Source organism: Tinamus guttatus, unplaced genomic scaffold (assembly GCF_059628265.1).
Source record: "Tinamus guttatus ecotype Peru unplaced genomic scaffold, ASM5962826v1 Tinamus_guttatus_pri_ptg000467l, whole genome shotgun sequence".
NCBI classification, from domain to species: domain Eukaryota; kingdom Metazoa; phylum Chordata; class Aves; order Tinamiformes; family Tinamidae; genus Tinamus; species Tinamus guttatus.
In genome coordinates this window covers 356998-417500 of record NW_028289001.1, presented here as the reverse complement: position 1 = coordinate 417500, position 60503 = coordinate 356998, and the positions used below count along the sequence as shown (strand labels likewise).

The following is a 60503-nucleotide window of genomic DNA, read 5'->3' as shown; positions in this document are numbered from 1 at the left end:
TCTTACTGGAAAGTTCCCCTTAGTTGCTGTGAGAATTTGAAAGTTGGATATTTTGCCTGCCTTTGATTCTGGAGATGCTCTTTAGGGGAGAACTGTGGCAGACCGGTGCTCACTTTTGAGATATTTTTATTCTTGTTCTGTAGTTGGAGACTATTCAGAGACTACCAGGTGTTTCACTAACATATATGTCTCAAAACAAGAGATTCAGATATATTTTTTTTCAGAAAAAAGTCTTATTTGTCTGAAAGTCTTATTTGATATATTATAGTAGGTGCCTGAAAGTAAATACAAGACAGTTATTTAATGAAGATTTGGAAAATGATTAAATGTTATCTGCATAACGTAGAGAGAGGGAAGAAAAAGAAAAAACTTTTATCTGCTCATCTTCTCTATGGAGATGGAAGCATACATAACACATTAGACATGCACGCAAGTTTCATGCTCCATAACTCTTCCTTTTTTTAATTTGCCTTTCTCTAATGGTGTGCATGGAATATGCCTTATTACAGAATTATTCTGTTGATTTGAATATGTAGAAAAGTGCCTATATGGTAATGCTAGTAAGGCAAATAAGATGAAAATTTGTACGTTTACTATATCTCCAGTGAACATTTTATATAGTGATGTTTTAAAAAACAACAAAAATATTACCTCAAATGTACTTCATGTTTTTACAATCAACCAAATGATAGTTCATTCACCATAGCCACTGATGGGAACTTAAAAAAAAAAAAAAAAAAAAAAAAAAAAGGGGGGGGGGGGGAAATTGTCCAAAATAAAAAAAAAGTTTGACTCCTTATTTGCCACTTTTTGGTAATTGTTGTTGAACACAGGCAAGTAACAGTTTCTTAATTTAATTGGATAGCTTTATTTTACAAAGGTATAGAAAGTTTACAAAGCAGTATATAAATCTTATATCGTTAGTTGCATTTGCACTAAATGTGATGTACTCCTGTGATTTATTCTGTAAATAAAATTACACTACAGATGCTATTTGTTTAAAAAAAAAAAAAAAAAAAAAAAAAAAAATCTACTTCTAGAGGAAGGTACTGTACTTCACTACAGCTAGCCCTGCCCAACTGGGTGGTAAGAGACTTCTGACCAAATGTGGAAGGAGTTGCAATACCAGGACACAGAGAAGTTCAGTCAGTACCTAGGAGAATATCTGGTAGACTTCTCAGACTGTCCCATGTGTGAGCAGCAGTTATGTTCTTTTGGAAGGCACCTCTTATGGTTTTAGGAAATATGTTTTTCCCCTGTTCCTTGAGGCCATCTATTTCTTCAGTCACTGCCCCACATATGTGCATTGTGAGTTCTCTTCTTCCAGGTACTGAAGCAGTTACATTTATACTGTGATGGGGGTCTTCCCAGAAGAAGCCCCTGACTGTAGGAGTATTTTACTGGCTGAACCAACTTGAAAGGCCAAGAATGCAGCTATCGGTTTTCTGAATGTTATCTGCCTCCAATTCTGGAGAATGTGGATACGTTGCCACACTAGATCCGGGGGGGGGAACATACTTGGTACAACTTGTATTGGCAATAAGGATGAGAGAGTCATTATCCTGCCTGAAAATCTGACCATCTTTCACAAATTTTCGTAGAAAAGATGTCATGCACTTTGGGGGGGGAGTACCTTTTACTTAATTGGGCTGAGCTGGTTTATCTGAAGTTGTGCTGATTCTCTTTAACCAGATTGTACACCTGTATTTTTGTCAAGTTGTAAAAATAATACTGTATTTGAATTGCCACTGCTCATCTACAGACTCAAAACATGAATCATATTTTTGAGTACCCTGAGTGCGTAGAGTGTAACTGTTCTATAATAGCTTTATGATACTAATGATCAGTTTTAAAAATTTAAAGAAGTTGGCTCTTCCATGCTACAATCACAAATTTAAAACCAGCATTTAGAAGTGAAAAGTATTAAAAATATTATGAAGAAAAATCCCTGGTTTGTGTTATTTTTCATACCTAGTGCTTTGGAGAAACTCATGTTTAAAACGTTCTGCCTTGTAACCATCTTATAGATTGTGTATAAAATTATATATAATACTATCATGGATGTAAAACTTAACAGGAAAGCAGCTTTCTTGTGTTATTGAGGTTACTGAAATGACAACTTGTGTGCCACACTAGCTGTCTTTCTCTAGAAGAGCTCATTTTGTACTATGATCAGAAGAATGTTGAGGTGTTTTATATTGTTACACTGTATGGCAACAACTCCCCAAATGAACTGAGTAGTAGTAAACAATTCTTCTTTTCATGTTATCTTGATGGCTTAAGCTATATATTATGCTGGTGTGCTAATTCCACTTCAGGTGGCTTCATCTTAAATAAAGTCTTCAGCTATCCACCTTGCTCAGAAAATTCAACTCTGTAGGCACAGGTCACACTGTCCCTGCTTAAGTGTCTGTGGGGCTGCTTTAACTTAGTCAGTCGGAACAAGTTCCCAGGAAAACATAACTACTAAATCAGGTAGGGCTAAAGATCCTTTTAATTCTAATCCTTGACATTAACTAGTTGTGGATCCTTAGGGGAAGGTGATAGTTGAGAAAGGGCTTGTCTAACATGTCTGGTTGTGAGGACTTATCAAAACTATTTAAGTAGATAGATATTTATAAATAAAATCTATAGATTTATTTAAAAGTCATTATGGTGAAAAGGCCTATTCAGAGAAACATCCTCTTGTTAGGAAAGCTGAATATTTTAATTAGCTTCTATTGTAAGATAGAATTTTAAAATATCTGTGAAATGTCTCAAAGATTACTTCCTCTGTAGGAAATGAACAGCATAAAAGGATAAAAGAATAACAGTATAACCAGGGAGCCAAGCCATCACCAATGTTATATTTAAGCCTTTGTTTTCTCTTGTGCAGAAATAATAACAACACTTTCATGGGAAGAACAGAGATGCAGAAGTGAAGTGTTTGCCAGAGAGAAAAGCTGTGTGTTTGTCAAGCATGGAGAAGTAAGAAGTGTGAGTCAGGAGAGTGCCCAGAGCTTCTGCAAGAGAACAAGCTTCTGTGACAGCAGGAATAGCTGGTGCTCCATGCATCAGTACTGGTCCTGCCTTGACTTGCTGGGTGGGGATTGCTGCTCTTTGTAATCAAAACAGCTGTAGAAACATTGCAGGAAGGTGTGACTGGAGAAACAGTTTGAAGCAGATGATGTTACTGCTTGGACAAAAGGAAAACTTGCAGCCAAGCTCTTAAAGGTTTTTTTTTTTTTTTTTTTTTTTTTTTTGTATTGGGCCTTAGGTAATACAGTGCAGTAAGTGAAAAATCTTTACAAAATGCAGGCATTTTAGCTGGGGAAAGGAAGGAGGGAAAAAAAGAAAAAAGTTGCATTCTTGATCTCACAGGTTATGCTTGTAACTTAGAGGGGGGGGGGAGGGGAAAAGGCAGTAAGAGGTGGGTTCTCCTGTAGTCATGTGTGTAACTAAAGGTTGTTTGGCACTTCATAATGAATTAACAATAGATTAAGGCTTATACCATGTAATTTACCAGTGTACTGAGATAAAGAAAAAAATATGTACTTGAGTGCCTGAAAAGGTTCTCTCTCTCTCTTTTTTTTTTTTTTTTTTTTTTTTTTTTTTTTTTTTTTTTCTCCCCTGGCTGCTACCACTGGCACAATAATTGGCTCTTTTCTCTATATATCTGCCTCTTGTACATGTAGACTGCTGCTAGTATAAACACAGCTCAGTAATACAGATTGCAGCAATTTGGGGGCTTTAAAAATAGTTTTTAAAAATTTAACTTTTATACTAAGTCTCCTTTTAAGTAAGCTTTTTGTTAGACCAAGCAACAGTTAGTCTGTAATTTAAAGCTTAAGCTTCTATTAGAGGGACCTTTCTATTCAGTCCCCCTTGCCTGAGCTGATCTGGCTGGAATTTCCCATGGGATTTTTCTCTACCAGCATTAATCAGCCTTCTTTCCCCTTAAGAAGATTTTTTTTTTTTTTTTTTTAAGTGCATAGCCTGGTTTTGAGCACCATCTCGTTGTTGTATTTTTTTTTTTTTTTTGGGGGGGGGGGGCGTGGGGGGGGGAAATACAAGAACAGGGAAGATTGGAAGTGATCATATGTTGAAAACTGAGTGTTTTGTTTTAACCATACAGTATATTTTTAATGCCTCAGTTGAGCCTCCGGGAGGTGAGTTGACTTGTTTTGTTGCGTTACTTTTTTGAGCCTTTAGACTACAGCTATCGTTGTTGATAGTCAACAGCACAAGCACGTACCATGGTCTTTACTTCAGCAAATCTTCTGGATTAGTTACTGCATGTGTTAAGCTTTTTCCAAGTTATTTTCAGATGCAATGGGAAAGGCCTGTTTGCTGTTTTCTGTGTATCCCAATGTACATATAGCTAACAGAAAGCAACTCTGAAAAGCTAGCCTATGGTGCTGAGATTTTCTGATGATTCAAATTGCATTCCACAGTTTCATGTCACAAGAGAGGCCGTGTGTCTCCAACACCTGTGGTAGGGGACATCTCCAGCCAGTGTTGCACAGGCAGGATGTGACACTAGCCCTGAGGAACAACCACCACTAGCTGAATCATGGAGCAACCCGTTGAGTTCTGCTTCCTCCTGCAGCCGGTGAAACCATGTCCTGGGACAACAGGAGTCACGTGGAATGATGCGAAAGAAACAGATGCAAAACCCCTGGGTAAGGTGTAGTCTAACGAGGGTAAGTCATGCTTCAGTACGGACAAAACAATTGTAGATGTGTCCTCATCCTCAAAGCATTTCAACCTTCGATAATGAGCAAAATCACATAGGCTGCATCACCATTTATATTCTATTTGAAAAGCATTGCTAAATATTTAACACAATGGTATTTTTAGCCAATTGGCTCAGTGAAGCTGTGCTGAAATAGTCAGCTGTTCCTGTGCCTCGGAGGACCATTTGAGAGGCATGTACCCAGTGATCACTAATCCAGTTAACAGGGCTTCAACTGCCCAAATTCCTGTGATGAAAACTCAGTTAACTTGAGATTTCTTCCTACAGGAGTGGTATTTGGCAGTTATATACCCTTAACTGTTATATACCAAGCAGCAAGTTAAAAAATGGTAGTCTTGCTGCTCCTTGTGAAGAAACGGACTCAGTCTGGGATGCAGAGTTTATTCTCAAACCAACTTTTATACTCTCAACACAAGTGTTGCGAAGCTTACAACCAGTCAGTATCCTGCCAGCGGTGTGGTTGCAGTTATCTTTTCCTTGCTTTGTTCCTTATCTGCTGACAAGACATTCTGCACATGGTTGCAGTCCTCCTCCTTTGTTCCTTGCTGATAAGACATTTGGTACTGCCTTCTTTGAGGTTAATTATCTACTACCAAGGCATTTGGTACTATTGTCCTTGAAGTGGGCCTCCACAGTGTCTCTGGCAGACACTTTTGTATTTTTAGTAGTAAGTGGTTGCCTTCTAGGTTTCTGTAAAGTATAAGAAATGTAAATAGGCTTTTGTTACCTTTATTGGTTTTCCCAACTTTGTTTGAACCATATTAGAAAACTCTCCTATTTCAAGTAGCACTGAAATAAAGGGTAAGCAACTCTCCTTCTACTGAGATGCTAAACAAAATGATTCCTGTAATCAACTTAACAGCTATTTGATACTCTTGTTTTTAATTAAATGAAACTTGTTTCAGTTTTCCCTATCACCTGGAGGGTATGAGGGTTCTAAAAAAGACAAAATGCAAGTAAATTAAGGATGTTACTATCCTATTAGCTGAGATTGTCATACATAACTTCAATGGAATAAATGGAACAGCTACAAGGAGAATTTGAATACCTCTTATGATTGTAATATTGTTAAGCTGCTTTTCAAATCTGATTTTGGCTGTTACCAGAAACAGTTTCCCTATAAAGTATCTTCAGTTCTAGCTGCTGACTATATTACTATTTGTCTGTAAATAGACACACTTAGTCTCTTATACGGTGTGTAGATCCTGATTTTATTCTTATGTTAAACAACACTTTCCATATCTTGCATTAAGTGGTATTACTTGGAAGAAAAAGGATTGCTAGGTAGTATAAGAAAACGGTGCCTAAAAAAGGGCAGCACTGAGATGTGTGGATACTGGAATTCCTTCTTCTGTTTGTTTGATGTTTTGGATTGTTAGGCCCTATGTCTTCTGTGTTTTTTTTTTTTTTTTTTTTTTTTTTTTTTTCCCTGGTAGGAAGAGGAATACTGCTATTAATGTTTGTTGATGGTCTTAAGTGTTTGCTTTTATTCACATCTACAAATGAAAAAAGAGTAATTGCAAGTGATAAAACATCAATGTGCAGCCCTTTATTCCCCTCCCCTGTTTTGATTTGTCCTCCAAAGCTCTCTTAAAGGAATAGCTGCTTTGGATTCACTCCTCTAACTAATGCCTTAATTGCCTGTTTTTTCAATCACATTAACCTTTTGGGGTCAATTTTTTCCAGGTGAACTAAGGGCTTTGGCTGCTCAGTAAAGTTCCTCATGTCATTGGAAATGACATTCTGCCCTGCCTGCGCCCACCACATTTTGCTCTACAAGGTAGGAGAGCAACAGGGGCTCGATGCTGTTGGTGTTGCCCGGCATCAGGATGCGGAAGATCTTGTACACGACTATCTTCATGATGCCCTTGTGGAACGCCTGCCCCTTGGCCACAAACTCGTGGTCCATGCGGAAGCCCATCTCGACCAGGGAGTCGGTGAGGTTGTCGGAGGTGGCGATGTCGATGCAGTTGCGCATGAGCGTGTGGCGGCTCTTGTCACCGATCTCGGGCTGGCCCAGGTAGCGCAGGTACCAAGGCAGGCCATCTTTGTCGAGGGCGCGCCGCAGGAAGGGGCTCGCCTGCTGCCCCTTCACCAGGAACACCAGCTCCTGGTCCACCACGGTCTTGGGCTCCATGTTGTCACAGAGGCCGTGCAGGAGGCTCTCCAGGCTCTGGTCCACCACGCTGCCTGCGGGCCTATGGGACACGACGTGAGCAGCACGGCGCCATCCTTCCCCCGCCCCCCCCGCCCCGCGCCACCTCTCCCGCACCCACCTTGCAGCAGATACTCCATCCTCTTGATGGTGCTGCCCGTGACGGGCATCCTCGTCATGGGGGGCGCCTCTATGATGCCGCGCCGCCCGCCGCAGCAAGCGGCGCAACCTGACGCGGCGCGACGGGGCCAGGATGGGGGCCGGGGCAGAGCCGCCTCCGCCCGCGGCCCGGCGGGGCGCGGCGCGGAGAGGCGGAATGCGCTGAGGCGAGGCTGGTGCGCGGAGGTGAGGCGGGACGGGCCCGGGCCGTGGCCGTTGGGGCCCTGCGGCCGTTGCTCCACCCTCAGGGCGGGCCCCAACGGCCGCGCGGTTGGGGGCGCCCGTTGTGTGGCGGGGGGCACTGAAGGCGTTGTTTAAAAGCAGGTAACGCCACCGGAGTCGTCCCTCGCTGGCTGCTTTAATGCTTGGGGTGAAGCTGATGCCTCTTAAACAGGTTTTATGAGATATATATATATATATTTATATGTATATTATATAAATGACATCAGTTAAAAAATATAGAATCAGCATAGTGCGAGGGTAGAAGAGTATGTGGCTTTATGGTATATACTGATATTTTCAGTTTAAGTAATCCATAATGTGTTGCATGTAACTGATTATTTTCTATCATTTTATTTATTTTAAAATATTAAATTGCAATTTGTTGATTTGGTCTGGGGGGAGGCATTTTTCTAAGCACGGTCTGCAGTCTGGCTCTATCTGAAAGCAGTGAAAACAACAGGTAACTCTGGTATGAAGTTTTCACCAGCTCCATCCCCTTCCTGCTGTAGGGAGCAGGGTGGCTGTGATGTCTGAGCATGAAATAGGAGCAGGGATGCAGTTTCAGAGAGCAAGAATCCAGCCTCTTGGTTTCTCACCAGGAGACTGTGGATTTTTCCACCTTATTTTAGTGGGAAGCATCTCCATTTTGGAAAGGAATCAGACGTGGAAACTATGGGCCAGTTCAATTCAGTCTTGCAGCTCATAAATCTAGAGCTATTGTTTTTTCCTATGCTGCTTTTTGTGTTACCCTTGTCATTTTTGAACTCAGTATCTCAGTATTGCAGCCCTTTATGCCCCCACGGAAAGTAACCAGCATGACACGTCTTTCCGTTATCAGTTACTATCTCTATGCAGTGGTGGTGTCCCCTGTCTCCCAAAAATATATAATATAAATGTTGACACAGGTCAAAGACCTCCAAAGAGAAATTGCAAAAATAGTAATAGGTTTTGCTTAAGCCCTGACAGGTGGGAGCTAGTCGGGAGCACAACCTTAAAGGGCACCCAGTAAAGCACAGCAGGGAGAAACCGCACGCCCAGTGACTGCCGCTGCCTGTGCACCATGTGCACGTCACCCTGATTGTCCAAAGAGGCCTCTGTGGAAATACACAGAGAAAATAGTAAATAAGAGGCTTGGTTTACAGTTTTAAAGCTTCCTTACGCTTCTAAGAATGTGAATTAGACTCTCTCTTGTGTACATAACAGCTTTAGTTAATGTCATAATGCAGTTAGGATGAAAATTGTATGTGTATGTGCGTATCAAAGATAGCTAGTAAAAGTGAAAAATAGTCAAAATGCACTTTTCAAAATACAAAAACGTATTTTGCAGGTACAGTTTCTATAAGACCTCATTTTTCCCCTTTTCCTTGCTCTGCTTAACAGAAGTACATGACAGCATTAACATAAATGCTTAAGAAAAGTATCAACAAGAGGGTATCTACCTATCCAATTTGATGTATATGTTGTTTGAAATTCCCTAATTGCAGCTGCCTCTAGTAGCTCAGCCCCACAGTCTTAGGAACTATGCAAAACAAAGCAGAAAATCAGTGTTATCCTTAACTGGGTAAACTGCAGGTAGGACTAAAGAAAATAGGTGAGCACAAGTGGCTTTTTCACCTGCACAAAGAGAACATTGCCGAATCCCCTCACCAGTTGTGTCCAAGGCGGCACTGACACAGTCCTGCAGCTGCTGGGCTGCAGCTCTGGAGTGCACTGTTATAGCTGGAAGGTATCTTGAACGGGGCCTTCTTTGCACTTGCCGAAGATGGATGCAGAGGCACAAAAGGCAGCAGGTCAGATAGATGGAAGAGATGGGAGAGAATTTGGGATAGAAATAATGAGAAAGCACCTTATTCTCAGCCACATACTCGATTTCTGCTCAGTTGCTTTTGATGCTTTTCTTCAGATGCCTGTCTGCGTCAGGGAAACTGGATGTGCATTTTGGGCCAGAACATGGGCTCAGCTCTGGATCCCAAAATTTCCAGTTCAGAGCAGAGTCCTCCCTGCAGAACACCTGAAAGAAAATATCTGGCGAAATGGGTGATCAGCCCTTGTTTTGCACACTGAGGTAGCATGAGCAGCAAAGGGAGGGTCTATTAGATAAAAGCTTCATGTATTCTTTTGTTCTGTTTTGTTCTGTTTGTGTGTGTGTTTTTTTTTTTTTTTTTTTTTTTTTTTTTTTTTTTTTTTCCTTATTACAACTTGGACATTTTTTCTAGCCCTCTACAGGCTTTGGGCTTGCCTCTCATTTTTACACCTTCCTGTATCAGAACTGCTTTCAGAGCAGGTGTACCATACTTTCCATTCATTGGCAGTGAATTCATAATAAAAAGCCTTCCACTCCATAAATCTGCATGCAAGGCTATTAAAAAAGCTACTCCGTTCAGCTATGTAACATATAATGAGTCTATTACATAATTTAAATATTTACAAATTGCTGACAGAATTTCAACACTGGGCTTATTCAGTAAGTAATTTCTTAACAGGTAGCTCAAGAATGTTTCATTATTCATTTTACCACTGAAGGACCCAACGAAAAGTGGGACCTTGTAAAGGGTTAACTAAGCAACGCTATCTGCTTCTGCTGAAACCCACTGAAGGAAGATTAAGATAAGAATAGGCAAGAATTGTGAAACGAACATTCCAAGCTTGCAAAACAAAAAGAGAATTGTGAGAGAGGAACCAACTGTGAATGTCATGAAGACACAATAGGCAGATAAGGAAGTTAAGACTGTCTATATAATGTGGGTATCTTTCCAGAGCAGCGTGGATCTCTGCAGCTGGCCAACTAATAAAAGCTTGCTTTTTAACCCACCAGGTTGAGTGTGCGGGTGATTACTGGGATTACAAACTAACATTTTGGGGGCTCGTCCAGGATGTCTGTAATCGCCAGGCCCTCCCTGGTTGGGAAGGGCCGCCCGACTTCGCCGGGGGAACGCTTCCAGGGGGAGCGCTACCTGATGACGTTCCAGGTCCCCGAATCTCGAAAAAACCTCGAGGTGTAAGGGATCGTACGATTCAGGAGGTTAAGGGGCACCCCGATTTTTGGTGTGGTGGACCGTGGGAGGTCTGACGAGACAATAACTCCCCGCCATCGGCACGCATTGGGACGCCACTGCGTTTTCTTGGGAATAGGTTCAGGTTTTGCGAGGTTTGTGTTGTTGGGAATAATAGGTTTTCCGTGACTTGTGTTCGTTGTGTCGTGTCTACTGTTGTATTTGTTGTGTTTTGTTTGCTTTATTTGTCCTTTGAATCCAGACGGAATGGGAGAAACATCTTCCATTCCCAAGGACCGCTTCATTGTTTCCTGTCTAACAACCTAAAATTTAGGAGATGGATTCTCCTAAATTATGGGTTTAATATAAAAGCCGATAAATTGAAAAAGTTTTGTAGTATGGAATGGCCAACATTTGGAGTAGGATGGCCCCCTGAGGGGTCATTTGATCCCCAGATAGTTCGAAAGGTGTTCTTCATCGTTCTGGGGGAGCCGGGCCACCCTGATCAGGTTTCGTATATTGTCCTCTGGAACGATATCTTAAAAGAACCTCCTATGTGGTTGTAGCAATGGATGGTAAAATGTGGAAATGGGTGTAAAATACTGGCAATAAATTTAGGACAAAATAAGGCCCCCACTTCATCCGCACCACCTGTACCTAAATTCCTTGTCCTCCAGGAGCCACCCGAGGATCTGATTTTACTACCCTATAACCCGCAAGAACCACACAGTCCCCCTGTGGTGCCAGATCAACACGGTCATCCTGTCCAGGATGACCCTTTATCCCCACCCCACACCAGAAGGGGTCAAGCTTATGGACCAGTGGGAACTGGTGCAGGCACCTCTCCTGACTCCACCAGCTCCCTGGTACCAGTTTTACCGCTAAGGCAGGTCCCTGGAAGAAGTGGGAGCGCATATATGTACGTGCCCTTCTCCACCATGGATTTGTATAATTGGAAACAACAAAACCCTCCTTTCTCACAAGACCCCTTCTTCAATTTGTGATGTATAGCTATCAGTCCACGTGGGATGATTGCCAACAACAACTCCTCCATGCACTATTCACAACAGAGGAAAGGGAAAGGATACTAAGAGGGGCTAGAGAGTCAATACTGGGAATAGAAGATCTGACCGAACATGGTCGTAGGAACGTTCAAGATGAACATGTGCCCCTCCAACGACCAGAGTGGGGCTATCATAGGGTAGACAGGTGCAGATTCACCAAACTATGTCACCAACACTTGCTGCAAGGGCTTCAAAGGGTGATACGAAAGCCCACTAATTTATCAAAGGTAGCAGAAGTCAAACAGGGACCCTTTGAGTCCCCAACTGTGTTCTTGGAATGCCTGTTAGAGGCATATTGAATTTATACCCCTATCCATCCAGAGGACCCTGCAAACCAAAAAGCTATTAATCTGGCCTTTGTGTCACGATCAACCCCAGACATAAAGAAAAAGATACAAAAACGAGATGGGTTTGCAGGAAAAACTAGAACTGAGCTAGTAGAAATTGTTCAGAAGGTATTTGATGGTTGGGATACACCCGAGGATGCCTTGGAAAAAAAAAAATAATAATCACCAAGGCACCAATAGCGGCAGCTGTACAAGCCACTCCACCCCGTCGTCCTCTAGATAGGAAGTTTCCCCAAGGAAGGGAAAGAAGGGATAATATGGGGAATCCCCCCAGACTATCCCTTCTTGACCGAGATCAGTGCACGATTTGTAAAAAGAAAGGACATTGGAAAAATGAGTGTCCTTACCGAAATGTGCCACCAAACTCACGAGCAATTCTATTTATGAAAGAAGAAAACAACTGACAGGGCTGGGGCTCTGACAGCCTCAAGAGCCCAGGGTAACTTTGAAGGTTTTGGGGCAACCCGTGTCGTTCATTATTGGCACCGGAGCGTCACACTTAGTACTTAAGAACCATTAGGCCCCCTGTCCTAAGAAACAACTAGAGTACAGGGTGCCACTGAATGGATGGAGACCTATAAATGGACCACGTCCCAAAGGGTGGATTTAGGAACGCAAACTGTAACTCACGTGTTTATAGGGAGGGACCTTCTCCATAAGCTGAAAGCCACTCCGTTGAAATGGGGTCCCCAAGAAGAAGAGGCGTTTCAGTAAGTTAAGCAAGCTCTTATAGAAGCACCTGTCTTAGCCCTGCCTAACATATCCAAACCTTTTTGTCTGTACATACATGAAAGGGCAGGAGTGGCGAAAGGGGTAATTACTCAGACCCTGGGTCCTTGGAAAAGACCAGTAGCCTATCTTTCTAAGAAACTAGACCCTGTGGCAGCTGGGTGGCCACCCTGCCTGCGAGCAGTGGCCGCCACAGCGGAACTTGTAAAGGAAGCAGATAAATTTATGATGGGGCAAGAACTTATTGTCATAGCCCCCCACGCAGTCGAAACCCTCCTAAGAGAAGGCACTTTACAATGGATGACAAACAACAAACTGGCAAAGTATCAAGCCCAGCTGCTTGACTCTAGGATAAGATTCTCGAGGACCACTGCCCTGAACCCAGCAACTTTACTACCAGATGAACAGCTTGAGCCAGTTGAGCACAACTGCACAGAAATTCTCTATGAACTTCACAGCCTCCAACCAGACTTAACCAATGTACCGCTTACCTCTCCGGAGGAAACCCTATTCACCAATGGCAGCAGTTATGTGAAGGATGGAGTCTGATATGCCGGGGCTGCGGTGGTAACTCAAGATGGTCAGGTAATATGGGCCCAGTCTTTGCCGCGTCGCAGCTCAGCACAAAAGGCTGAACTAATTGCCTTGACCCAGGCACTTCGATGGGCAAAGGGAAAGGCAGTGAACATCTACACTGACAGCAGGTACGCTTTCGCCACCATCCATGTTCATGGACAAATCTACAAGGAAAGGGGACTGTTAACCTCCGAAGGAAAAGGAATACAGAATAAAGAAGAAATTTTAGCCCTGCTGGAAGCTGTATGGGCTAAATGAATGATGGCGGTCGTTCATTGGCCAGCGCACCAGAAGGGAAATAGCCCCTAGGTACAAGGCAACGCTCTGGCCGATAGAACAGCAAAACACGTGGCCCAACAGCCAGTGGGGCCAATGCAAATATCGGCATTAATGCCTCAAACCCAGCTGCCCGAGATGTCCCCTAAATATACTGAAACCGAGAAAGATTATATGAAGGAACAAAAAGGAGAAGGGGATATAGGATGATGGTATCTGCCCGGGGGAATACTATGCCTGCCCGAACAGATGGCCGAAACTTGGCTGCAGAACCTCCACTCCAGCATGCATCTCTCTCCTGAGAAGACACTCAAACTAGTAAGGCCTCATATCTGGACACTGAATCTACGTCAGAAGCTGGAGAGGATCTCTACCCAATGTACTACCTGTGCCCAGGTGAACCCAAAGATATCCTCACCCAGTCAAGGGACTAAGGTGGGGAATGCATCAAGGGTATACTGGGAGTTGGACTTTACGGAGATAAAACTTGGAAAGCAGGAGTATAAGTATCTCTTAGTATTTGTGGACACATATTCGGGATGGGTAGAGGCCTTCCCAACAAGAACAGAAACTGCCTCTATAACTACGAAGAAACTCGTGCAAGAAATAATTCCTTGGTTTGGTTTACCTACTCACTTAGGGTCCGACAACGGCCCTGCATTCATAGCCTACTACTCAGTTAGTAGCAAAAGCCTTGGAAATCACCTGGAAATTGAGGTGTATCCACCACCCCAGAGCTCAGGAAAGGTAGAAAGAATGAACCGTACCTTAAGGGAAACACTCACTAAATTGAATATTGAAACAGAGGCTAACTGGGTCAATTTGCTCCCAATGGCGCTTTTAGGAGCATGGTGCACCCCATATAAGATAGGGCTATCCCCCTATGAAATACTCTGTGGGAGACCCCCGCCTTTGTTCCCCAAAACCGTGAGCATTGCTAACAGCTCTCCAGTGTTCCTCCAGGCATTACAAAAGGTATGAGAGCAGATACACCGAGGCTTGCGAGACCACTACAAGAGCCGGAAGCCTATACAAGAGCCAGCTCACCCATACCAACCGGGGGACTTGGTGTACATCAAAAGGTTCCAGACGGCATAACTGGAACCACGGTGGATGGGGCCGTACCAGGTGATACTATGCACTCCAACAGCGGTAAAGGTCGCTGGAAAACCTGTGTGGATCCATCACTCCCACGTGAAACCGGCTCCTCCACAAACTGATCGGGATACAGATAAGTGGACTGTTTCCAAGGACCCTGACAATCCCCTAAAGGTCATTCTACGAAGGGAGTGAGTGGGCAGGTGTGGGTGATTTTAACCAGGATGGATCCAGGCACGGTGTGTGCAACCCACGTTGCAGTCACTGTCCTCCTCTTCCTCGGAATAAGTGGGGGAAGGGCCTGGGTTCCAGCCCCTCCCCGAGGAATTGACGTCAATGTCTGGGTAACCCTAGCCAACGCTATCAATCAAAACACCATATGTCTAGCCACCAGTGATCCTCGAAACCCCTTTCCTACTTATCTAGTAGGAATTCGAGCAGAGAAAGATGACTGGTGGCGGGTATTTGCACGGGCTGTATGCAAGGGTTTCAATTGTTGTACTATATGCCGACAATGGGTTAATAATACCAGAGATCTGAATAGGCCAGGTAATCATTACTCATGGGTGAACTGTAGTCAACAATCAACATGTGACGTCATAGACTTCGGGTGCTCAGGAGCTGTGAGGCATGGAACGGTTCCAGAACTGAAATGGATCTGGTTGAATGGCACTGGTGGACCTCTACCTGGAACCTCAGGAGATGGATCTCCTTGGTTCAATTCAGATGGACTGGTGCATCATGTTCAATTATGCTGGTCAAAAGGCAAAACATAGGGACATGGGAACACAACCACTGCCTTATCAGGATGTTGCAGCTTGGAGCGGGTCAGGAATGCCAGACAGCAACTTCATAGAAGCTGGAACTGACTTCATTCATTCCGCGTTACGTATCACAATATATAGCAATTCGCATAGCAACATCTCGGCAGAGCATCAGTAATTGGTTACAAGCATTAACGTACTAACATATCATAGGTTGCTAAGCCGTATCCAAGCGCCTAACCGCAAGATTTAAAAACAGTATCTCAGCCCTAGGAACTTCCTCAAGTACAGGAGGTACTTCCTTAAAAGTTGTTTACCGAAATTCAGTGATTCTGCACGTCAGCCTTTTCAGTCCGGGTTAAGGACGGTCAAAGGCACCCCCCTGTACAACGTCCCCCTACATCAGGATGTATCCCCGATCGGGCACATCTATAAAAACGTGTCCTATTGGTGTAATAACACAGGCAGCAATTTCATGATAATTAACTTTAATAGCTCTACCCCAAAGACACTTCTTGAGGGGAGTGTTCTTGATTTGTGGAGATCAAGCATGGCCTGGGATTCCATCTCGACCTCATGGAGGCCCGTGCTCAATTGGGATCTCGGGCCAACTGTAAGAGATCCGCTGCCGGATGGCTAAGCTTACAGAGAGTGATAGAAACAGAAGATGACAAAATCTTGTAACTGATAACCTATAGTCATAACTACTTTGTGTAATACACATTATAATTGATTCTACACCATCTAGCAAAGTAAGAAAATTTTCAACTGAGGTAGCTTAAAGAGCTGGCCAGCCTAACCTGTGGTGGCTTCCAGAGTTGGCTCTTAAACTATGTTACCAAAACAAAAACTGAAGATCGTTTTAGTTTTCATGCTATAAGAATGTGTCCATTAGTTTTTTTGTTGTTGGTGGTGGTTTTTTTTTTGGTTTTTTTTTTTTTTTTTACATTACCGTTTTAGTGTGCTTTGTTTTATATGTTAAAGAAGTTGCCATGAGAACATTTCTTTAGCAACGGTCGAATTCATTAGACTTGCAGAGAAGCAATTACCACATGGAAAACACAAGATAGTTCCTGAAAAAAATGCTATTCTGTTTATTCAGAATCTCTTCTGTCAGTGAAGTCTCTCCCTGGCACGGCCTGGCCCTGCCCATTCTGCTCACTCCTGGGCAAGAGGGTGGCACCATTGCCATTCACTTTGGGGAGGAAGTAGGGTTTTCAGTGAACCTTTGCATAGCTGCTAGCAGTGGTGCTGCCTCCTTCAGGGTGACTGAAGGACTGTTTTCTGGCAATGTTAGTTAATGATTACAAGGGTACAGCCTCTCCCTTGGCTTTGCCTTCTGCTTGTCCTTAGAGCCCAGCAGCCTATTACAGGCTAAAGGGCAGCAATTTGGCAAACCATGTTGCAGTAGCAGTCGGGAGAGCTGGAAGCTCCAGCTTCATGCAGCTAGGCTTGCAGCGAGCGTGAGGGGATTGCCCCGGTCTGGTGGCTCCAGGTCATGCTGGTCATCGGTATCATTTTATGGCATAGTTACTTCATCCCTAGACTGACCTATATGATTCTCTGCAAGAGAGGTTGGTCTTTATTTTGCTGTTGTAGAGCTCAGCAAATACTCATGCCAAGACATAGTGTTTCCACCCCTCTGCATCATAAGAATAGGAGTGTTGCTGGATTCTGGATTTGGGGGAAACCTGTGAAAGCTGGAGCTGGAGGCCCTCGTTGTGCCATGTGGTAATTGAGCTGCTTGAACATAAAGCAGTTGTGAAGATGGGAAGTTGTAGGTAATTGGGCATTATATAATGTATTCCAAAGGCACTCTAGAGATAGGACTGGTTTCAGAGGTTTCCTCCTCCCAAGGAATATGTTGCAAGCAGCAAGCTCTCAGGGCCAGCAGTGATCTTTAGACAGGGCAACAAAGTGCAGAGGTGCCAATGCCGGACATGTCACATTGTTGCAACTGCTGTGGGCATGAGGCACAGTGTGCCTGCCAGGAGCACCTGCCTGTACAGCATTGCCCTAAGGCTGTGGGAAAGGGAAATGCTGCTGTAAGGAGCACACCCTCTGCTACCCACACCAGCATCTCTGCTGCAGCTGTGCAGCACCAGCCTCCCACAACCCCAGGCAGAGAGTCAGGGAAACTGACCCAACCCCAAATAGCACATGGAGACAGGCTTGTCTTTTAAGGCGCATGTTTTTAAGAAAGCGTGTCTGTAAAAAAATAAATAAATAAATCATTAAAAAAGCTCTCACTTCATTTCAAAATACAGCTGACTAGAGAGGGAGGATGACCCCTTTACCTTAGCTTTTTCTTTTAAAAGGATGTATCCACAGCGTGGGGAAGGTTCCCCTGTGCTGACAGTAGAATGGATCAAAGTCATGGTGAGTGTACCAACAGCATTAGCTACACTTAGAAGAGTTCAAGTCTATGAGATACCTAGTTGGTTCTGTTGGGTCCGTTTTTCAAATTGACGGAGAAAGAGGCAAACAATATCGATATATTGTGCTTTTTAATGATAGGAGAAAGATAATAAGTATTACCAGCTAGCTGGGGTCCAGGCTTTCCCATGCAGGGGTCGCACCATGGACCCCGACCGCTTCGGTCGTCCCTCTTTTATACCGTTATTACCCCAAGAGTGTTCCCCCTCCCGTTTTTCCTGTTCTGCTTTCATGTCGATGTTATCTATATTTTATTGCTGACTGGGACATCTGGATAAGCTACCCCTCCATGCAGAACATCCTGACATGGCATTTATTAGGAGTCCTTATAGATAGGCAACCCCTCCATGCAGAATATCCTGACTTGCCATATATCAGGAGTCCTTACAGATAGGCAACCCCTCCATACAGAGCCTCCTGTCATGCCATTTATCAAGAGTCCTTGCACTTTGAGACTAAGTATTGACTGCCTTATTAGTACACTCTATATTAACTATTTAATCCCTACATTCCTCCCTTTTTCTTTTGTTAATATCAGAGAATCCTTTCTCGATTCTTCTGAGTTTGTCGCATAAGCATTATATGCATAGAATTAACTCGATTTGTAGCTTTTTCCATAACCCCCATTACACATTTCCATATTATACAGATACATAGTAACAGCAATAACAGAATTACAAATATGCGCAATCCTTCTTTTATCAGTCCTGATATCCACCCAGGTAACCCTCCAAACAATGACTCTAGCCATCCGTCCATTAGTCCTTCTTCCAGTGTTATCTTCTGAGTGTGTTCTTTGAGCCAGCGCAATCGTTGCTGAATCGATTGGCTATGGTCAGACAGGTTAAAACAACATAGTCCTTCAAACTCTTCACATCCATGCCCATGCGCGAGGAGCAAGAAGTCTATAGCCGCCCTATCCTGTAGTAGTGCATGTCGCAGGCTGTTCTGATCGAGCAGGAGTTGTTCCAATACCTCGGTTGTCACATTTGCTTGCTTCTCACTCCAACAGGCTAACTTTGAAAGTTCCCTTAATGCATTTCCTGCTGCGGCTCCTGGTACAAAGATAGCTAAGGCGATCCGCGCAGTTACAGATATTAATTGTACATTATCATTACATTCTGGTGTTAAACCAAGGGAACGCTTTTGCCTTCTTTGTTCCTGCTTCATAGTTAACAACGGGGCTATCATTGCCAGTTGCCCTAAATAACACGGTCCCCCATAGGCATTCTTAGGTATTCCCTGCCATGCTCTATCCCCACAAATTAAAAACACTCCATCTGGCAAGGCCTTAGCGGTACCATTATTCCATAGCAAATCTGTACTCTTATGTACCTGTCCTGATGGATCCCCCCCATATGCTCCTAAGGGTAATCCCGCAGGGAATCGTTGTTGTAACCCGTCGACTGTCCCATTTATCCCACAGAATGTCCCGTTTGCATATATGGGACCGCTACCACCTGGGCTGTTTCTCGCTTAGTGGGGAAGGCCTCCATCCACCCCGAAAATGTGTCTACTAATACCAATAAATATCTATACCCATATTTACCTGGTTTTATTTCCGTAAAATCTACTTCCCAATGCCTTCCAGGTTCACCACCCCTTTCCCTTATACCTTCATGCACCTTTCTGACCCTCGATGGCTTCATTTCCTGACACGCTTGACACCCTTCTATTATCCCTCAATATTTTATTATGATCCTGGAATCTCAACCCGAACTTTTCTATTAACAGTCCCATTTTTCTTTCCCCCAAGTGTGTAGTACTATGCAACTGCTGCGCCATCCTCTGTCCCATCTGCTTGGGAATTAACATTCTTCCTCCTGTATCATAATATCCTTCTCCAGCACCTTGTTCTTCTGCAACTTTTTGGATCCATTCCCTCTCCTCCGGGGTGTATTCATCCTCCCCAATTTCCACATCTTCTCTTAACGTGTTGTGGGTCAGCGCTAGTACCTTTTGTATTTGTCCTTCTAACGTGGCTTGCCGGGCTGCACTATCTGCAGCTGCATTCCCTCTGCTTATCGTATCGGTTTTCTTCTGATGTCCTAAGGTATGCACAATTGCCACTGCTTTGGGTTTCTGTAAAGCTGATAACAAGTGCAAAACCTCTTCTTTGTTTCGGATCTCTTTTCCCGCAGAGGTGAGAAATCCCCTTTCTCTGTATATTGCTCCGTGTATATGCACTGTCCCATATGCGTAGCGACTATCTGTATAAATCGTCACTCGCTCTCCTTCTGCCATTTCTAGTGCCTTAGCCAAGGCTATCAGTTCCGCTCTCTGAGCCAAAGTGCCGTCTGGTAAACGCTGGCTCCAAACTATTTCTCAGTTCTGATTTACCACTGCAGCTCCCGCCCTTCTTTTTCCTTGCTCGACCAAGCTACTTCCATCTGTAAACCACACTTTTCCTCCTTGCATCGGCTCATCCTTCAAATCTTCCCGCACTGTTGTAGTTTCAGCTAACACCCTCTGACAATTATGCACAGCTGTTTCATACTCTGGGTTAGGTAGGAGAGTGGCTGGATTCAAAGTCATTGGGGACGTATACATAATTCTTCCTGGGTTTAAAAGCAAGGCTTGATAATGAGTCAGCCTAGCATTTGTTATCCATCTTTCAGGCGGTTGTTTGAGTAATGCCTCTACGTAATGAGGAGTCGTTACATACAGCTTTTGCCCAAACGTGAGTTTGTCTGCGCCCTTAACCATTAACGCCACGGCTGCAATAATTCTGAGACACGAGGGCCACCCTGTGGCGACTGGATCTAACTTTTTGGATAAGTACGCCACTATCCTTTTCCAAGGGCCTTGTTTCTGCATTAACACTCCCTTAGCAATTCCCGCTTTTTCGCTCACATATAAGTGAAAATCCTTGGCTGGGTCCAGGAGTGCAAGTGCAGGGGCCTCTAGCAGGGTTAATCTCAGTTCCTCAAAAGATTTTCTCATAGCTTCTGTCCACTGCCAGTCCAGTTTCTCTTGACTCGCCTCATACAGAGGTTTCGCTTTTTCTGCGAACCCAGGTATCCACAAGCGGCAGTATCCCACCGTCCCCAAAAATTCTCGAACCTCTCTTGGAGATTTGGGTTCCTGAATCCGAAGAACAGTCTCTTTCATGGCATCAGTTAGCCATCTCCTACCATCTCGTATCTTATATCCCAGATATGTTACTTCCAGATTACATAGCTGAGCTTTCTTAGCACTTACTCGGTATCCTAGTTTATTTAATTCTTGCAACAACTTCCTCGTACCTTCCTCACAGTCCTCTTTTGTTCTTGCTGCTAGCAGCAGATCATCCACATACTGAAGCAATTTCACACTAGGATTCTGTCTCCTGAATTCACTCAGATCTTCCTGCAGTATTTCATTAAATAAAGTCGGTGAATTTTTGAACCCTTGTGGTAATCGGGTCCAAGTTAACTGACCCTTGTATCCGCTCTCGGGATCTTCCCACTCAAAAGCAAACATTTCCTGGCTCTGTTTTGTCAGGGGGATGGTAAAGAAGGCATCCTTTAAGTCTAAAACTGTATACCATCCCATATCTGGTGGCATCGTACTTAACAGAGTGTATGGATTCGGGACTGTAGGATGCACATGCTCCACTCTTTTGTTAACTTCTCTCAAATCTTGAACTGGCCTGAAATCTCCTCCGGGCTTCTTTACTGGCAGCAGAGGAGTATTCCATGGAGATTTGCATTTACGCAGAATGCCAGCTTTCAGTAACCTTTTAATATGCTTTGCTATTCCTTGTCGAGCTTCAGGGGTCATTGGGTACTGTTTAGCCCTAATCGGGTGAGCTCCTGGTTTCAATTCCACGACCAGAGGAATTTTCCTTTTAACTCTTCCTACTCCCGAATTCTCTGCCCATACTTCTGGGATTTCCCTCATCCATTTTTAAGTTTCTGGTCCAATTTCTTCCTTCCTCTCTTTATACAGTCTATATTCGTCCTCTAATCTAGCGGTCAGGACCTGTATCGGTTGTCCTTCTCGGTCATTGATTTCTATTCCATCATCCTCAAAATATATCCTTACCCCTAATTTAGTTAAGAGATCCTGGCCCATTAATGGTACCAGACTCTCTGGTATATACAAGAAAGAGTGCGTGATCTGTCTATTAGCTACATCTACTTTCCTTTCTGATGTCCACCGATACCCCTTACTCCCATTTACCCCTTGTACTCGAGTTTTCTTTGTCGATAGCTTCCCCGCTGCTTCATTTATCACCGAATATTCAGCCCCTGTGTCTACCAGAAATTTTACACGTTTCCCTTCCATTTCTAATTCTATCCAAGACTCGGGGAAGGGTTCCGAGTCCTGGCCCCTTCAGTTGCTATCTTCATTTGCCACCAGTACTCTAGGTGGCCCCCTTTCTCCTTTTTCCAGACACTCATTTTTCCAATGTCCTTTCTTTTTGCAAATTGCACATTGATCCCTTCCTAACCGTACCTCAACTCCTCTGGGGGGTGACGGTCCCCTTCTTCGCCTCCCTGACTTTCCTCCTGCTTCAAAAAATCTCCTAGCCATTTCCCTTTGATTTCTCTGATTTTCTTTTGCCTGGTATTCCCGATCTTCCCTTCTCACTCTTTCCTGTTTTTCTTCTGGAGTCTCCCTGTTGTTATACACCTTTTCTGCTACTTTTAAAAGATCCTGTAAAGTTTGCTCCCCCAACCTATCAATCTTTTGCAATTTCTTTCTTATATTCGGGGCAGCTTGATTTACAAATGCCAAGATGACAGCTGCCCGATTCTCTTCTTTCGTAGGATCTAAAGGAGTGAATTGTCTAAACGCCTCTAATATTCTCTCTAAGAAAGCGGCAGGGGTTTCTTCGGCTTCCTGCCTGACGGCAATTACTTTAGTTAAGTCACGTGCCGCCGCCTGCAACCCTGCCATCAACGTTTGCCGGTATGTTCGGAGACGCTCCCTACCTTCGGGTTGCTCAAAATCCCACGGTGGTCTTACCAATGGGAATCCTTCATCGATAAGGTTCTGCTGCCCGGTGGGTCTCCCGTCCTCTCCCGGCACCAACTTTCGTGCCTCGGTCAGGATCCTCTCACGCTCTTCGGTCGTAAACAACACTTTTAAAAGCTGCTGACAGTCATCCCAGGTAGGGTTATATGTAAACAAGATGGATTCTAATAAATCAATCAACGCTCCCGGCTTCTCGGAAAAAGAGGGGTTTTGACTTTTCCAATTATACAAGTCACTAGAAGAGAATGGCCAGTATTGATACGTACACTGTCCCTGAGGCCCTGTTGTTCCAATTGCTCTAACTGGGAAAGCTTGAGAGGTGCTTGACACACCTCCCTCGTCTCCCCTTTGGTGAGATCGAGTCCCAAATGCTGGGCCCCTGTCTTCCCCTCCCTCCCTCCTTTGATCACTACTACTCATCTCCCTTCGTGCCTCAGGCGGAGGTGCCTAAGTGGGGGATTATGCCCACTTTCTTCATCCAATATTTCTGGATATAAAGTCGAATCTGATAATACCGCCTTTTTCCCTTCCTTTTTCATTAGGTAAATATCAACCTTTTCATCCTTTCCATTCCCTCCCACAAAAGGTTTCAGCCATGGGGGTGGATGCAAAACCAAATCCTCCCAGGTGATTATATATGGAAATTGATCTGGGTGCCCTTCCGACCCAGGTCTCATTATTACCTCTTTTACTTTCCTTACCAATTTTAAATCTAAACTTCCCTCTCTCGGCCAGCCTACGTCAAAACTTGGCCACTCACTTTTACAAAATATCTCCCATCGGTTTTTATACACTTCTACAGATAAATCATGTGCCCTATGCTTAACATATCCAAAATGATTTAACATAAATGACAAAGGGATGGATTTCCCTTGTCCCATTGTATCCAGCTCGTCACTTAAAACCAAAATTAATACAACTGCCAGTAAACCAGTAAGGGCGATTATTAACAGAATTCGCCCTTCCCAAACCGGTCTCCTTTCGTTAAGGAGAAACGGTATACCCAACCTACCTAACCAACCACCCTTCCTTTTCCTGGGAGCCTGAGGGACGTCTCCCTCAGACTCCAGCCAACTATCCTTCGGTGCGTCCACCTGGATTTCTGTCGGCTCACTCTCACCCCCTGAGGCCTCCCTTGACTTATTATCTTTCTCTATTTCTTCCTTCTTTCTCGTATTCGAATCCCAGATGAGCCCCCAAATGTTGGGTCCGTTTTTCGAATCGACGGAGAAAGAGGCAAACACCATCGATATATTGTGCTTTTTAATGATAGGAGAAAGATAATAAGTATTACCAGCTAGCTGGGGTCCGGGCTTTCCCGCGCAGGGGTCACACCACGGACCCCGACCACTTCGGTCGTCCCTCTTTTATACCGTTCTTACCCCAAAAATGTTCCCCCTCCTGTTTTCCTGTTCTGCTTTCATGTCAATGTTATCTATATTTTATTGCTGACTGGGACATCTGAATAAGCAACCCCTCCATGCAGAACATCCTTACTTGCCATATATCAGGAGTCCTTGCAGATAGGCAACCCCTCCATACAGAGCCTCCTGTCATGCCATTTATCAAGAGTCCTTGCACTTAGAGACTAAGTATTGACTAGTCTATTAGTACACTCTACATTAACTATTTAATCCCTACAGTTCAGCCCTTCCTCTGGGAAGTGGTGTGCAATGTCTGTGCAGGTGTCCTTGCTGGGGGCGGGGGGGGGGGCTCACCCACTACCGGCTCCTGTTCCCTTAGCTCTGGGACACACGAGTGCCATCGGCATCGTCACGGACCCACATGAGCTTCAGCCCCTAGGCCTGGCAGCGAGACAGGGTAACATGTAACAACTTTGTTGCCTGAGGAAACTTAAGGGGGACAAAAATTCACACAACTGCTGCTGCAGAGCTTCACAGCTGCAGCCAGCTGAAGCTTTCATGACAGCAGGAAAAGAATTGCAACACACACAGAAGAAAGGAGAGAATATCAAACAATTCTTCATGTGGTATGGCAGGTCTTTAAGGTGACCTGTTTTGGAAGAATAATATGTAAACTGTGCTATGCATTTGGATAGAAATTCAGATACCAAGTAACAGATAAAGCACATCTATCCTGGTCTTTTAGTAAGCACATAAGAAACTGCCAAAAGTGAAATTCTGCAGTTTTTTGGAAAATAGAAGAAACACTCAAACAGGCTTAAACAGAAGGTAACACTAAGGCTGAAGTGAATTAGTTCTCCCATCTGGGCAAACTGAGTAATTCAACTTCAGGAAGGCTAAATGAGAACAGGCTTCTGCGAGCAAGGTGAGAAGTTCTGGTAACATATCCCTGCTCTCTGACTGTTACATGTCCAGTCTTACTCTCCTCAACCTTCTCATTTTACGCCACTAAGAAAGACATGAATTAAGCTCAACATATCACAATTAAGCCAGTATGTTTTCCATTGTTTTACTGAAACTGAAAAAGTTGTCTGTACCAAAATGTACACAATTTAGTAGTAATACAAAATGTTAATTCTGCAAGACAGAATGTCAGTTAAATTCACCAAAATGAACACTGAACCACCATTTATTGCCAGTACAGTGTTACTTTAAATAATATCACTGAATTAACATAGAAACAAAATAGTTCCACTACTGCAAGATAGCATGTAAATATCATGAATGTTTATCACAGCGTATCTAGCATGTAGTAAGTCTTCATGCTTGCACATTAGTTTTATGAGATTATTACAATAATATTAATGTATCAATCTATGTACTACAAAACAACTCATTATTTGTATCAAATTTGCACATTAGAAGAGCACCTTTGCTAGTCACCCCTTTAGAAAGGCCCCTGTATTCCTGTAAGAAACATAGCTAGACCAATCCACTGGTAATTTAAGAAGCCAAAAAAACAAAAACAAACAAACAAACCCCAAGCATACTAGCAGTTTTCCTTCTATGATTAGCTAAACAGGATGATGCATTTAACAAGCTTCCCAAAGATAAATCAAACCAGGAAAAAAGTGTTTTCTGTATTACATTAAGAACACCTGAGGTTACTTCACTGGTCCAAGTGCAGTAATTTATTACAAAAATTGTTTGTTGCATTAACCTGTCATTTCATTGGATTTCCTTAGTAAGCACTTCTAATTAAAAAAAAAAAGTCAATGCAAGAGTCTTTTCGTAAAATAAATCATCTCCCCTCAAAAAAAAGTTTAAAAATGAATTAAACTGTAAAAAAATACAGTATTAAAGAACAGTGTGATCCTCTGGCTTTATTTTATCTCAGTTTTCAGGAGTGGATACACACTTATGGGGAATAAGTGTGAAACACTAAAAAATTCTAAGTATGTTTTTCAGACTGTACTTCAAGAGATTTCTTTTAAAAGAAGTATAAACAGTTGTCCTTGACTCCTGTTGTTTGTATCCACTTCTATCAAAAGAAGTTTAACAAACTGCATTTAATTAAACTGTTTGACATATAAACTAGAACTCCAAAAAAGAATTAAGACTTTTTTTCTACCTGAACAAAATGACCTAACAGTAAGGATTATATTTAATAATTCCGCACTTTGTACATCTTGAATTTTCCTCAACAGAATAACCTAAATTGTGGAGTTAAAATATTGAATGTTGCTTAGCTAAAAAAGCAGCAAATTAAGGACTACAGACTGATGCTTCTACAGCACTAATGACTTATAAAATTGTCTCATAGCCTAAACCTTAAGTTTAAACCATGGACAAAATTAAAATTGGCAGTTTATAGAAAGTAATTAGGCTTGCCATCACCTTAAAACGTACCTTGCTAACCAGAAAATAAAGATGGCAAGGACCAGTGTATTCTAGCCAAATTTAGACAATTAAAATAATAAAAATGCAAAGTACATTAAATTACTTTTCACCTTGGTAGCAACTAAGAGTTTACTAGTCAAAATACTCTTAACCTGCAAAGAGGACAGAAGACTGCCTCTTCAGAAAGCCATGAATAAAAGGGTAAGAATTCTAAAGCCATTCAAGACCATGGGAGATGACCTCTATCATGAAGTCATCTCTAACAGTTGGAGAAGGTCAAAGGCCTAAGTAGTTTCACTGATTGCAAGTCCATTGATCTTTCAGTTTATCTTCCTCAGAAGTATTTGAGTTGAAGGTGATTTTCATTTTAAACTTCACAGATTACATGAAATTTTTCCTGTGCACTTTGTCTGTTGCTAAATCAATTCTTCATTTTAAAGCTGGTTTCGTATTCAAGCTGCTTTCTTAGAGCAGATTCCTTGAAGATCTTGCAGATTCATTTTTGACCTAACAAAAACAGTAAGATGACCGTATTACATAGTAACATATCACTTGAGCTATCACATTTTACAATTGTTAATGTAATTATTATGGAATCTTCTAGTATGAGTGGAAGAAGGGGGGAAACAGCAGAGAAAAACAAAGTTTTGCACTTACCTATTGTGGATCATGTGGCTTTTGACTAGATGCCCAGCTGCAAGAGCTGCCATTAATGAGAGTTCCCCTGCCATCACTGTAGCGCACACAATCCTAGCAAGCTGACAGGCGTTCTCACCAGGATTATCTTGGCTTGCACCTTGAACCCCTAGCATCTAGGGAGAAAAAATTAAACTATTATAAGCCTATTGTACATTTAGGATAAATTTAACTTTTACCAAATTATAACTAATTGACAAGCTTTATATCTCTTCAGTAGCAAGTATATTAAGCTTTACAAATTAGATGCATGAAAATAATTTGGTTATTCTAGAATTTTCATCTCAAGTCCACAGACTTTCTAGAGGGCCCCGTTCTGACAGTATTACTTGTGCACAACCCCTACGCCATGCAAAGGAGCTTTGTGAGTCTATACCTGCAAGCAGGCCTGCTGTGGGAGCAGGTTGGTGCCTCCCCCAACAGTGCCGATCTCTATGGAGGGCATGGTGCAGCTGATGTACAGGTCTTCATTGCTGGAGCCAGTGCGCTCCATCAAAGTGATGCAGTTAGAGCTGCCCACGTTCTGTGCAGCATCCTTTCGATTGAGAAGGAAAAACAAAAACAAAGCATTCAACTAAATGTCCAATTGAGAATTAACTGCTCTAAAAGGTTGACTTGGTATGAAGCAACTTACCTGACCACAGGCAATGTAGATGGCTGTAACTATGTTTGCTGCATGTGCATTGTAGCCACCTATGCTACCAGCCATTGCGGAACCCACCAGGTTTTTGTTTATATTGACTTCAACTATATCTTCTGTAGTAGTCTTCAATACCTAGGCAGAGCAGTACACTTGTAAATACACATTTCCTTAGGCAGGAGTTATAATACTCTATTTCATGTTAATCAGGCCCCCATAGTTTACTTCTATAGATTTTGACTCAGTGCCTGTATCTACTTTTATTTTTGGTCGAAAGAAACTGTTTCAGATGCAGAGCACCTATGAAGTAACAACAGAAGACTCAGTGCTAGGGGTTTGGACTTGTACAGACCTCTAAGGAGAAAGAAAAAAAAAAATCAACTTCCTTCTATCACCTTTTAAAACACTCATTTATCTTCAGTCTAAAATGTATAAGCAGTTTGGTAAAAACAAAGATGACAAACTTGCACAAGGTTCTACAATACTGATGAAGATAGAAAGTATTAGAAAGAGTCAAATATAGAGAGATGTAGTGATATACATGGTTGAGGGTAGAGGGAAGCCTAAAGTTACTAAAGCTATGATGGCCTCCTCACTATTAATCTGGAATGAAAATTTGGGGTTTTAACAGATACCACTCTTAGTGCTTTTTTGAAGTACTAGTCATAAAGGTCAATAGTTAAAAATTAATAGAAAGCAAATTCAGAAAACAATCATGTGTATAAATCTAGGCTGCAGACACCCTTTGAATACTGTGTCCAACTGTCTCCAGATTTTGGAAATAATATGCTAGAACTGAGAGAGATCCACAGGTGACAAACATATGCAGTATATGCTAGAATAATCTGGTTGTTGATTCCTCATACAGGCACAAGCCCATTTAGAAGGGGCTTTGTTAGAGAGCTATAAAGACTAGAGATTTACAGAGAACATAAAAAGTTGAACCACACATGGGTGGCAGAGCATTACAGGTATTGTGTATTAATCTCCTCCCTGGATGCTGTCTCTCTTGGCCAATGCTGGAGATGAGGTTAACAGGCAAAAAACACCATGAGCCAACCTGGCTGACACACACAGCCTATCTTGCCAGCTCATGGGAAAGAATCTAAGATAGCACTTACTTACACTGCAGGACGAGTTTGCCAGGGACTAGCACTGGCAGGCTGTAAATGCTGCATTTCATCATTTTGGAAACTAAGGCAGCTTGGAATTAAGTGAAGCAGCTGACTATCTGCTTTTGTTGTAGTAGGGAGGCATGTGAACTTTAAAGAGAATACCAGGATTGTGCAAAAGACAATAAAAGATGTTCTCAATTGAAATGGCTTATCCTACAGCAAGTCTGAAAACAATACAACATGTAGAAGTCACCCCTATATGGAACATAACTCATATTTAGCAAGCATGCTATCAGTTTCATAAAATATATGCAATTGAAATAGAAAAAAGCAAGCACTCACTTCTCTGACCACCTTGGCTGGAATGACTGCCTCACACACAACAGACTTGCCTCTTCCCTCTATCCAGTTTATGGCAGCAGGCTTTTTGTCCGTACAGTAGTTCCCACTAATAGCTATAAGCTGAAGATCAGGAAACTTTTCATTCAAACTCGCCAGTGCTTTTTCAGTACCCTGTTAGCAGATACACAGATATCCTTAAAAAACTAGTATCTCATTATGGTTGTAAAACACAGAACAGCAAGATTAGATTAAAACTTCAGACCATCAGTTATAGCCAAGAGAAAGGACAGGGTTTGGGGAAGGAATCTGAAGCAGGTGCAAATGGTAGCATCATTGCTATTGTTTTTCTAATCACATGCAAATATGGGGAATAATAAGTTTAATAAATATATCCTTGATCCTTCCTACGATGTACGGCCTCTCTGGACACATTCTACATGTATCCAGAATGGGCACATGCACATGTTACTGAAGGTACAACATGAGCCAAGTTAAACACAATGGGCATGAAAATAATTCACTTTTGATTGAAATGGGAAGGAGCTTCTGTGTATTAGAAAGTTAGACATATTTCAGTTATAGCGCCTTTGACCCATTTATGTATTTTTCTCTGGGTAAACTGTGCATGACAGGCAGTCAGGGTCAACCAGTACAAGGTTTTTTCCCATCCCAAGCTATGAGTCATGCTTCAGTTTCTTCCCCATGGCTGCACTTGCTGCCACTCATGAGATTCCTAATCCTTTCTTCACAAGGACTGATAAGCACAGCAACAGATTACTGCTGGATAGAGCCTCGGTTCTAAAGGAAGCAAGCAAGTAGTCCTACATTACCAGGAATACTCTTTTAAAAAACAAACACACAAGAAGAACTCCCCCACAAAAATGACTTTAACCCTTTGTCTTTCACTGTTTATAACCTGTTTTTTGTTTATGTAAAGCTAAGTCAAACAGTTTTATAATCATATAGCATTGCAAACTGATGTGTCCTGCCCACAAGTCCACTCTTGCTCTGTCTTCACATGCCAGGAAGTCACAGATGGGCAGGGCACAAATGTTTGTTTCTTTAAAAAAATTAGGAGACTTAAAGAGACTGGGCCTTACTTTTGAGATCATATTCATTCCCATTGCATCCCCTGTTTTAGACTGAAAGCGGATATAAAGATTACGACCAGCCAAACTGATGAGAAGTTTTTGTAGGCGAGCAAACCTGCAAGAAAAGTGAATGATTACTAACAGTTGTCAAGGAAAAAAAGCTTAAACTAACTCTATGGGTATAACAGCAGCAAATTATTGCATATCGATCCCTAAACTGCCCTGTGTTATCTATCTGCACTCTTTCTTGCTCAGTGTGGAAAAAGAAATCTTCAGTTATGCACACAGTTATCTCAAGAGAACTTTTGAAATGGAGTTTTGAAATGTAATGTTTCACTGCTCTTGAAAGTGAACAGCCCTGGACTTGATAATATGTAGAGTCCTGAAGTGCTAACACAAGTTTTACCCTGTTGTACTCCCCAAAATAGCTGACTACCAACCATCAACTAAAAATGAGGCCTTTGAAAAATTCTTGATCTTTTACAACAGGGCAAAGAAATAAAACATTTTATCTTCCAAAAGTCAGAGCTTTATTCATGCAGATTAAAAGCAAGGAAGAACTAGAAAATACTTTTTTTTAAAGAGCAGCACAAATGACTCTTGCTGAGATGCATGTAGGGCCTTGGATGACACTCATAGATTAGTAAGAAGCATAACTGATATGGATAACCTTCCTAAAAGCAGATAATCACAAGTCTTGGAAGAGTCTTCTGATTAAAATAAACTTATCCTTAACACTATCTTACAATTCTTACCATTTCAGCTCTATGGTTTCTGATGCCTAACATATTGTTAATAATACCATCTGAAAGCCAGATTCCAAACTTTAAACTACTTTTAGCATAGAAACTACTAAAAGTCCAAGTAAGTTGTACATTTATTTTAAATGCTTAGACAAAATAAAAACATATCAAATATTACTCAATTTATTTCACTTGTTACTATGATCCAGTCTTTTACTGCTTATAATCAGAAAATACTTATTATCACCGATAATGAGATATTGCAGAAAATCGCAGCAACAAATAATAAAAAACCCTGCTGTTTTCTTAGGTTCATGCTAAATGAGACAGCCATATGTATTTTCTTACACTACAATACACAGAATTACAAATGGGAGAATTTTAGGGTTCATAGAAGTCTTGCATCAGAAAATAAGGCCCAGGTAACCATTTTACTAACCTACTTGTGCTGTCAAAAGCTTCTTTTATTATTTTAAAACCTTCAGAGCTTTCAAGCCAAGCCTTCACTTCTGCGGCCTGGCAAGCGGTGGGCAGCCTTACAACAGGCCCTCGGGTCATCCCATCTGCTAGAATACAACTACTTGCTCCTCCACCAAGCTAAAAGTCAACACAAAAGAAGCAAGATCACCAAATCTGAATTTTAGTAAACAAAAACATGCTCTAAATGCTCCCAGATCCCCCCAAAAGACATGTTAAATATTTGTTTTAGAGAAAGTTTTTAAGCAGGTCAAGCAATTAAACAGTTGACCTTCTTTCTAGGAGTTACTTACACATATGGCTCTACATCCTCTATTTGTGCTCGCCACAAGACATCCTTCTGTTGTTGCCATTGGAACTTGAAACTCTTTGTTATCCAAGAACAATGGCCCTGCTACACCTACAGGAATAGGCATATAGCCAATCACGTTTTCACAACAAGCTCCCATAACCTTACAAGAATAACAGAAAAATCATCATTAAGATTGTACATACAGTACACTATACACACTATAGCACACTATACATTACATCTGTCATTACAAAGAGCTATCTTAGCAAAAACTCCCAAACCCAAAATTTGTGTTTGCAATTTTCACAGCAGGTTTGACCAAGCTCACTGTTAACTCAGACATTACTACAAGCAGATATTCCATGTATTTGGAAAATGCTTTTACATTGAACTTTGCTTGTCTGCCTTCTACTTACCAAAGAGTAATTGTAATCCCTATAAGGAAGATACTGCAAAGACGAAGGTTCAGGGAGTTTCTTAGATAGCATCTGTCTGCGGATGGACACCCCACGCTCCTGAGTTTCCATCAAAGTTTCCAGTTTGTATGTAGGAATGTGCTTAGCATTAACTAAGCTGATAACCTCAGCATCTGTAAGGAATTTTGCTCCCTTCTGGAAATGTAAAGAGGCAGAGATTCTATTGATGAAAGCAGTTTGAAATGTTTCCAGTAGCAACATTTACTTTCACCATTATCAGATAGTATCTATAGGAGCTAACTGTCAGTGAGATTTCATAGCAGGCAAGAACAGGGCCAAAAACCTTTCATTCAAACATCCACTCATATGCATGATCTACGGTGAAGCTTGAATTACTTGTCATGTCATGAATAACTGTAGCAGCTGTCTTTGTGCCCCTCATTTTGGGAGTAAAGGGGGAAGTCTCATAATAAAAGATCATTTATTTACAATTTGAGAAAAATTAACAAATATACATTTTTAATCTGTATTTTTAAAAGGGGAAAAAAAGCAACTGAGAAGCAGAAATGACTTCTAAAAGAACAGGCTTAAAAGAGTGATCTAGCATTCTATGCCATAATATTTACACATTCACTCAGTTATAAAAGCTCTATAGATCTCTGAAGTAAGACATCACAATCAATAGGATCACTTAAATGCTAGAAAATTAATTAAAAATATTAAATCAGAAGTTACATTGAAGATTTTTTTACTCAAAAAAAATTTTTTTCTTCTATACCTCTGCATTTCCAAGTATACGAACACATTCCTCAATAGAACGTGGTTCTTTAGGTAACTCAATTTCTTCTTCCTTTCTATTAAGGACTGCAGAAGTTTCCACAGGGTTGCAACTGTCAACTACAAATGTAGCCCTGGTTGAAGACTCTGCTAACACAGGTTTTATGACTTCAGCTGCATAAAAACAATTAAAATGAACTTCAGTTTACAAAAAAACTTAAGATTTGGTTCTAAATGAAACATGCTGCACAGAAATCCTAGAATTTTATATAAATATCTGTGAATAAGTTCAGATTTTTAAATTCTCAAAATTACCATTTCCATCTTTGGCAATTAAAGTTTCTTCTACTGTATTAGATTTCTGATTGTTTTTTGGAAGTCCAGAATGTTTCCTGCAACAATTCTCAGGGACCTTTTTCTGAACCATCACTGGAGATGTTATGGGATTCTTCAGAGATAGTGTGGATTCAGTCTCTGTTTGCTCAAAGAAAATGTATTTCACAGCAAGAAGAAGGGCTAATCCAAGAGTGATTACTTGTTCAATATCCATACTGGCCATTCTATAAATAAATAAATAAATATTTTTAAAGGCAATTCCAGTGACAGAAATTACTGAAAATATTCACTATTGAACAGCTAGGTCAAATTCATTTAACACCCATCTCCAAATTATGAAGCAGGAAAATGCAGTTATCGCCCTTTGACAATCAGGACTACTATGGTATAAGTTAAGATGCTAGGAAGGGGGGAAAAAAACTAAGAGAAACACTGCTGAGTTTCCTGAAATATTGCAGAATCACAATGTGCACTTCAGCAGAGCTGTGAGCCAATAGCATACTTGAATTACATACTGCTTCTTATCTTTAGAGGAAAAAAAAATCACGGAAAAGGAATAATGACACAGATTATCTTTTGTTGTGTGAGAAGGGTCAGAAATTCTGCACAAATAATTAACTCCCATGCTGTCACAAAACTCATTTTCTAGTCTGGTTGGAAATGTGACAGTGCTACCAGGAAAAGACGATGCATCCAGAACAACTGGTTCCTGACCATAATCACACTGTTTTAAGAAGATTGCAAGACTGGCACACTACTGAAACACCTCTTATAAGACGTCATCTCAGGTTATAAGGAATCCTGAAGCAGCCAGAGCTGCTGGTTTACAACAGCACAGTACCCTAAGGCTGTCACTGGCAGCACCGGACAGTACATCCTAATGAATTAGCTACACTTCTCTGCTGTGAAGGAACCTACCGAGAAAAATAGAACTGCCACAGGGAAACATTCGGCTCAATTCTCTTGGGGGCGTTCTCATCCAGTCCCACTACGTTTTCTACAGTGCTGTTTTGAGCTGCTGGTTCTGCTATCCAGCGGCTGTGGGCGTGAACAAGAACCAAACCTAGCGACTGTGGTAAAGAACAAAACAAAACAGCAATCATTAAGTTTTCAGCTGTAACCAGACATCTTAACCTATTAAGATTAATCATTTATTTTGTACTTTAACTTCCCATGACTCAGAAGGCTAAGGCTAAAGGCTGACATTCCATGCCACTTATCAACATCATTTTCCAGTTGTAGATTCATTTATATGCTTTTGCCCATTTCATATAGAAACAAGTGCTTTACGATCACATGGCTTGAAATTTGGTTAATCAAAAATTATTTGGGCAGGAGAAAGACTACCAGACAAAAATAAAACAGAAAGATCTCCAAGAAAGATAGCGAGCATTTGCCAGTTTCATGAAAACTAGCAACGCGCAGAAAACCCACCCTATCATGTCCCGAGTGCAGGGAAAGCTGCAATATTAGCTCATCACATTTTCCTTAACTTCTTTTCTGGCTTATCTTAAGACTAGCAGCTTTGAACCAGCCCCAGCACATCCTTCCTCTTGCTCAAGTAGCAAGAGGAGAAAGCTGAGGGTACCTGTACAAGAAATAGGGAGGGAATTAGAACACGCGAAGAAGCGGCCAGCGTTGTGAGCATAAATGGCATATGCAGGAAGACTTTCGATGCAGGTTTAGAGGACGTTAGAATTGCCACAATGAACAAGAGCACCGGGGTGCAGGATATAACTCTATAGGAAACAAAAGTTGTATTCGCTGCACAATAACAGCTTATTCATTACATAAATACAAGTAAATGAAAAAAGCCACAAACCATAATCATTTTGACCCTCTGTGTTACAGGGTTTGGTTTATTTTCTTCTTCTTCCAGAACACGAGCAAAATGACTGAGCTGCCATATAGGACGCCCTTCACGACTCTCTCGAGAAAGCTGCAAAAACAACATTTTAAAAATAGGCCCTATTCAGCACATGCTTGAAGAAACAAACATGTCTGAAGAATAAAAAAACTTCAACTTGGCATTTTTGTTTTATTATTAAGAGTGAGCCTAAGGTAGCCTTTTAGTGAAAGGCCCTGGACAGCTGTTAGTTTGACGTATGATTCGTTTACCTGGAGTTCAACCAGAACTCACACTATTGATTTAAGTCTCTGGCAGTGTGGTAACAAGTTACTGTCCATCAGTTGAGCCACTATAACTTTTCTTATGCCTCTTGTCCACTTAAACAGGAGGACCAACGTGCTAGCACACACCTTAATGAAGAAATGTGCATGGCCTGAGCACTGCATTAGCTCTCTCACGAAACTGCTCTTACCTCTAATACTAAGGACACGCAAGCTGGAAAGAAGGTCATGAAGACAAAGTAGTTGGCAAGAACAGACATGCAGCCAAAGCAGCACATGATCTCAAGTTGCCGTACCCCTGCATTAAAAAAAAAAAAAAAAAAGATTTTTTTAACATCTGCAGATTAATGAGCATGTTTAGTACTAATCATTTTGTAGTAACTTAGTTTAATGCATACAGCTAATAATACCAACTGCCTACAAAAGGAAGGTAAATAAATAGCTAAATAGATAAAGTCATTCCACTCTCCCACTCCCACAGATAACAGCTATCATTTGAAACCGTGAATATCCCAATGTCTTTTAAATGGTCTTTTTTACATGAAAAGGTTTAAATTCTTAAGACTTTATTACTGACCTGACATAGTACCAACACCGATAACGAGACACTCTACAAGGGCATCCAGTGTAAAAGTAGGGCCTAAAATTGCCATTCCACGTGAAATATTTTCTCTTACTTCATCCTAAAAAAATGAAATTTCTGTACATTAGCATAAAGACAAAAACAAAAAGTTGCACAAAAATTTTTCTTCATAAGGAGTGCAGATACTGTGATTAATAAACTCAGTATTATTATGGTGGTAAGGCTTTATAAAACACATTGAGAAATTAATTACTGTGAAAGAATGTATGTGTTAATCATTACAGCTCATACAAACTATTATATTTCCAACAGTCTTTATTTATATCACAAGATTATTTAATTGTGAATGTCTCCTTTTTTGGCTAATGGGTATTCTTAAGCTCCTACAAAATCAATGCATACACACTTTATTTAACCTTTAAGCTCTAAATTTTAAGCTCTATGTGTGTGTGTGTACGCACATGCACATGCACACGCATGCAAACACCTATTTTTGAAGTACTTCTCCAAAAAGTATTTTAAAAGATTTGTATAGTCTATTATACTATAATATACAGTTATATAATATTTGATTATAATATGTTACATATATGAAATATAGTCACAATTATTATGATAAGTTACCTTGTACAGTATTTATATGCATAATCTAGTTTAAAATAATTTATTTTAGAATTTCCAATATTAGGAAACCATTCCTATGTATGATAGGCTATCTTTACTGTAAATCTTTCATATTGAGCTATGTGAATTACATTAGAGCATGAATGTCTAAAAAACAAAACCAAAAAAAAAAAAAAAAAAAAAAGAACACACACACAAAAAAACTGACCTGTGAGTTGGAACTAAGTGCAAATTTGGCTAATGCACTCGCTCTTGAAAGATCGATCAGAAGCAGGAAGAATGGTAAAGCTTCACTGAAATAAAAGGAATATTTTAAGAACAAATTCAAGCTTTATTGCATGGGAAAATATTTGAAACAAAAAATCCAGAATAAGTATTACTATTACTTACTTTAAACCTGTCAGTTCTTTATCCAAGAAGTGAATTACCACTGTACTAAAAACAAAACTTGAGAAGATTGTGAAAAGGCCAGCAATACCTTAAAAATAAATCATAGAAAAATTATAAATCATACCTTTAGATCATTTCTGATCATAAATCATAACTCTAATATTTCAGATGATATGCACACAAGTTGAAATACAACCCAATAATAATGCTATTCTTACATGTATATTTAAAATATATGCTGCATTCAAATTAATATTTTAAAAAATAAAAGCCATAAATCTCTCATTTCATATCCGCAAGAATGAAAATTAGCATGAAGAGTTTTACACAATAAAGTTATATCAAGAACTACATTTCCAATGTTTATATAATTCTATACCACCTCTCAAAACATTGTTTTCATTTATGCAGGAGCCAAATATTTATCATGTTATCTAGCAAAGAAATAAAGTAAGCCAATTCTGTATATTAGCATTAGCATTCTCATATTCGTTACCATTTTTTTAATTAAAAAATACAATTGAAATGTAAAAAGCAAATAGAAAATCGGATACATTACCCAAGATGTATTTTGACCCAAGCTGCCGAAGGTTCTGAAACTGGAAGTATATGTAAAGGATTGCAATGCAGCGGGTGATTGTCAGGATGATGACGTCGCTGCTCAGAACATCCTGCTTAACACACAAAGTGATCTTGTTAGCCCTCCCACAGGGCTAACTTGTTAGCCCTTATTTTTGGAATAAAATAAGTATTATTGTTTGCAGTATTTTGTTGAGAGGCTAACAGTATTAATACCAAAATTCTTCCTGTTCTCTAGATATCCTGCAACCAAATATTCTATTTAATGAAAAGTTCCTGTGGCTCACTACCATTTGCATACAGCTTCAATATCCAGCATGGGAGAAGTAGGCAACAAAGGAATTTCTGCATAACTGTATTGTTTTTAATACATCATAGCCTGTTCGTATTGTATCTCCTCCCCCCGCCCCCCCCCCAAAAAAAAAAAAAAAAAAAAAAAAAACTTCTCCACTTAAGAGACATTTAAGGATCCACTGATTAAAAACAAGTATTATAACATGAATGTAAAATCTTACTTCTTCAAGTTTTGGGCACTCATAATTCCAGCCACAGATCTTATCATTTCCAGTGAACATCTTCATGGACATCATACAGATGGTGAGAGTCACTGTTCCCACAATAACTTCCCATGGATGAGAGGCTACAAAAAGGCCATGCATTCGAAACAGTCTGGACAACATTTTCAAGATTGTTTTCTTTTTCCAAACCTAGAAAATCTGCAACACAAGAAAGTTTCATATAAGCAAGCAGGAGGATTTGGGGAATAAAGGACAGAGCTTTATAATTTCCTTCAAGTCACCTCAAAATCTGTTTTGTTGAAAAAAAAAAAAAAAAAAGGTAAGTAACAGATGAGTAAGGAATCGGTAAGGAATCACATCTTCATCCATCTACTTTCCATTTATAAGCACACTAATATTTTCTAATCTTCTGAAATAGAGTAATAGAGTATGATCTGCTCTGCTGCCTTCTCAAACCATAAGTTTTCACATCTCCCATAATCCCTACATCTCCCTGGTTTCTTTAAGTAGGATTTCTTATTATCACCTCAAAGAGGCAAACAGAAGTCAGTTCTCCTCTTGGCTATTCTCTTTGAGTGCTGGCGGATCTTAGGATCCACTACGGCCATGTGATTTTGATACCATTTCAACTCCAACTTATCATTTTGCATCACCTCTCAATGAAAGGGCTCACCCAATCCTATTTCTTTATTTAGTCTTCCAATTAAAACCTTGATTAACTACGTAAGTTACCAATGTCATGCACATCACCAACAGCAAAACTTCAGTTACCCTTCTCTGACTGTGTCTTCCTTACTTCCTAAATATTCTCTAGTGATTCTAGTTAATCACATTCGAGACAGTTGTGCTTCCTTCATCTCTCAAAAAAAAAAAAAAAAAAAAAAAAAAAAAAAAAAGAATCCTTCTCGCATACAGCATTCTGCCTACAGTTCTTTTGCACCAGTAACCAATTCCCATGTTACCAATGCATTTCATCATCCCTGTGTGCTTTTAATAGATAACAAACACCCAAAAGAAACACTCACACCTTCACAAAACTGGTGGCATGAATGCTCTGTACATCCTTCAGTTACATAAACTACACCCTAGTCTGCTCTGTGTTGTAGCTTTAGACTCATCAAGGATGTTTAATCATGTTCTATAGCGTAGAAATAACATGCCATAAAATTCTCTTAAATATATTAGTACTGAGATTTGGCTTTCTCATTGCCTATAATCAAAAACATATAAAGCTCTATGATGAATTTTAAATATGTAACTATATCTTAAAGTTAAAAAAAGATACTTAAATAAGAACCTGACTTAATAGAGACTATCTGTTCGTTATTTACACACACAAACCTGGTACTAGACTCCCATAGGGGATTACATCCTCTACACATTATCACGTCATGGAAAATAAAATCTCTTTGTGTTATCTTGTAAGTAACAACCTATCCCCTAAGCTTTAGGAAGCCTGTCTTTCTAGTATGATTCCTTTTACTCCTATTACGCCTATTATTCCAAGCTCAGTGATACAGGCAGAAGCAGCACTAATGTGTGGCAATCCTTTTGTGAGTGATGGAAACATTGGAACCATTTGGGGAAACACCATGGACTGCCTTTTGCAGGAACAAAGTCTTTTATTCCCTGGCTTAAATCTTTATTTCTTCCCCTTCCTCCCCACCCCTCCTTTTCCAAGTCCTTTAAAGTCAATATTATCCTTTGCTTTTCTCTGTACAATATAATGCCTACACTGCTTTGCAGATTTATGCTCTTGCAAGACTTCTGTTCCACAGTGGTACTATGGACTTTCCTCTGCAGCACAGAGGGCACATTTTAATTAAAATTCTAAAATAAAACATACCAGGGGAATGTTTTAGTGCTTTTGATTTAGTACTTCAGTGATTCTGAAACAAAACAAAAAGAAAAAGCCTAGTAATAACCTAGGGATAGAAATTACTAATACTTTGAAAAATTACCTTTCTCCAGACACACCAGAATTAGCGTTTACCACATGAGCATACAAAGTCCTACCAGCTCCAAAATTAATAATGCAATGCCTAGTGATTTCAACTATCAGAATTTTATCCTGGTCAATAAAAAAATGGTATTAAATTTAGAAAGATTCCAAATATTTGATCAGATATTTACTTCTGACATCTATAAGCAACACAGACAGAATTTCTGTGTTAACAAGTGTAAAATGCCTTCCCAAAAATTCATGATGCAAAAATGCTGCTATCAGTATATAAAAATAGAAGGTGTCTCACTGCTGACCATAGTCTCCATGGACTGGCACCAACTCCTAACCTAAAAGCATTTTTAAAGTCCTCATCTTTGATAAATGTTATTTTAGTTTATTATATAGTTGACATTCTAGAAAAGCTTAAAGGAAGACTCCACACACAGATCTTGTATAAATGCTGCACTACAGAGTACTGTTAAAATCTCAAGAACCAAAACACTTATGATCAGTTCACATTTGTGATCCTATTAATATTTCCTTGGTAAACCTGGCTTATAGCTTGAAATTAGCAAGATGTATCTTTAAAAATGAAGCTAAATTGTATAATTTACATTATTTTGTTAAATTTCAAAACGGTGGCTCCAAAGAAATCAATCCCATCCGCTTCCTATCTGCCTTCCTTGCGCAAACATTGCCAGGAAAACGTTAAGTAAAGCAATGAAGTCTAGAAAGCAAAAAAATACAAAAACTTTGGACCAGAGCATGAAAAGCCAACCAGACAGGTTGGACATAATGGTTTAGAGCACTGATCAGGCACTTGGCTACATGGCTGTTCAGTGTGGGCAGCCCAGATCTGCCACCAGCCTTGCCTCAGCGCCATCCTCTGTGATGCCATTTGTACGAGCATTTCAAATGTCCCATCCCGTGTTGCCTGACTCAGCAGTAGCTACAGCGTGATGAAGGAACTCGGCAGCAAAAGCAAATGAGCAAAATCCTGGCCAGATCAATCCCAAGAAAAGAAAAAGCACACACACATATACATATATATATATATATATACACACACACATATATATATATATACACACACATGTTTTTATACACATATATATATGTACAACAGGACGGGGGCACCTCGTGGAGCTACGAGGCATCGCGGCTCGTGCGCACGGAGGAGACCCTCGCCCGCCGGCACCGTCACCGCCACGCCCGGGGAGGCGCAGCCTGCACCATGACGTGCGGGCCGCCCTTCCGCGCTCGCCCTGCCGTGCAGCGCCGCCGGGCCGGGCAGGTGCCGCGGCCGCCAGTGTCGCTGGGAAGGCCCTGGGACACCGGTCTGACCTTCTCCGCCCGCCCACGGGCGCGGGCCGGGGGCGGCGAGAACGGCGGTAACGGCCGCCCCCGCCCCGCCGTTTCTGCAGAAACGCGCGGCGCAGCGCCAACGTCCGCCGCCGCTAGGGCGCCGTGTCGCAAGGTTGGGGTGCCCTCGCCGCCTGCCCTGCGCCCGTCCCCACGGCGGCCGCTCACCGTGGCGGCCCGCGTCTTCCTCCTTTCCGCCGCACCGCAGTGACGCGGAAGCTCCCGGCGGCGCAAGGACACGGGGCGCGACAACCCCAGCGCCGCCGTCGTCCCACCGCGCAACCAATGACGAGGCCACGGCACGCCCTTCCCATGGCGCGTCACTCGCCGCGTCGCTGGAGCAACGGCGCGCGGCGCGATCAGGCGCGGGGAACACGCCATCTCGCCATAGGAGACCCACCAATGGGCCGCCACGTTTCCCTCGCCCTTTCTTCTGATTGGGAGGCGGCAGGCGGTTTATTTGCATATGCTGATGGCCCGAGAGTCCGGCCGCACCCTAGGTGCGCGGCGCTGCGATGCCGTCGCCCGCCCGAGCCGTGCACTGGGAACGCCGGCCCGGCTCTGCCTCGCCTCCCGCGCCGGCCGGCCGGCGCTGAGGGAGGCAGGGCAGGGCAGGGCAGGGCACCGGTTTTAAGCTTGTGTTGCTCCAGAGCATCATTTGCACGCAGTGATGTCAACCCACCCTCTGCACCGGTAGTTACCAGATGGATACGCTTCATCGCCTCATTAAAAATGCCACTGTGATTAGCAGCTTGTGGAAAGCACTGGGATCTCTTGGTGTTCAACAGAGAGCAACCAACTTGGACACAACCCCCTTGGTCTTGTGCCTTTGGCCCAGATAGGACATTCTTTCTTTGATCTGGCTTTTGCACATGAGTGTTTGGGGCATGTGTAGCTCCTTGGTCTCTCTGGCCTCCTATGTATCACATGCAACGTGCTCTTAGTTACAATTAATTGCTCCCACTTTGTGTAGCCAGTTTGTGTCACCAGGCCTGAGCGAGCTATAGGCACAAACAAAATACAATCTGACAGGATTTTGCTGAAGATAATTTACATGCCAGCTTTTTTCAAAACTGCTTCTGACGTGCCATTTTACTCAGAAATGCTTCAAGTACCTTCACCATGTTGTAGAACGTAAATTTAATCCTCAGGAAAGGATAAACTGATTAAAATAGGTTTCCGGAGAACTCCAGCAAAATGCATGTTATCACTGGGATTTTTTTTATGCTAGTTCTGTTATTTAATATGGCAAAATACTTTTAATTCTCATATCTTCACAGTGACAAGTCTAAATCCAGATGACTTTCTACTACTTTTTTTTTCTCTGATGGCTTCTTTCTCACCACTCCTGTCTTCTCAAGTATCTCTTTATTACCTATAAAGGGTAAAAGATTCCTAGCAAGCTTTTTTTTGCAGTAATTTGATGATATGCAAAGCAATTTCTGTAATTGCTTTGGGATATGACCAAGTCAAAGCAAAATAGTAATTTGCACACAGTTGCAAATATATCTATGTATAATTATTTTCTAATTGAATGTGACCTTTAATATCTTGCTATTTTTTCCATCCTTTCTGCCAAGTAGTTTGTTTTGGAGTTGTTTTTTTTTTTTTTTTTTTTTTTTGATTATTCTGTGATGAGCCTAATTTGGCAAGTGATAAAAATACTAATTTCATCATCTAGTTTCCTGTGAACATGAATCATTACTATGATTTTGAATTGTTTTTGTGTAAATAGATGAGAAATCTTTCTGTCATAAGCCCTTTTGGTATCAGTACTTCTCTCCACAGAGAAGCCTACAGCTCCTGCCACTGCTGTGAGGGGCCATGAGAGCCGCACTGTCACAGCTGGGAGAGGTGGAAGGCAAAGCTGAGGCAGAAACAGGTCTGTCTTCAGTGAAAATGGCATTGCGTTTTCAACAGACACTGCAGCATCAGATCCATTGTTAGGTCCGGTTTTCGAATTGACAGAGAAAGAGGCAAACACCATCGATATATTGTGCTTTTTAATGATAGGAGAAAGATAATAAGTATTACCAGCTAGCTGGGGTCCGGGCTTTCCCACGCAGGGGTCACACCATGGACCCCGACCACTTCGGTCGTCCCTCTTTTATACCGTTCTTACCCCAAAAATGTCCCCCCTCCCGTTCTCCTGTTCTGCTTTCATGTCAATGTTATCTATATTTGATTGCCGACTGGGACACCTCTGGATAAGCAACCCCTCCATGCAGACAATCCCATCTTGCCATGTATCAGGAGTCTTTGTAGATAGGCAACCCCTTCATGCAGAACATCCTGACCTGCCATATATCAGGAGTCCTTGCAGATAGGTAACCCCTCCATGCAGAGCTACCTGTCCTGCCATTTATCAAGAGTCCTTGCACTTAGAGACTAAGTATTGACTGGCTTATTAGTGCACTCTATATTAACTATTTAATCCCTACATTCCCCCCTTTTTCTTTTGTTAATATCAGAGAATCCTTTCTCGATTCTTCTGAGTTTGTCGCATAAGCATTATATGCATAGAATTAACTCGATTTGTAGCTCTTTCCATAACCCCCATTACACATTTCCATATTATACAGATACATAGTAACAGCAATAACAGAATTACAAATATGCGCAATCCTTCTTTTATCAGTCCTGATATCCACCCAGGTAACCCTCCAAACAATGACTCTAGCCATCCGTCCATTAGTCCTTCTTCCAGTGTTATCTTCTGAGTGTGTTCCTTGAGCCAGCGCAATCGTTGCTGAATCGATTGGCTATGGTCAGACAGGTTAAAACAACATAGTCCTTCAAACTCTTCACATCCATGCCCATGCGCGAGGAGCAAGAAGTCTATAGCCGCCCTATCCTGTAGTAGTGCATGTCGCAGGCTGTTCTGATCGAGCAGGAGTTGTTCCAATACCTCGGTTGTCACATTTGCTTGCTTCTCACTCCAACAGGCTAACTTTGAAAGTTCCCTTAATGCATTTCCTGCTGCAGCTTCTGGTACAAAGATAGCTAAGGCGATCCGCGCAGTTACAGATATTAATTGTACATTATCATTACATTCTGGTGTTAAACCAAGGGAACGCTTTTGCCTTCTTTGTTCCTGCTTCATAGTTAACAACGGGGCTATCATTGCCAGTTGCCCTAAATAACACGGTCCCCCATAGGCATTCTTAGGTATTCCCTGCCACGCTCTATCCCCACAAATTAAAAACACTCCATCTGGCAAGGCCTTAGCGGTACCATTATTCCATAGTAAATCTGTACTCTTATGTACCTGTCCTGATGGATCCCCCCCATATGCTCCTAAGGGTAATCCCGCAGGGAATCGTTGTTGTAACCCGTCGACTGTCCCATTTGTCCCACAGAATGTCCCGTTTGCATATATGGGACCGCTACCACCTGGGCTGTTTCTCGCTTAGTGGGGAAGGCCTCCATCCACCCCGAAAATGTGTCTACTAATACCAATAAATATCTATACCCATATTTACCTGGTTTTATTTCCATAAAATCTACTTCCCAATGCCTTCCAGGTTCACCACCCCTTTCCCTTATACCTTCATGCACCTTTCTGACCCTCGATGGCTTCATTTCCTGACACACTTGACACCCTTCTATTATCCCTCTTAATATTTTCCTCTGATCTTGGAATCTCAACCCGAACTTTTCTATTAACAGTCCCATTTTTCTTTCCCCCAAGTGTGTGGTACTATGTAACTGCTGAGCCATCCTCTGTCCCATCCGCTTGGGAATTAACATTCTTCCTCCTGTATCGTAATATCCTTCTCCAGCACTTTGTTCTTCAGTTCCGCTCTCTGAGCCAAAGTGCCGTCTGGTAAACGCTGGCTCCAAACTATTTCTCAGTTCTGATTTAACCACTGCAGCTCCCGCCCTTCTTTTTCCTTGCTCGACCAAGCTACTTCCATCTGTAAACCACACTTTTCCTCCTTGCATCGGCTCATCCTTCAAATCTTCCCGCACTGTCGTAGTTTCAGCTAACACCTCCTGACAATTATGCATAGGTGTTTCATACTCTGGGTTAGGTAGGAGAGTGGCTGGATTCAAAGTCATTTGGGACGTATACATAATTCTTCCTGGGTTTAAAAGCAAGGCTTGATAATGAGTCAGCCTAGCATTTGTTATCCATCTTTCAGGCGGCTGTTTGAGTAATGCCTCTGCGTAATGAGGAGCCGTTACATACAGCTTTTGCCCAAACGTGAGTTTGTCTGCGCCCTTAACCATTAACGCCACGGCTGCAATAATTCTGAGACACGAGGGCCACCCTGTGCAGGGGCCTCTAGCAGGGTTAATCTCAGTTCCTCAAAAGATTTTTCTCATAGCTTCTGTCCACTGCTAGTCCGGTTTCTCTCGACTCGCCTCATACAGAGGTTTCGCTTTTTCTGCGAACCCAGGTATCCACAAACGGCAGTATCCCACCGTCCCCAAAAATCCTCGAACCTCTCTTGGAGATTTGGGTTCCTGAATCCGAAGAACAGTCTCTTTCATGGCATCAGTTAGCCATCTCCCACCATCTCGTATCTTATATCCCAGATATGTTACTTCCGGAGCTTATTTAATTCTTGCAACAACTTCCTCGTACCTTCCTCACAGTCCTCTTTCGTTCTTGCCGCTAGCAGCAGATCATCCACATACTGAAGCAATTTCACACTAGGATTCTGTCTCCTGAATTCACTCAGATCTTCCTGCAGTATTTCATTAAATAAAGTTGGTGAATTTTTGAACCCTTGTGGTAATCGGGTCCAAGTTAACTGACCCTTGTATCCGCTCTCGGGATCTTCCCACTCAAAAGCAAACATTGCCTGGCTCTGTTCCGTCAGGGGGATAGTAAAAAATGCATCCTTTAAGTCTAAAACTGTATACCATCCCATATCTGGTGGCATCGTACTTAACAGAGTGTATGGATTCGGGACTGTAGGATGCACATTCTCCACTCTTTTATTGACTTCTCTCAGATCTTGAACTGGCCTGAAATCTCCTCCGGGCTTCTTTACTGGCAGCAGAGGAGTATTCCATGGAGATTTGCATTTACGCAGAATGCCAGCTTTCAGTAACCTTTTAATATGCTTTGCTATTCCTTGTCGAGCTTCAGGGGTCATTGGGTACTGTTTAGCCCTAATCGGGCGAGCTCCTGGTTTCAATTCCACGACCAGAGGAATTTTCCTTTTAACTCTTCCTACTCCCGAATTCTCTGCCCATACTTCTGGGATTTCCCTCATCCATTTTTAAGTTTCTGGTCCAATTTCTTCCTTCCTCTCTTTATACAGTCTATATTCGTCCTCTAATCTAGCGGTCAGGACCTGTATCGGTTGTCCTTCTCGGTCATTGATTTCTATTCCATCATCCTCAAAATATATCCTTACCCCTAATTTAGTTAAGAGATCCCGGCCCATTAATTGTACCGGACTCTCTGGTATATACAAGAAAGAGTGCGTGATCTGTCTATTAGCTACATCTACTTTCCTTTCTGATGTCCACCGATACCCCTTACTCCCATTTACCCCTTGTACTCGAGTTTTCTTTGTCGATAGCTTCCCCGCTGCTTCATTTACCACCGAATATTCAGCCCCTGTATCTACCAGAAATTTTACACGTTTCCCTTCCATTTCTAATTCTATCCAAGACTCGGGGAAGGGTTCCGAGTCCTGGCCCCTTCAGTCGCTATCTTCATTTGCCACCAGTACTCTAGATGGCCCCCTTTCTCCTTTTTCCAGACACTCATTTTTCCAATGTCCTTTCTTTTTGCAAATTGCACATTGATCCCTTCCTAACCGTACCTCAACTCCTCTGGGGGGTGACGGTCCCCTTCTTCGCCTCCCTGACTTTCCTCCTGCTTCAAAAAATCTCCTAGCCATTTCCCTTTGATTTCTCTGATTTTCTTTTGCCTGGTATTCCCGATCTTCCCTTCTCATTCTTTCCTGTTTTTCTTCTGCAGTCTCCCTGTTGTTATACACCTTTTCTGCTACTTTTAAAAGATCCTCTAAAGTTTGCTCCCCTAACCTATCAATCTTTTGCAATTTCTTTCTTATATTCGGGGCAGCTTGATTTACAAATGCCAAGATGACAGCTGCCCGATTCTCTTCTTTCGTAGGATCTAAAGGAGTGAATTGTCTAAACGCCTCTAATATTCTCTCTAAGAAAGCGGCAGGGGTTTCTTCGGCTTCCTGCCTGACGGCAATTACTTTAGTTAAGTCACGTGCCGCCGCCTGCAACCCTGCCATCAACGTTTGCCGGTATGTTCGGAGACGCTCCCTACCTTCGGGTTGCTCAAAATCCCACGGTGGTCTTACCAATGGGAATCCTTCATCGATAAGGTTCTGCTGCCCGGTGGGTCTCCCGTCCTCTCCCGGCACCAACTTTCGTGCCTCGGTCAGGATCCTCTCACGCTCTTCGGTCGTAAACAACACTTTTAAAAGCTGCTGACAGTCATCCCAGGTAGGGTTATATGTAAACAAGATGGATTCTAATAAATCAATCAACGCTCCCGGCTTCTCGGAAAAAGAGGGGTTTTGACTTTTCCAATTATACAAGTCACTAGAAGAGAATGGCCAGTATTGATACGTACGCTGTCCCTGAGGCCCTGTTGTTCCAATTGCTCTAACTGGGAAAGCTTGAGAGGTGCTTGACACACCTCCCTCGTCTCCCCTTTGGTGAGATCGAGTCCCAAACGCTGGGCCCCTATCTTCCCCTCCCTCCCTCCTTTGATCACTACTACTCACCTCCCTTCGTGCCTCAGGCGGAGGTGCGTAAGGGGGGGATTATGCCCACTTTCTTCATCCAATATTTCTGGATATAAAGTCGAATCTGATAATACCGCCTTTTTCCCTTCCTTTTTCATTAGGTAAATATCAACCTTTTCATCCTTTCCATTCCCCCCCACAAAAGGTTTCAGCCATGGGGGTGGATGTAAAACCAAATCCTCCCAGGTGATTATATATGGAAATTGATCTGGGTGCCCTTCCGACCCAGGTCTCATTATTACCTCTTTTACTTTCCTTACCAATTTTAAATCTAAACTTCCCTCTCTCGGCCAGCCTACGTCAAAACTTGGCCACTCACTTTTACAAAATATCTCCCATCGGTTTTTATACACTTCTACAGATAAATCATGTGCCCGATGCTTAACATATCCAAAATGATTTAACATTAATGACAAAGGGGTGGATTTCCCTTGTCCCATTGTATCAAGCTTGTCGCTTAAAACCAAAATTAATACAACTGCCAGTAAACCAGTAAGGGCGATTATTAACGGAATTCGCCCTTCCCAAACTGGTCTCCTTTCGTTAAGGAGAAACGGTATACCCAACCTACCTAACCAACCACCCTTCCTTTTCCTGGGAGTCTGAGGGACGTCTCCCTCAGACTCCAGCCGACTATCCTTCGGTGCATCCACCTGGATTTCTGTCGGCTCACTCTCACCCCCTGAGGCCTCCCTTGACTTATTATCTTTCTCTATTTTTTTCTTCTTTCTTGTATTCGAATCCCGGACGAGCCCCCAAATGTTAGGTCCGTTTTTCGAATTGACAGAGAAAGAGGCAAACACCATCGATATATTGTGCTTTTTAATAATAGGAGAAAGATAATAAGTATTACCAGCTAGCTGGGGTCCGGGCTTTCCCACGCAGGGGTCACACCACGGACCCCGACCGCTTTGGTCGTCCCTCTTTTATACCGTTCTTACCCCAAAAATGTCCCCCCTCCCATTCTCCTGTTCTGCTTTCATGTCAATGTTATCTATATTTGATTGCCGACTGGGACACCTCTGGATAAGCAACCCCTCCATGCAGACCATCCCGTTTTGCCATGTATCAGGAGTCCTTGAAGATAGGCAACCCCTCCATGCAGAGCCACCTGTCATGCCATTTATCAAGAATTCCTGCACTTTGAGACTAAGTATTGACTAGCTTATTAGTGCGCTCTATATTAACTCTTTAATCCCTACACCATGACAACTATTGCAAATACTTTACAAATACCGGCAACTAGTAAGCTGGTTGCCCAATGCATTCCTCGTCTGAAACATGAAGCACGTGTTGTACTTTGGGAAGTTAGCACCTTCAACATGGCCTTGGCAGTGCGCGGGTTAGGAAAAAGGCACAACAGGGATATGAGCGGGTGAGGCAGGCAAGAGGTGTGATGCCCTGCTGCAAGCATATGTGCGGCACAGAGCCGCCATGAGGCAGCAGCAGCCACACCATGACCCGTGGCCAGTACCATCCTTCCCAACGGCTCCCAAGCTGGAGCTGCCTTTGATTTCTTCTTGGCCGCTACACTACCCTTGCGCGTGTTTGAGCTGCTCCTGCCTCATCTCCACGACCCGGATGCCGGGCGGGCGCGAAGCGGCGCTCACAAAATGGCCGCCAGGGCGGAGCTCGCGCGCTGAGGGGCCGTTGGGGGCGGGGTCGGGCGGCGGCGCCATGGGTGGTGGTGGGGACGGCGACAGCGATAGTGATGAGACTGTGGTGGAGGGCTCGGTGCTAAAGAGCGATGTGGAGGGAGGGGAGCTGCAGAGCAGGTGATATGGAGGCGCGGGGTCGGGCAGGCGCGGAGGGGCGCCGCGCTCCCCGAGCTGCGCTTGAGGCGGCGCCCGCTGCCGGGTGCCCCGTCTCCGCACCGCCTCCGAACACCCGGGCTCGGAGGAGCGCCGCCTCCCCGTGCCTCGGAAACACCGCAGAGCCGAGCTGCTGTGAGGCAGCCGCTTTAGATTGCTAGTACACAGTTTCAAAAATAAGTATTTTCGTTGTGTGTGTTAGGGCGTTTATGTGTTTTACACAAAAAAATATCATTTTTTTGTTAATGTTCAAATTGACACTTGCCAGCTCTGAAAATGGACCCATTGGTTGTGCATACATCCTGTAAGCTGTACATTTATACTCTACAGAATAACATTTCAGTCAGTGGAAGATAAGCATGCCAGAATCCTGACCGGAGAAAATTAAATAAAATAGCATCAGACAAGATGATCACCAAGGCAGCTCTTTCTCTGCAGGTTCAATTTCAGGGAGCTCCTGATGTTTTCTTTCTTCTGTGGTGTTGAGTCCGCCCAGCGGTTTCACTTTTTGTTTGCGCTATATTTGTGCCTTAGTACAGGCCAAGTACACATAAAGCAGCAATGTGCTTCCCTGCTTGAGGTCTCACTGATTTGCAAGATCAGGTGAATTTTCTCAGTTTGAGGATGCTTTAAAATTAGTGTTCGTGGTAGAGGAGTCCTCAGCATGAGCTTAGCAGGTGTCCCAGCCTGACTAAAGGAAGTGATGTTGGCCTCCTCTGGCCTAAACCGCCCTTGGAGTTTGCAGGGTTGATCAGATGATACAGCTGCTTGACAGTTATTTTTCTTTTTCTTCTTCTTCTTCTTTTTTTTTTTTTTTGGTAAAGGTTATCTTTTTTAAATAAGGATGTGTCAACTGAAGTAAGAATTGCCAAAGGTAAGAGAGTTTCCTTTTTAAGTCTGTGTTGTTTTTTTTCTATGTGCTTTTCTCTGGATGTTGCTTGAGTCCGTAACATTTTAATTTAATACATGAAATGTAACTAGCATATAGTATTGAAATAACTTCATTATTGTTGCATGTATCTGCTCTCTTTAAGTGTAATGTGCAACATTTGGATATGTGTATTTAAGTGTATTAAGTGTAGTATGTATTCATTTATTAAAGCCATAATATCTTCTCAAATAATTCTCTTAAAAGTAGGTTGCATAAACAAACATGTAGCAGTTGCAAATATTTTTACTGGTACCTCCTTGGGTTTTTTTATATAACGCCTCTTATTTGTGTGTCGGTGTATTTTGTTCTGACGATGCAAACTTCAACTGCCTACTCTGTTACACAAGATGTTCTTAGTGCTCGTCAAGATTTTTGGTTTGTTTGCCTTACCAATTTAAAGACCTGAGTGGATTCAAAACTACCATTTTATATCAGCCTACTCTGAGGCAGTGAAAATCACCTCCACAGCCCATTGAAATGTGTGAAAATCTTTACTTTGCTGTCATTTCTGATGCTGAACTTTCTATGGTCTCTCCCTAGTGTTGCCTGCGGAGGGAACCATTCCCTTTTGAACTTACCTATGGCCATCCACTGGAATTAAAGCTTGGCAACATTCAGCCTGTGGGGTTTAAAGCATGTTTATTGGCTCACTGTTTATATGGCTCACTGTTATGTTGCTGAGAGTGAGGATTTTTTTTTTTTAATATAATAGTTTACTAATGGTATTTTTAGCGTTCCACTTATGGTAGTTTATATTTAGTTTGTTAGAGTTAGCATTTCATTATGCACATAGCATATATTAATGCATGCTTGTGCTGTAGCACTGTGGTGATGAGAATGACCCACTCCAAAAGTTAATTTCTTGAGTGTTTTGTTAATGTCAATAACAATGATGCAGTTTTGAAACCTAAAGGTCCACATGTAAGGGTTTCTCCTTTTTGTTTTTTTCCTTTCCCCTTCCTCCCCCGAGAAGTTCTTCCTCTGAATAGTCATTAAAAAATTCTATAAAGGACTACAAATATTTTTAGTTAAATGGATTGGGCAGCTTACTAGAATTCCTGTTCTTAATAAAAAAAAAAAAGAGAGAGAAAAGAGTTAGTTTCTAGTATGGACACAGGAAGAGTTTCAGTTACTTTCTAATATGGATTTGGGAAGAATTTCAGAATACTAAGGGATATATTTTTTTCCCCCAGCTAGTTACTGTGATATGTAGAAATTTATGTAACCGTAAGAGAGTAAAACTGCCTTTAGTCTGCCTTTAGTTACTTTCTTTTTTTTTTTTCTTTCTTCCTTTCCCTAGGAGGCACATCTCCAGAGATTGGTTTTATGCATAAAATTTGTGATGATCCATATACTTCGAAGGAAGAAAATCAGATAAATCCAGTATGTCCAGTATGTATAGAAACAGTAAGCCTTCTGCTATACAAACATAGCTACTAATAATAAAATCATTGGGTGTCCCATTCTTTATGCACAAAATAACCTGGTGACTTACTGCTGAAATGGCTTTTATGGGAGGATGGTTGCCAGATTCTCTTCAGGAAGGTGCTGAAGTCTCTTGTCTGGTATGAGCTTTCAAATTTGAGGAATGACAAGCCTATGACAAAGATGAAGAAATCTTGGGGTAATACCAAGATAATACGTATTACAAAATCTTGTTATGTGTAATTTTTATGTAATATATTTCCTTCAACAGGTAAAAAATAACCATCTTGATCAGTGATGCCAGACTATACCCTTGGTTGTTCCAAGGTTAGATGTGATTTGATATTTGGAGAATTCAATATTTGAAAAAGAAACCGTGAGTAATCTGAAATGCTGAATAAAATGTCTCTTTGCATGGGAAGGAGGAGAGTGGCCCTTTGCTTTCTCCTCTGGTAACAGATCTGACCATCTGCTGACAGAGCTGAGTCCTTGGCTTCATGGCTCTCACCAGTGTAGCCAGTCCGCAATCCGATTAAGTTGGGAGAAGAATTGCTTTGAGCTTACAGTGATGCCAAGTCTAACAAGGAGGATGCTCTTTTTCCCCAGAAACTTAGAAAAGCAGAGAGTTCCCTTGTACTTTCCATCAAATAGCTTGGGTAACTCTTGCTATTTTTTTTGTCAGGGCTATAAATGATGCCATGGACAGCTTACTCATCCACAGTGTAGGGTCAGCATCTGATTTAAATCTTACTGAAAGCTGTGAAGAAACTGAACTGTTATTGTAGATACTGGCAAAATGAGATGGCAGCAATGTGGCTGTTCAAGCACTCTAAGAGCTGACATGAAAGGAGGTCTCATAGAGGCTTGTTCTCTTGCTGCATCCTCAGAAATCATGTTACATGAATACGATGTCTTGATGTAATATGAGGATCATGCAGCCCAGAATGGCTATGAATTTCTTCAGAAAATGTAACATCTGTTCTGCTTGTTCTGAGGAGTCCTGGCCTGCTTTGTGCTTGAAGTGGTTTGTGAGGATTGAGATTTGGAGGCCTAACTTTGATTCTACCATGTATAAGAAAGTAAGGCTTTTCTTCTACCAGAGATGCAGCAGACCTATTATATATACAAATGAGAGAGTTTATAGCCTCTGGGTCCTTTCTAACTAACCAGTCAAGTTGTCACCATTAATATTGTATTCCAGGGTTTATTTAAGCAGGCCTCATACCTGTAAACTTGTGCTTTTTTTTTTTTTTTTTTTTTCCCCTCCCGCTTGCCTAGTTGGGTGAAGTGCTCTAGTTGGGTGAAGTGCTCCTAAGGTGTTGGGTGGCGTTGTTTTATTAAGCTGTTGGTTTTTTTTGTTTGTTTTGTTTGTTTTTTTTTGTTCAAAGCAGATATCTCAGTCTCTACTGCAGTGAGTACAGTACATTACAAATACATTCCATTCAGCCCTACTATAATTAAACAATGCTCTTTTATTTCCAGTGCTCTGCTCTGAAGCAGTTTTCTTGATTGCTTAGAAAAGGATGTGTGTTTATGCCCGAGGTAGTTCTGTATCCAGTATGGGTCAAACTGTTTCTATATATTTTCCTATTGATGTTATCACATAAATATATTTGCGTAGACTACTCAGGGAAAATTGTTATCCAAGAATTTATAATAGAGAGATGAGACCGCTTTTTTTTTTTTTTTTAAAGCAAGGATTTCAATAGAAAGAGAATTTAAAATAGAAGAAATAAAAATAAGTATTAAAAAAGGATGGCTAACTCAACTTAGAAAATCTGGAAGTCTTAGGTACTGCATGTCCTTCTGAATTGCATGTGCATACCTCTAAAATGACTACAATTGCTCTTGCAAATAATTGTAAGTACAAATCTTCATAAATCTTAAGTACTGTGAAAAATTTCTTGAGATGACCAGATTGCAGTTCTTTCTGAACCTTTTTATTACATTATTTAATCCTAGGGGTTGGATAAACTGTCCCTCAGTTTCTGAAAATATTCCTGATCCTCTTTATTCACTGAATGCTGCAGCAGGGAGACAGCAAAATAATTCTGTAGGTATGTTTTATTTTATACAAAACTGAAAGTTGTTCTAACTGGTAGAATCATATGAGACGCTGAAGATGAGTATCCACATAGGTTTATTCAGAATTTCACTATATGTGGCCTTTACAACACTTTTTCATAGTTGCTTTGGAATGCAAGGTATGTTTTTTGCAAGTATTGTGTTAGAATTATTTGAAATAATAGCTGCTTTCCTAACTTGATGCCAAGTTAAAATTGTTCCATTGCTGTGGAATTTTCTGGTGAAAGTTACAGGCTGAGGGGTGCCCAAGTGCCTTATGTAAGGAAAACACAAATGTGAGTAACAGTTGTTGAGGGTCCCTCAACGTACTCCTTACTGACATTCCCCTGAATCACAGATACTCCTGAGAGAAGTAAAACTTTTACCAGACCTTTCCCAAATCTGGCCGTAATGTAACGCCCTGCTGCTACTTCATTTGTGCTCCCATTCATATCTCTGCTCCCAGCAAGGCAATTCTGCCTCATGTATTGCTTCTTCCCTGTTTGTACAAATTTCTGCTGTCCTAGTAGAAAATTCTTTTTTTTTTTTTTCCAGGAAAACAAAATAGTTTCCCAAAAACTCTGATGAATATCAAAGTGAGATGATAGGAGCGGGGGATGTAGGACCAGTTCATTTGAGCCCATTTTGTAAATTATTAGATTGGCTCTGTTGTGTTGTCTAATTGCATTGTAACTATGGAGCACAGGGAACAGGCCTCGCCCTCTGAAATGGGTGGTAGTTCCAATTGCATGATAGCCTTTGGAAACACAGGCCTCCAAACTACAGCTAAGAAGTGTGACAAAGTGACTCAAGGATGTAATTTGGTGATTAATAGAGCCTACATAGAGAATTCGTTGTCAGTTCTTGTCAGAGAGCTTGAATGCAATTGTTTTTGAGAATGTTTGAAACTTTAGGATTTATCAGAAAGAAGAGGTCGTTTTATTAGAGAAGATGAGAACTTTCAAAAGTGAAATTCAGAGATAGCACAACTGAAATATTTGTTTACATCCTAGATTTAAATGCCAAAGTGGTTGGATTTCTGAAAGATTCAGAGGAAAAGGTTATTGTATTTTCATAATTGAATGCACATAAAATATCATTTGATCGAATTAGCATTGGAGAATATTTTACTGAAAAACAATACATTCTGACATTTTAAAATGCAGATGTGTCGCTGTCAAAACCTACACTGAGCACATCAGGTTAGTTTTTTACCTTGTTTCACCTAAGTCTTACTCAACTTTTTACTCTTTGGGTCAGAACCACACTTAGCAAGCTTATTGGATACAAGTGTAGGAGAGGTACAATAATGAAGAAATATGAAAGATATTTTAATGAGACAGAATCCATAAGAGCTGTGCCTTAAGCTAATGGGAACCTTGTGGGAATCTTCGAAGGAGCTGGGGCTTAAGGTTTAGGACCAGAAGCCATTTTATTGAGCATCAGACCAAACATATATTCTCCAAGTATGTGAGCATACACTGTCCACGTGCTGTCCACGCGCTCCCTCCCCCTGCCTCCAGCCAATTTCTTGACTCTATTGCTATCTGGGTCCAATCCTGCTAACGGACAACAGGTAACCAACCAGAGATCGGTGCGCCCGGCCTGTGTTTTAGGTTTCTCTGCTAATCTGTTATTCCTAACTTTCACAGTTTCTCACTCCTAACTTTCACCGTTCCCAGAGTTTCTCACGGTTTCTCAGTTTCCCACATCTCCCCCTTTTTTGTTTTCTAGCACTAGGCATAGTTAAGGACCCAAAACGCAATAGCTAAGGAGTTGGCTTTGGCAACGCTGTAAAACCTCCCAACAGTTCAGCAAGTTCTTTCCTTTGACGGTGGTGACTAAATTCGCATTCTTCTTTAGAGCAGCTGTTATCATTCTTTCCACTAAGGCACGTATCAATTGTATGAGACATGGCAAATACATACAAGGGATTATGATTACAGTTAGCACTATAAATCCCATTACAAATATTCGCTTGAGTCCGGTTGCCCAGGTGTGCCAGGGTTACCCGCACATTCTTTTGAGGTTGAAGCAGTGGTGCTGGCATTGTACCGATCACTTTGGTTGCAGCAAGTCCATAGAGGATTAGTCCTCCGATGATTGTTGGAACTCTTCCTCGGGATCTTCTCCTCTCTCTGCAGCCGTTGGTGTTGATAATGCGGGCTTTATCCATTGCGCTGGTACCCAATAGTTTTGTCCTGCAACATGAATACAAGCATACCCTCACCCCCAGGTTATTAGAGGTCCTGGGCCTTCCCGTTTTTGCGTGTGTAAGTCTTTATACATTACTTCTGCCTGTCCCTCACTTTGTGGCCCTTTCCTTGCCTGATGATGACATTCTGTTGGGATCAACCCGTGTTCTTCCCGATTTAGAAAATTTAATACATACATTGCCTTATTTAAATGGTCCTGGGGGGTGTACCCTTCACTCCCTGAGCGGACTGCTCAAGTTTGTGTATTCACCAATAAGGGGATTTCCCCACAGTCTGGCTGAAGAGCAGGACAAAGGGAGGGGGGAGACTGAGCGGAGCCATGAGCCAGTGGGACAAAAAGAGCCATCTGCCAAGAGGTGGGGGCCTTTACAAAGGAGGGAAATAGGGCAATTCCCCCACATCCTTCAGCAAGGGGGACAAAGGAGTCAGGTGACCTTAGGTGAGAACAGATGGCAGGAGGCAGGATTTTGGTATCGGCAGGCCAGGAAGGCTGTAACTGCTGAGTACCTTGGCCAATGGGGAAAAGGAGAGGGCGTCCCTCGGTCGGGAAATTAGGATAAAAGGGGGGCTGCGTCCTCCAGCAATTGAAGAGATCGCACAGGGATCTGCCCGGTGGGCTCTCCCTTTATTAGAATAAAGTTTTAGGACTCCTCTGTCTCCTTTTTGGACATTCAGTTCTTGACAGCAAGATTTTCCGCACACTCCCCCTTTTTTGTTTTTCTAGCATGTTTTTCAGAGAGCCATGAGCACGTAATCGCCATTTCCCGCTTTTCATTTTGATGACAAACACCCGTGTGCTCCACGGGCTGGTGGACGGCCGGAGGTGGCCTTGACGCAGTTGGTCCGCAACAAGCTCGCAAAGGTGGCGCGGCTTCTCTGCTGGGAGGGTCCACTGATCCACCCATGTTAGGTCCGGTATCCGAACTGACAGGGAGAGAGACAACCACCATAGATATATTGTCTTTTATTAATAGAAGAAAGATAATAAGTGTTACCAGCTAGCTGGGGTCCGGGCTTTCCCACACAGGGGTCACACCACGGACCCCGACCACTTCGAGCGTCCCTCTTTTATACCGTTCTTACCCAAGAGTGTTCCCCCTCCCGTTTTCCTGTTTTGCATTCTTGTTAATGTTATCTATTTTGCTGAATTAAAACATCTGGATAAGCAGCCCCCCTATCATCCTGATTGAGGGCAGGGCACCCTAACCCCGCCACCTATCAAGGGTCCAGACCTTGCCATGAGCAGGGCATCCTGACCCTGCCATCTATCAAGGGTTCTGCCCCTGCCATGAGCAAGACATCCGGACTCTGCCAGTTATCATGGGTCCTTGTGCTCTAAGACTCAGCTTATTCTACATTAGCTATTTAACCCCTACCTTCCCTGCTAATGCACCCTACATTCCCCCCTTTTTCTTTTGCTAATATCAGAGAATCCTTTCTCAATCTTTCTGAGTTTGTCGCATGAACATTATGTGCATAGAATTAACTCGATTTGTAGCTTTTTCCATTACCCCCATTACACATTTCCACATTATGCAGATACACAGTAACAGTAATAACAGAATTACAAATACGCGTAATCCTTCTTTTATCAGTCCTGATATCCACCCAGGTAACCCTCCAAACAATGACTCTAGCCATCCGTCCATCAGTCCTTCTTCCCGTGTTATCTTCTGAGTGTGTTCCTTGAGCCAGCGCAATTGTTGTTGAATCGATTGGCTATGGTCCGACAGGTTAAAACAACATAGTCCTTCAAACTCCTCACATCCCTGTCCATGGGCGAGGAGCAAGAAGTCTATAGCCGCTCTGTCCTGTAGTAGTGCGTGTCGCAGGCTGTTCTGATCGAGCAGGAGTTGTTCCAATACCTCGGTTGTCGCATTTGCTTGCTTCTCACTCCAACAGGCTAACTTCGAAAGCTCCCTTAATGCATTTCCTGCTGCAGCTCCTGGCACAAAGATAGCTAAGGCGACCCGCGCGGTTACAGATATTAATTGTACATTATCATCACATTCCGGTGTTAAACCAAGGGAACGCTTTTGCCTTCTTTGTTCCTGCTTCATAGTTAACAACTTAGCTTTAGACGGGGCTATCATTGCCAGTTGCCCTAAATAACACGGTCCCCCATAGGCATTCTTAGGTATTCCCTGCCATGCTCTATCCCCACAAATTAGAAACACTCCACCTGGCAAGGCCTTAGCGGTATCATTATTCCATAGTAAATCTGTCCTATTATGTACCTGTCCTGATGGATCCCCCCCATATGCTCCTAAGGGTAATCCCGCAGGGTACCGTTCTTGTAACCCATCGACTGTCCCATTTATCCCACAGAATGTCCCGTTTGCATATATGGGACCGAAGGTTCCATCTCCTCCTATGGTCTTACGCCAGTCGAATATTGGGTCGGGAGATACATCAGTCCAACCCGAAGCATTCCACCATTGGGGCCTAGGGCCTCCTTTAATTATAATGTTCCATTGTGCCAGGAGTCTCACTCCTCCCTTTTCTCCAAAAAACTTGTCCCCAAACATAAAACACGTTTGGGTCCAATTATTGGAACTATTTCCAATTGCTTGTGCCCCCATCAAATTGAGCTCTTGGGGGTCCCAAGGCAATGAGGTATTTAATCCCTTAATTAGCCTTACGGCACATTCCGAGGCACTTACTACCCCTGAACAGTTTCCCGTAGATACCTTTTTAAAACTGTTGTCATCAAATCCCGGCTTCCCAAACAAGCAGGTTCTGAATGGATTACTAGCGGTGGTGAGGGACAGGCAGAATTCCTGATTCCCTGTGTTATTTGCCCAAGTCACCCACATATTACTTCTCTCTTCTATGTTGTATATCCCATTAGAACACCTCAGAATCATAATTAGCAGGACCATAATTACCCAAATTGTGTTACTGTACATTTTTCCTAATTAATTTCAATTTCAGAGGATTGTTACTATTCCTTCGGACCTCCCACTCCTCTGCTTTCTTCCGCTCTTCTTTGTTTAGCTTCCGGACGTGGGAATGGTGAATCCAATGTCCTATTCCATCGACCTTAACGGCAGTGGGTGTTACTAAAATTACTACATAAGGTCCCTTCCATCTGCTTTCTAATGTTTTTGGGTTATGCCTTTTTTACCCACACCCAATCTCCAGGTTCGATATCCATTTCTGACCCCTTCTGATTTCTTTTATACCAGTTTTGTAGTAATGGGAATAACTCATCTTGTATTTCTTTTAAGATCTGCATCTCTTTCCTCATTCCTGAGTTTTTAGTTATTCCCTTCCTTATCTCTAACGGATATACTGGGGGTAGGGTCCCAAACATTATTTCAAATGGTGTAAAGTCTAGTACATATGGAGTTATCTGGACCCGGTATAGGGCAAAAGGTAGCATTGTTACCCAGTTCTCTTCAGTCTCTTTTACTAGCTTAGCAAGGGTTTCCTTTAAGGTTCTGTTCATCCTTTCCACCTGACCCGAACTTTGAGGATTATAGGCACAATGCAATTTCCAGTTGGTTCCCAGTGCTCGGGCTAATTCCTGTGTAACCCTTGCCACAAAAGCTGGTCCATTATCAGACCCGATGCTCACCGGTATCCCATATCTGGGGATTATTTCTTCCAAAAGTTTTTTCGCTACCACCTGGGCTGTTTCTTGCTTAGTGGGAAAGGCCTCCACCCACCCTGAAAAGGTGTCTACTAATACCAATAAATATCTATACCCATATTTACCTGGTTTTATTTCCGTAAAATCTACTTCCCAATGCCTTCCAGGTTCACCACCCCTTTCCCTTATACCTTCATGTACCTTCCTGACCCTCGATGGTTTCATTTCCTGGCATGCTTGACATCCCTCTATTATCCCTCTTAATATTTTCCTCTGATCTTGGAATCTCAACCCGAACTTTTCTATTAACAGTCCCATTTTTCTTTCCCCCAAGTGTGTGGTACTGTGTAACTGTTGCGCCATCTTCTGTCCCAGC

General features: G+C 42.1%; 3 protein-coding genes and 1 pseudogene across 3 annotated transcripts; all 4 read right to left on the bottom strand.

Moving 5' to 3' along the window:
• Positions 1-6205: 6205 nt before the first annotated feature.
• Positions 6206-7078, bottom strand: LOC104569356 (mediator of RNA polymerase II transcription subunit 18-like; annotated as a pseudogene).
• A 3143-nt stretch (positions 7079-10221) lies between these two features.
• LOC148593027 (endogenous retrovirus group PABLB member 1 Env polyprotein-like) lies at positions 10222-24287 on the bottom strand. The gene is made up of 3 exons (XM_088532704.1): positions 24242-24287; positions 18185-18918; positions 10222-10587 (listed from the first exon to the last, which is right to left on the bottom strand). The coding sequence occupies exons 1-3, from the start codon at positions 24285-24287 to the stop codon at positions 10222-10224; spliced, it is 1146 nt and encodes a 381-aa protein (XP_088388830.1).
• Positions 24288-26472: 2185 nt separating this feature from the next.
• On the bottom strand, positions 26473-38247 carry LOC104567556 (3-hydroxy-3-methylglutaryl-coenzyme A reductase). Its single transcript, XM_088532707.1, has 19 exons — positions 38027-38247; positions 37492-37603; positions 36933-37020; positions 36751-36835; positions 35913-36018; positions 35527-35633; positions 35028-35144; positions 34124-34275; positions 33185-33429; positions 32871-33043; positions 32093-32287; positions 31678-31836; positions 31347-31504; positions 30174-30279; positions 29074-29244; positions 27611-27751; positions 27353-27511; positions 26938-27092; positions 26473-26787 (listed from the first exon to the last, which is right to left on the bottom strand). The coding sequence occupies exons 1-19, from the start codon at positions 38189-38191 to the stop codon at positions 26733-26735; spliced, it is 2649 nt and encodes an 882-aa protein (XP_088388833.1). The 5' UTR covers positions 38192-38247; the 3' UTR covers positions 26473-26732.
• A 4363-nt stretch (positions 38248-42610) lies between these two features.
• LOC148593026 (endogenous retrovirus group PABLB member 1 Env polyprotein-like) lies at positions 42611-44439 on the bottom strand. Its single transcript, XM_088532703.1, has 2 exons — positions 43923-44439; positions 42611-42711 (listed from the first exon to the last, which is right to left on the bottom strand). Exons 1-2 carry the CDS (start codon positions 44437-44439, stop codon positions 42611-42613), a joined length of 618 nt encoding a protein of 205 aa, XP_088388829.1.
• Between the last annotated feature and the right edge of the window lie 16064 nt (positions 44440-60503).

Bases quoted from the DNA above. Each gene is read 5' to 3' on its own strand.
- LOC148593027 (XM_088532704.1), bottom strand. From the start codon at position 24,287: ATGCCGATGGCACTCGTGTGTCCCAGAGCTAAGGGAACAGGAGCCG. The intron at 18,919-24,241 runs GTAGTGGGTGAG...GATTACCCTTAG, and splicing joins AGCTAAGGGAACAGGAGCCG to GAGCATATGGGGGGGATCCA. The intron at 10,588-18,184 runs GTAATGGGGGTT...CCTAAATTTTAG, and splicing joins TCTGTATAATATGGAAATGT to GTTGTTAGACAGGAAACAAT.
- LOC148593026 (XM_088532703.1), bottom strand. From the start codon at position 44,439: ATGAAGCAGGAACAAAGAAGGCAAAAGCGTTCCCTTGGTTTAACACCA. The intron at 42,712-43,922 runs GTATCTGTATAA...TACCCTTTATAG, and splicing joins TCTGTTATTGCTGTTACTAT to GTAATAAAGAGATACTTGAG.
- LOC104567556 (XM_088532707.1), bottom strand. From the start codon at position 38,191: ATGTTGTCCAGACTGTTTCGAATGCATGGCCTTTTTGTAGCCTCTCAT. The intron at 31,837-32,092 runs GTAAGTAGAAGG...TATTCTTGTAAG, and splicing joins GGGATTACAATTACTCTTTG to GTTATGGGAGCTTGTTGTGA. The intron at 30,280-31,346 runs GTTAGTAAAATG...CTTTTCTTGCAG, and splicing joins GCTTTTGACAGCACAAGTAG to GTTTGCTCGCCTACAAAAAC.